Raw genomic sequence first — 72,089 nt, forward strand, 5'->3', positions numbered from 1 at the left:
CTCATCATAATTTGGAATGAACCTCCTCAGAAAGTTTGCCTTCCCTTGATGTCTTTGGATTTGTAACAAATTTGAAGGTGGAGGCATGTCAAGAATCGCCTGAACCTTTATTGGATTGAGTCGAATTCTGTCTTTAGAAACTACAAAGCCAAGTAGTCGACCAGAGCCAACACAAAACACACATTTGTGTGGATTGAGTCTTATTTTGTAGTGTTGGCAACGTAAAAATATGGCTCTTAAATGTTTCGGGTGATCAGTCCATTTTCGCGAATGAGTAGGCAGATCATCGAGTTGTGGTTGAACTATGTGTTCAATGTCATGGAAGGCATAATTCATTGTCCTTTGAAATGTAGCCCATGCGTTCTTCAAACTGAAAGGTAATTTACGATATGTGAATGTGCCCCATGGACATATGAATGCAGTTTTTGATTGGTCCTGTGGGTGGATATTGATTTGATTGTAGCCAAAAAATCCATCCATAAATGAAAAGATTTCACATCCAGCACATTCATCAATGATCTGGTCGATAAAGGGTGTAGGATAGTTGTTCTTTAGACATGCTTTATTTACATACCTATAATCGATGCACACTCTAATCGTCCCTTGTTTTTTCATCACTGGAACAATATTTGATACCCAATCAGTGAGAGGTACAGGGAAAATGAAGCCAACATGCAAAAGTTTTTCAACCTCTACTTTAATGGCAGCGGCTTTCTTGGGATGAATAGGGTGAAGCCGTTGGTGTACTAGTTTGACATCGGGATACATTTTGATCTCATGTTCAACAATGCTTGAGTCAATGCCTGGCATTTTCTCATAAGACCATGCAAAGACATCTCTAAATTCACGAAAAAGATCAAGTAATTTTCTAGTTCTAGTGGAGAACAAGATTTGCTGACGTGAATATTTTCTACAACATTAGGCTTCTTCAAAATGTTTACAAAAATTGTTTCTTCTATGTTAGACAGATTTCGCTCATAATCGATTGTATTTATAGAATTCAATAAAAAATCGACGATTAAAGGGTGATTGATTTCTTTTGAATAATCTTCATTGTCATCTCGAAGGTGTGAACAATGATGATAATATTCCCACGGTGTCTCTCCTATCATCATTGATTCGATGATTCCTTTGTCTGTAGAATGTATACATGACCAAGGATCAGAAGAGGTGCCATATTCTAAAGACCTATCTTATGGGATGTAATTCTCCTTGATATCAATAAAGTTCTTCAAGATTTTTCCCAATTGATTGTGTTAACTGTAAATGCATTCATTTTTTATCATATTTCTGATTCTATGATGTTTATGTTGTGATGGATCATTATGCTTTGACAGGTCTTTGTTTCTGTAGTTGTGCAGGTACTCTCCAAGCATGTTAAGTACGGGGAGGAGTTACGGGGTTGGCCAAAGGAGAGGGAGATCAAGCGAGGATTCAAGCGAAAGTTACAGGTTAGTCCATAATCTCTTTCTTATCTATCACTCATAGGAAAGATAGTTAATTTCTTTCACTGTTGTTTCTAGGTTAGCTACCAAACCTAGAGGGTTAGTCATTCGAAAAGACACTAATTTTCCCAGAAACAAGTTGGCAACTCCACTAGGGATCAATGATTGTTTTTTCTATTTCTTTCTCTATGTTGAATTATATAAACTATAGACAAAGTCTGAAGCTAGCCAGGAAGCTTTCGAACCGATTTTGTTACACAATTGCGTAGTAGAGAAATGCTACCTCAGTCAATCTCTGGTTTAGTTTATATCTTGAGCATGTGATTTTCAAAAGAATCAAAAATCCCTTTTTGGTAGCTTAGTAACCTCATAATACATTCCATCATACTTTGCTTATCATTGTTCATCAAAATCAAGCTTAATCCATTGAAAACTGCTGCAAATTTGAGCCAAAAACACTTTCAAAATCGCTCCCTGGACTATCACACTGTCCTGAACTGCAACCTGCTATGCATCTCAGTTCCCAAATGGGAAAAGTGTTATGCATCACACTATCTATCACTACTACCTATGATGGATGACTGAAACTCAATTTTCCCATCTAGGAGTTGAGGGTTTTTGACTAGTTTTCATTCCTGCTTGGTTGCGCGTTGAATTTTAACAATACCTCATCACTGAAGCCAACTTACATCACTTAGATCAACCTCTATTTAGATTAAGATTGGTAAATGTTTTTTTGTATTGTTTTTTCATTTACAATCCATTGTCAAAATTAGTGTTAATCGATTTTTCGTTTCGATAGAAAAAGTGTCGTAAAATCTTCAATTTTTGTCGAAAAAGTGAAGTGTCATAAAATCCTCCTTCATAGCTAATTGATTAAACTATTTTGGTGCATTTTATTTTATTTGATTTCATTAAAAGTGTTGAAAAGATATTTCTTCAAACTTGAAAGTGTTGTGAGTCTTCCTTTCTCTTTTTTAAGAAAAATTGTCGAAATTTGTCATTTTGTGTGAAACATTTTGAGTCATTGTTGCATTGTAGTTAAGATTTTCATTGTTCAAATAAAAGAAAAGATTTCTTATCATTGTAGATGCATATTTAGGAATTTCAGATCACATTTCATGGTGAACCATCAAAGGAAAACTTTTAAGAAAGATCAACTTTAAAATGAACCTCAATGAACTTAATAATGCTTTTGAATCTAACGCAACACATTTCAAGGTCTAGGCTAGAGACGTGTTCCAACATCGTTAAACCTAGTGGCTATCGTTTTCATTGAAAGTTGGGTGATTCCTCCTCTTTGATACGACAAGTGCTAGTACAGACATGTGCTCCCCGTATCGTCACATATATATTGGGAGACCACAATAGGCTTAAACCCTTTATCCATAGGAAACCGAGCCTACTGCCTTATTGATCGCAATGCACTGAACACAACATTCGGGAAGATTGATTGCCATATGTAATGTCCGTGGTAATTTCTCTTTAATTTATCACCAAGGTGTATATTGCAGTTTTACGATTGGTCTGGTAAACCTTTTTGTCTAGATTCTCCAGAGTAGTCACTTTCGTTCCTTTTCGACTCTCTAAAATAAAAGGTCCATTTGAGCACTTGTCCTTTCAAGCTCATTAAAAATTGAAGGCGATTAGAGTCATCTTTAGCTTTTCTCGACTCTTTAAAACTGAAAAAGCAAAGTTGTGTCCAAAGTGTCATTAAAATAAATTGACCACAAAATAACATCACTTTCCCTTAGTTTATTTTTAAGTTGATCAAGTAATCCACAATTATGGAAGAAAGTCAATCAAAACCTCGTCGTTCGCGTATCTTAGCGAGGCAACTGTCTTTTGCCTACGGAAGCGAAACCAATTTGGACAAAGTGGTCTCATTTAACAGAGTCTAGTTCATCTGGATTATTTGGAACATTCATTTTAGCATCTTCAGAGACTCCAGTTACTCCAATTATTTCTGGTACATCCACCTTTAAAGAGGAAGTTCCATAGTTACCAGAGGACATTAGAACTGATCCTAGTGTAACAGTAAATACTTTTGAACCCGAAACAACTCCATCTAGAGTTGTTCCAGAACACATTCCAGTTCAAACCGAGGTTACATATGAACTAGGAGTTGTTCAAGAACCTCCCTTTGAGATGGTAGTTCAATTACCTGAACATCTGGACTTTGAATTTCAGTATCCAGAAGTTGTTACCTCTTTAGCATCTGTCACTTTAGAAACCACACCTTCTTCGGATCCAGAAATCTTTTATGGACCCGACGGTCAACCTCTTCCACCTGGTTTGATTGCTATAGAGGAGATAGTAGAGGATCCCCCATCTGAAACCCCGTTTCATTTTGGAACTGGGATTAGTTTGTATCCTGCTACTTCTAAGATTGCTTCCTTTAATCCTACTTCATTGTGAGTTCCCGTCGAATCGTTAGGATAGCTTTTGGACAAGTTAACCATGTCTGAACAACTATCAACATCTAGGAATGTGTGATTTGATGTAGCCACAGTAGAATCTTCTGCTGCTATTCCTTCGATGTTTACTGGTACACCTAAGTCACACTTGTACGGTGCATCATCCATTCCGTTTGGTTACCAATCACTAGCTGGAACCCACTCAGGGGTTGCTTCTACACCATGGTCAACTCCCATTTACTCGTTCAGAATCCCATCTGGTTTTTCTCACATGGAAACTCATCAATTTGATCCTGCATATCAGTATCAATCTGGACAAACCAGTTGTCAAAGACTGATGTGTCCATTAAACACTGGACTGCCACCATATGGAGAATAGTATGCTTACTCACCGTTTCCTCCTTTTTCCGGGGGACAACCATATGAAAGTTTCCCATAGCATTAAGGTCAAACTAGAATTAGAGCTAGTGGTTGGCAACAAGTACTGCCAGAACAACCAAGAGTTGTATATCCAACACAACCAATTCAACCTGTGTCCAATATTCCCACTATACCTACTATTACCATTATGACGCAGTCACAAGCACAATCTGTTGTATCTCAACCAATGCAAACTATTCCTTCTTCCTCACAACCTCAGGTTTAGGGAAAAAGGATAAATTTTCTCAGGTTGTTGTACAACAATCACTTGTTTCTGGGGCTCAAAAACAACCTTAGGTTAGTGTTCCTTTATCTGGAATGACCCAGGCACACACAGGTACAATTAATCCGCAACTTGGTCAATCCTTTAGTACTGGGCAATAGCAATTGGTTCAACAACCATGGATGTCATAATATCAACAACCTCAATTCCAGCAAACCCAACTCCAGTTTGGACTTGGTTCATAAGCTCAAACTGGATTTTATCAATATCAAGCCTACTAAGGATCTCGACAACAAGGCTTTGCAGGTTACAGACAACCACCTTTCCAAACTGGTTATCAACAACCACCCTATACTGGTTATGTCCAACAACCTTATCAAGGTTACTAGATGCAGATGCCATATGTTGGTATGAAAAGGTCTATTGCGCAAGCAATTCCATCTTATCCTAGGTATGCTCCACAAAACCTGAATCAACACTTGCCATTTGTAGCAACTCTAGAACTACCAGATCTGAACCGGCTCACTAATGATCCAATTGCATATGCCCCTTGGTGGCCAGCGATTCCCATAAATTTCCATCTGAAATTCCAAATTTCAATGGAAATCCAGGAGAAGACCTATTGAATCACGTAATGACTTTTCATTTATGGTGTTCATCCAACACCTTGAATGATGATTTGATTAGACTTCACCTTTTCCAGAGAACGCTTACTGGTCTAGCTACAAAGTTGTATATTGAATTACCTAGAGCTTCTTTTGATAACTTGACCATTCTAGCCACTACCTTTCTAACCCACTTTCAGTTACCTATTAGGTACGAAACTGGAACAGAACTTCTTACCAACTTTAAATAGACTACCTCCACTCACATATCCAATCATATTCATGAGTGGCGGCATTGTTGTCGAATGGTAAAGACGTATGTTCCTGATTAGCTTTTAGCTGAGTGGATTAGAAAGTCCTTATTGCCATCTATCACTGAGGATGTGGCGAAAGGAGAATTTTTCATAGGTGAGCAAGTCATTTCTCGTGCCCAATATTTGGATCTAATTTATACACAATCAAGCATTCTCTATGACAAGATTCCTGATGCACCTAGACCAACTTTTACCATTCCACCACCTCCAAAATCGAGTAGGGACTCTCATGCCGCCGATGGCATGATCGGTTCCTTGAGCATGCAAACAGTGCGACGTCTATCTGGTCAATCTCTTGATATTTCCAGTCAAAATGAAAATTCATATGAAAAAAATCTTGCCTCTGAGATTAATGTCGTGTCATTTGACAAAGGCAAAAATTCAAAGCAGCAAGGAGGCAAGAAGAAAGGGAAGAATAATAAGAAGAAACAGGAGAATTCCACTCTTGAAAAATAATCTAAAACCCCTACTGCAGCTAGGAAACCTCGTTATCCATGTTTGATATGCAATGACGAGCATTTCATAAGAGATTTTCCACATTGATTTGAGGTTTCTAAACTTTTAAAGGCTTCGAATACCTCAGCGGTGCTGACAAATCTGTTTCCGAACCCAGAAACACATTTGGTTGCCATTGATGATACTTCCACATCCCAAGTGCTTATGATATCCATCGCAAATAAGCAAAATGATGTTTTGGTATCGACAAGGAATAAATATTGCGGGAATCCATCGTCGTTGAACAACCAGGCTACTGATCAACCTAGTACTTTGACCACGACTTCACTAGAAGTTGTTCCACCAATTATTCCTAAATTAACAATTAAGCCACCAAAGGGAGTTGTACATAAATTGACATTTAATCATCGTGCTCGAGCAGCCAAAAATTATAATATAATGGAGGATCTGGCTCAATCATCTTCCGCTATGTTGACACTTGAGGTATTGTAAAATTGTCCCTCCCAAAAGCAAGCTTTGTTATCAGTGATAGGTGGGATTGATTGTACGGATTCCAATCTTATGGTCTCTAATGATACAAGATATACACCATAGTTACCAGCACAACTAGCTTTCCTTATAGAAGTAAACACCCTCAACAAAAATGTTCATCGAACCATTATTGATGAGGGGACATCTACCTGTATCATGTCAATGAGTTGCTGGAAAAATCTTCGTTCACCACCCTTGTCACGATCACCAACAACACTAAAAGCTTTCGATGGAAGAATATACACTCCATACAGAATTTTAAGTAGCTTGCAAGTAGAACTATGAGGCAAAATAGTAGATATTGAAGTTGAGGTCGTTGATGCACTCCTTGATTACAATATTTTACTGGGAAGACCTTGGGTATATGCTATGGCTACGGTTGTGTCCACATACTTTCGAACGATTGCATTTCCCTTCAAAGGTGGAATCATAGTCATCGACCAACTAGCCTTTTTTGCTAATAGTTTACAAGCTACAGGAAGCATTCCATTAATACATGGAAATTCATAATCACTTCAAAATGTTGGAGTAGGTCTCCTAAAAGATCCTTCCTTGATGGGTACTTTTACCCTACCGTCACCATTTGGTCTCATGGAAGTGGCAACAGTGGAAACCTACAACATGATCTCTTCCACATCATCTAAGTTTAAGAAGATTTCTAACTATTTTGAGAGTGATGATCATCACGAGGTGATGCTGCCAAGCCCCATTGAATCGTTATAGCAATCAATCTATTGGGTTTGTGTGGAAAACCCAAATACGCACTCAACGATTGTTTGGGTAGATACATCTTTAGAATATGGCACCTCTTCTGATCCTTGGTCTCGTATACATTCTACAAATGAAGGAATCATCCAATCAATGATGATAGGAGAGACCCCATGGGAAGATTATCATCATTGTTCCTACCTTCGAGATGACAATGAAGATTACTCAAAAGAACGCGATCACCCTTCAATAGTTGATTTTTTATTGAATTCTGTAAATACAATCGATTATGAGCAAAAGCTGTCTAATATTGAAGAAACTATCTCCATAAATATTTCGACCAAACCCAATGTTGTAGAAAATATTCACGTTGGAGAATATTGTTCTCCATCAGAACTAGAAAATTACTATTCTCTTTTCCGCGAATTCAAAGATGTCTTTGCATGGTCTTATGAGGAAATGCTAGGCATTGACTCTAGCATTGTTGAACATGAGATCAAAATTTATCCTGATGTTAAACCAGTACGACAACGACTTCGACCTGTTCATCTAAAGAAAGCCACTGCCATTAAAGTAGAGGTTCAAAAACTTTTGTGTGCTGGCTTCATTTATCCTATACCTCTTACTGATTGGGTATCAAATATTGTTCCAGTGATGAAAAAATAAGGAACGATAAGAGTTTGGGTTGATTATAGGGATATAAATCAAGTATTCCAGAAGGAAAACTATCCTACACCCTTTATCGACCAGATTATTGATGAATGTGCTGGACGTGAAATCTTTTCATTCATGGATGGTTTTTCCAGCTACAATCAAATCAATATCCGCCCACAGGACCAATCAAAAACTGCATTTATGTGTCCATGGGGTACATTCACATATTGCAAATTACCTTTCATTTTTAAGAACGCAGGGGTGACATTTCAGAGGGCAATGAATTATGCCTTCCATGACATCAAACACATAGTTCAACCATATCTTGACAATCTGCCTACTCATTCGCAAAACGGACTGATCACCCACAACATTTGAGAGCCATATTTTTACGTTGTCGACACTACAAAATAAGACTCAATCCACACAAATGTGTCTTTTGTGTTGGCTCTAGTCGACTGCTTGGCTTTGTAGTTTCTAAGGAAAGAATTCGACTTGATCCAATAAAGGTTCAGGCAATTCTTGACATGCCTCCACCTTCAAATTTATTATAGATCCAGATACTTCAAGGGAAGGCAAACTTTCTGAGGAGGTTCATTCCAAATTATGCTGAGCTAGCTAAAGGTTATACATGTCTATTGAAGAAAGGGGTACCCTTCCATTGGGATTAAGTTGCGCAAGCTTCCTATGATGCTCTCAAAGATTCCCTGATAAAAGCATCATTAATGTATGCCCCAAACTATCAAAAAGACTTTTACCTGTATCTTACTGCTGCAGATACAACCATCGGTATGGTTTTAGTGCAAGAAGATAATGGAATTGAACATCCTATATATTATTTAAGTCATAATCTTAATGATACAGAAAGTAAATATTCATACGTTGAAAAGTTAGCTTTGGTATCCGTTCAAGCTATACAGAGATTTCGACATTATATTCTCCTTCGCAAAACTACCATTGTATCAGATTGCATCCCTATGACATACATCTTGTCACGTCAATTGCTGGGTGGAAAATATTCTAAATGGATAGTCATTTTGCAAGAGTTTGATTTGGAATTCATCAAATCCAAGTAAAAGAAATCTCTCGTCTTTACAGAGCTACTTTGCGACCTTCCCTCGTCCTCCAACGATTTAACATTAGAAGCATCATGTTAGGGTCCCACCCTAACCCCCTTATTTATGTAATGGGATCGATTCATATTCAAGAGTCAATAAAACCCATATTAATAATTGTAAGTGGTTAACCTGCAATTAATGACGGGACCACAGTTAGTTGCAAATGGGTTGTAGTATTAGATAGATGGTATTAATAAAACCCATGGTATTGATCCTTAGTATTGCATGTATGAGTCATATATAAAGGATAGAGACTCCCTGCGAGGAGAATCGTGTCTTATTTTTGTATCGAGCTTTTCTCTATTGGAGGTTGCCCCCTCGAAGAGGCCAGTGAACATTTCTTTCTGAATAATAAAATATTTGTTGTTGTCTCTCACTATTCTATGTTCTGGGTATCTTTCTTCGCATATTCTGTATTTGGGTATCTTTTGCAGGTTAAGAGCATAACAAGTGGTATCAGAGCACTTTCCAGGGCCAGTGGGATCTCCATTTCTTAGCAAAATGTTTTTTTGGCTAGAGACGTGTTCCGGCGTCTCTAAACCACAAGGTCTGTTGTTGAGCGCATAAACCTGCGGATTTGGGGAGGCATGCATGCAGGAAATACAAGAGGTGGTCACACTTGTTGGACTCCCTTGTAACCCCTGTGGGTACCCCTTCGAGTAGTAGCGCATTAGACAAAACCGCGTAGGGACTGTCTTCCAAGTGCCTTCTGGGTATATCAGAAGCCCCTTATTCCTCTGCAATCTCACCATAGATAAACCGTCAACTGTCTTGCTACTACAGTACACCGAGAACAGCACTCGGAGAGATTACTCGCCTGTACGATAAGGTAGTGGGGTTGTACGGCTAAGGGTACGATTGATCCTCCTTAGTTAGAGCCCTGAAACATTGGGCTGAGTACTACTATCATACCCTTATGTATATTGCGATCTGTAGCACCTGACACTCCTCGAGACCATAGTTCCCTTTTCTATCTGGGGATCACGCATCATCTCTGCCAGATCAACGTGCAAAGAGGTGTAGCAGCAGCAGACATCAGTCTCGCAGTTCCGAGTTAGCAGACCAACCATTCCGATCTATTAGATCCATTAGATCCGCAGCAGCAGTCTATTCCACCGCCCAGAGCTATCCGATCCGCCATTCAGATCTCTCGGGTCCACCAGATCTGAGTAGTTGTGTGGGGTTCCTATACCGGGGAATAATTTTCGCAGGACTTTTGGCAGCATTGACATTTTGAGGATTTGGAGATAGCAGTATTCATAAGGAAGGAGTAAAACTCCGTTCGGAGTTTTCAGAAAAAGAAAAAAAAAGTTTGAGATCTCCCAGGGCGCTTATTGGTGATCTAGCCCATCAGAATCAGGACGACGAGCTGATCACAGTGGTACCATTCAATTCTTAGTGAAAAAAAAAATTAGGCGGTCCCAATTTTCAAGAACATCAAGTCGGTGCATGGTAGAAACTAGAGCTCAAGATATGGCCAATGAAAGGGTGGAAAAACTTGAAGAATCCTTGCAATCCCTCCACATTCCACTTGACCGACTAAATAGGATGATCCTGAGCATAATCCTGACGGGCAAGGAGGAAGCCCATGAGGAGGCGTATATTGGCAATGGACACAGTGAGGGCGAGTCTAGCCACTCTCTTCACCTCGAGGGCGCCCACCAACAATCCCATCCGCGACCTCCCAAGTTGGATATGCATAAATTTGATGGTTCTCAACCGGCAGCATGGATAGCACAAATGGAGCAGTATTTCAATCTGAATAACATCTTAGATAATGAGACTGAGCTTATGGTGGGGAGCATGTACTTGGACAATGAAAGGTGGCAATGGTGGGAATGGAATCAATGTTGCAATGGACCTTTTAAGACTTGGAACGCCTTCAAAAAAGCTCTTACAGAACGCTTTGACCAGGAATCTTCTTTTTTGGGTCATCTTACTAAGCTCCGACAGATTGGCACAGTGGATGAATATATTATAGCCTTTGAAGCCTTAGCCTTCCGCACTAGGGGCCTATCAAATGTGTTCTACACAGAATGTTTTATCAACAGTCTTAAAGAAGCCATAAAAGCCCACGTCTTACTGCACCACCCTCCCACATGGACGGAGGCTTGTAAGGTAGCTCATAATGTGGAACGTGTGTTAGCAGCCCAGTACAGTAGCCCAAATTTCACCGCTAAGGGTCGCCCCCCACAGGCTCACAACACGACTCAAACACTTAAGGTTCAAAAGGTGTCACCTACAGAAATGGCCGAAAGAAGAAAGCAAGGATTATGTTACTACTGTGATGAAAAATACTCCCCAGGTCATAAATGCAAGGAGCCCAAATTTTTTCAAATTGATGCCACTGATTATAGCTCATCGGAGGAAGATCCACCACTGGAGGAACATGAGGCGGTAGAAGAGGACAACCAAAAGGACAATGTCCCTGACGAACCAGTTATTTCGCTGCATGCTTTGGCAGGGATTTCTTCACCTCAAACTCTCAAAATCAGAGGTTTTATTAAACATCGCCCAGTAGTAGTCTTGATTGATAGTGGAAGTACACATAATTTCATCCATCAAAAAGTCGCGGAAGCAGTGCATTGTTTTGTACGAGCAGTTTCTAACTTCCAAGTCCAAATTGCGGATGGGGCCACATTGAAATGTGAAGGCCGCTGTGAAAATGTCAAACTTCAAATGGGGGATTATCAGTTGAATACCCACATGTTTACCATACACATGGGATGGTGCGACATTGTCCTCAGTGCTAAATGGCTTCGCACTCTTGTGCCAATCACAATGGATTTCTAGGAGTTATATATGAGTTTTAAGCAGAAAAACTCCACACATACCCTCCATGGACTCCAGGCGGGAGCTCCCTCTATCATCAGCTCGCATAGGATGGAAAAATTGTTAAAAAAGGGCCATCATCGAGTTATAGCTCAATTTAATGCCATCGAGGCAGTCGAAACCAAGTCTCTGCCGATTCATCCTGAGATGCAACAGATTTTAAATAACCATTTGCCAGTATTTGACAAGCCTCATGAGCTTCCATCCTCGAGAGGGGAACATGATCATAGAATCACCTTGGTTCCAGGGGCCCAACCCCCAAATGTGCGCCCATACAGATATTCGTTCACCCAAAAGAATGAAATAGAAAAATTAATCAAGGAGCTTTTGGAAGAAGGTGTCATTCGTCCCAGCATTAGTCCTTATTCATCATTGGTGGTCATGGTGCTCAAGAAAGATGGGGAGTGGCGGATGTGTCCAGACTTCAGGGCCCTCAATAAGTTGACAGTCAAAGATAAATTTCCCATCCCGGTGGTTGACGATTTGCTGGATGAACTCAATGGGGCTCAATTCTTCACTAAGCTGGATCTTCGCTCAGGCTACCACCAAATTCGCATGAAGGAAGTCGACATTCCAAAGACTGCTTTCAGAACTCATGAAGGCCATTATGAGTTCCTGGTCATGCCATTCGGTCTTTGTAAAGTTACCCCCGAAACCCCCGCCAGGGGATCGCTGGCCCTCAGACACGCCAGCCGAGGGGGCGGCGGGGACAAGTTCCCCCCGCATGGAGGGGTATACAATCTTCCTGGGGTATACATCCGGCTAAAACAAAGACTTCTAAATTAGGATGATAATCATGCTCCACACCCAACAAGGTCAAATATTTTTCTCTCTCTAAAGGACTCGTAATTTCACTATAAGATTGGCTTTCTTTTTTCTAAGACTTAGAAAGAATGCCTTCTTTACCATATAATAGACACATGTTAGACACATTTTCTCTTATAGTTTATTTTATACAGATTCATTTCTATAAGATTCACTATTACATTATTAACCTTCTTTCTTTAATAACCACATTATTAAATCTATAGATGCTTGCAACCACTTTTGTCACATGCTTAAAATAAAAAAAATAGAATTTGGCATATTTCAATCTCAACTTCATATAAAATAACTCAACGACTCATCTAAATCTCTAAAAATATAATAGGAGCTGCCACGTTGGTCTGAACCAATGAACTGTCATCTTAGTAGTTCCATCTAAGCTCTTGAGCCCTAGGTTTGTCATCTTAGTAGTTCCCTCTGAGCTCTTGAGCTCTAGACTCCTTTTCTGCTAGGAAGCAAATAAACAATATTTCAAAGTTTCATCTCCTCAAGCCCTAAGTCCTACAAATTCTTGCTAAGATTCTTCTCTACAGAGGTCTAGTGTTTATGTGCCATTGGTATCTTGTATTTGAATTTAGATTGCTTTTATATACCATTGGTATCTTCTATTTGAATTTAGGTTGTCTTTATCTGGCACAATCTTCTTTTTACATGATCTTTACCCATGAAATCTATTTGTAGACATGATAAGTCTAGTGGCCATAGAAAAAAGGATCACCCCTTTTTCTAAACTTGAGGATTTTATTTGTCTATATTTCTGTCATTTCTTGGACCATAACTAATGCTAATTGTTTCCTAAAAGTGGGGAGTCTAGCTACTCATGCGGTGAATCCTATTATCTTTCCAAATAAACAAATAAACTAAATAATATTTTATTCACTACAATATATTAACATTTACATTTGTGAATTCACTTTAGTCTTAGTAGCTCCTATTATCTTTCAAAATAAACAAAGAAGTGAAATAATAATTTATTCATTACAATATATTAACATTTACATCTACCAATCCACTTTAGTCTTAACTTCACAACCAACAATATTCACAAATAATTATAAATAATAATATTAACAAAAGAAATACCAAAAGTATCACAATCAACCTAATACATTTTATATAATAACACATTAACATTAATCAGAGGATTAGTGAGCATGCAGCAGACCATAAGCATAGGCGAATTAAGTCTTCCGTTTTAGCTGAGCATGCCGAGAAAACTAATCATCATGTTTGTATTGAGGAAGCTAGTGTTATTGCTAAGGTTTCGCAATTCCATCATCGAAAATCTAGGGAGGCGCTTGAGATTGAAAAGAGGCCGAATAATCTCAATAGAGATGATGGCTGGAAAATGAGTCGGTGTTGGGTCCCAGCACTCTTGACCTAGTCGTCCTTTTTTTTTATTGTGATTTTGATTTTGATTTTGATTTATTTTTATTTAATTATTTATTAACTTTTATTTATTTTTTTATTTTTTTATTTTTTTTAACTTACTTTATTATTTTTAAGTTGACTTATATTAATTTTTCCATTCATTTATTTATGTCCTATTTTTAATTCCTCTCATACTAATTTAACTTACTATTTTTAATTATTTATTATTTTTATAAAATTTTAATTATTTTTAACTAATTATTTATATATTTATCATGAATTATTTTTAACTAACATTTCAATTATTTATTAATATTTTTTAACTAACTATTATCATAAATTAATCTGTACTTAATATTTTAATTATTTATTAATATTTTAACTAACTATTATCATAAAATTATTTTTATTTATTTTATTTTAAGGGATTGGTTCCCTAGGGTAACTTTTTCCCTTAAATTATTAAAAAGGGTTTTGACCCCGGTACATAGTCAAAAGTAGTTGTTGGTCTTTTTAGCCATTGGAGGCTTTGCTCTGTCTATTTAACTTGCTAAGCTGGATCTGTTTCTTCAACTTGTCCTGACAATGAACCACACTGGTTGGTTCGAAACGCGTCGACAAATGATGTTTCATATGATCTTCACCAAAAAAATCTTTTATAAACATTAACATTATTCATTTTCATATTTTTATTATAAAACAAATTAATTTTTAATTTAATTGATATATTATTTTTATTTTAAAAAGTGAATACCCTAATTACCTATTAAAGATTGAAGAAATTACTAAACTCACTAGTAATCTACACAACTCATTCATTCTCCAATGTCTCGACACAATAATATTTTATATTTTAAATTTATATAAATAAAATTCAACCTTTAACATGAAAAATTTATAAATGTATTTAAATATAAATTTATAATTATTTAATTAATATTTTTAATTAAAATATTTATTTTTCCAATTATAAAAATATATTAACGTGTAATATAAATATCTTATAATCTACTTGCCAGAACTAAATGTATTTAAAAATAATTTTACAATTATTTTATTAATATTTTTAATCAAAATATTTATTTTTCTAATTAATAATAATAATAATATATGAAACGTGATCGGAATAACTTATGGAATCAAAATTACGTATACACTTCCTATCTCACCGAAGATAGGAAAATGTTTAATATACATTTCCTGTTCGGGATCTTCGGTACGTATACACGCTCTATCCACTTTAATTTCTTGGATGCAAGAAGCTTGTTTCAGGTTTCTTAATGTTTAATTTGTTCTTTCATGACAGGCAACATCACTGCCCTCATACTCTTCTTAGTTCCTTCGTGAGTTTTCCCAACTTATGTCGTCATTTAATGAGAAAACTTATTGATGCACATATAATTCATAATTGTTTCTGGTTTATGATGCGACTAATACTGTGCAGGATTACGTTCTGGAAGACACAATAATATTTTATATTTTAAATTTATATAAATAAAATTCAACCTTTAACATGCAATCTTTATAAATGTATTTAATAATAAATTTATAATTATTTAATTAATATTTTTTAATTAAAATATTTATTTTTCCAATTATAAATATATATTAACGTGTAATATAAATATCTTATAATCTACTTGCCAAAACTAGACGTATTTAAAATTAAATTTACAATTATTTTATTATTATTTTTAATTAAAATATTTATTTTTTCTAATTAATAATAATAAAAATATATGAAACGTCATCCGTGCGTTCATGAGAAACTGTGGAATAACTTATGGGATCAGAATTACGTCCTGGTGAACGTCATATCCCCAGGGCGGCCTCACCCATGAAAAGCTTACGTCCTGGTGAATGTCATATCCCCAGGGCGGCCTCACACATGAAAAGCTAAAGTCCGTAATTTCTATAGCATGAATCATGATGCCTCAGGAATTCATATTTTAAGACTGTAGAACTATAAATAATTTGGTTTTGTTCATCGTTTCCACCGGCATTTATTTTTGTTGATGCTTCACTAGTGCCTGGTCTACCCATCGGTTGGTCTGCCTCCACTCCGTTAATCGTTCGTTCCAACGAACTGCTTACGAAATTTAAACACTTATACAAGCGCAAAACTGGGTCGATCGCACCGAAGATAGAAAAATGTTTAATATACATTTTTTGTTCGGGATCTTCGGTGCGTATACACGCTCTATCCACTTTAATTTCTTGGTTCCAAGAAGTTTGTTTCAGGCTTCTTAATGTTTAATTTGTTATTTCATGACAGGCAACATCACTGCCCTGATACTCTTCTTAGTTCCTTTGTGAGTTTTCCCAACTTATGTCGTCATTTAATGAGAAAACTTATTGATGCACATATAATTCATAATTGTTCTAGTTTATGATCCGACTGGTACTGTGCAGAATTACTTTCTGGAAGATTATTCAGAAAAAATCGACTAAAAAGTTCTCTGGATTTCCGTATGTTTCCACGCTTCTGAATTGCTTACTTTCTGCATGGTATGGCATGCCGTTTGTATCACCCAATAACCTTCTAATGATCACGGTTAACGGAACTGGGGCCATCATAGAATTCTTCTACGCAGTTGTGTTCATCTGCTATATTCGCGACAAGAAATACAGGGTAAGTATAGTATTGATTAATATATTTGTTTCCGAGCAGGGTGATCCCCATTTGAATGACGGTGGATGAAACAGGGGAAGATATTTGGCCTTCTGGTAGCTGTTCTCAGTTTTTTCGCAATGGTCGTCCTGGTATCGCTCTTGGCAATGCGCGGACAAGTTAGGAGGTTATTTTGCGGCTTCGTTTGCGCCATCTTCTCCATCTGCATGTACGGGTCTCCTCTGTCAGTAATGGTAAATCTCTTTACTTCCTCTTTAGCAAAACCAATTATGAGTGAGCATTGTTTAAGTCAGCATAACGGTCAAGAGAATGCGGTTTTTTTCAACAATTTACATTTATGCGTTAGTATGATATGTGAAGTGACCCGAAGGGCGATTTCGATGGTGTGCAGAGGTTGGTGATTAAGACGAAGAGCGTAAAGTATATGCCGTTCTTCCTGTCTCTCTTTGTCTTCCTATGCGGCACCTCCTGGTTCATATTCGGCCTCTTGGGAAACGATCCATTCGTTTATGTAGGTTTAATAATACTTAAAATAGATGATAAATATATTTGCACGACAATTATAAACATTCACCTTTTGGGTATCTTCGATAAACAATTTTCTGTTTCATGATTGAATAACCTTCATCATAAAGATCTTTTACAAAAGTAAAAATTGTACAACAAAATAAAATAGTTAAGTATTGAAATTACTTGTCTGAGAACATCATTAAACATGACTGCATAGCATGATCGAAATCAAAACTGTAGATATAATATTTTTAATTCAGTGTATTATCCTTTAAAATCTACAAGTAACAAAGAATGAAGTAAATATTTTTAAGCATTACACGTTCAGTACTCTATTATATGCTTTTACCTGCAATCTTTACCGTTGCAACCTAAAATTCTTATAAAACCCGAATTTAGATAACTCTATTCTAGCGTAACTCTATGTTAGCGCTGTATTTATGAGATGGAGCTGTTAAATTTTTCAATGGTTTTATGGATCCACAGGTACCAAATGGGTCTGGAAGTGCCCTCGGAGCATTGCAGTTGATTCTGTATGTTATTTACAAAGACTGGAAGAATACGAACAACGACAGTGCTACATCGTTTCCTCCTCCAGAAAAGGAGGCAAAGGTACAGGGCGTTGATCAAATGAGCGATGTGGAAAAGGGATCTTATGGGCAGGCAAAAGCGGATGGTGCTCCTGCTTCTCAAGTAAAAGTTTTGAATGGAAATCATACCAGCGTATCAATAATGAATGGAAATCATACCAGCATATCAATCATGAATGGAATTCATACTTGATACGTTGAGTAAACATATTAGCGTCATCAATTGTTCCATTTGAGATTACTAACTGTAGAATTTTTCAAATGAAGAAATGTTTGGACTTCTGTTTGGGTTCTAATACCAGTAAGTTCTTTCTTATTCATAACAGTGATATATATAAAGATACAAACACTGGAAAAGATTTATATTGAAATCAATTTTAATCTGAACTCTGTATTATTATAGGGGCCATTCCATATCACCCTTCCATATTAATAAAGGTATTTTGTTTTGGCTGAGATGGTCATTGTGTTACCTAGCCTAATTTTTTTTTTGAAGAATATCTAGATAACAATCGTGTTCTTTCTCAGCATATTTCTATTGGGTATATACAAGTGGTACAAGTGATGATTGCATTTTCTATTGTGTATCAGACAAGTGGTACAAGTGTTATCATAGCAAGTGATATAAGTGATGATTGCATCTAAGGGGTTGGTAGTAGGCTGTCACAAAAATTGATGTAATAGAGTTGTTGTTTTTTATTTACATCATAATAGAAACAAGATTTGTGTTTTTTGCTAAGGGAAGGGTTATTGTACATTTTTCTTATTGTCTTGCTACTTGTTAATTTAGTTAGATAGAATGATTGATTAAAGTGTAAAATTTGTAAAACACTAATTCACCTTGCTTCTTAGTACATCTTGATTCCCATCAATTTGATTCTATTTTTGGTTCTTATATCATTTTATAACTAACACGCTTTTGACTTGGTAGAAATGGAATCAAATCCCATATGTGGTTGGAAATGAGCAAATTGTGTTCTTCCTTCTTTGTTTCTTCCCAATTGAGGTTTTCTTTAGCCTCTTCATAAGATTGCATACCAGTGCATGGTCATGCATGCTTTTGTAACTCTAAGTGCATGTGGAACTTTTTCCACTTCAAATATCCTTACACGATCATCTAAGATATCACTCATGAGCTCCCACTTATGTGTTAAACGTTGTGGTCAATCCGAATCTTCTATGACCTTGTCATTAGGTTTGGAATTCTCATGTGAAGTGCATGAAGAATCATAATCTCGAATACCTTCATCTAGAAATGGTTGAGTTGTTGAGATGTTTCCTTTAGATTTCCATGTAGAGGATCTTCAAGATTTACACTCCTCTCAATAAATATTTTTTCTATTGAAAGTGTTGGGTGTAGTTTTTGTACCTGCGTCCTACACTTTATTTCCCAGTTTTGACCCTTTTCCCTTTGGACCAACAAAACTTTACATGTTAACAACCTTTTTCCTTATTGTGAATAACATATTTTAGCATCATGTTATTTTGCCATTTTTGCTACATATAATGATGCAATATTATTTTTTATGGCTGACTTGGGTAAGCATTGGAGGATTTTTTTGGATCCTTTCCACTTTTTCAGGTGTTTCTCACAAGAATGAGGTTATGGAATGAACAGCCACATAGATCAGTCTAACGTTGAAAATTGGCAACAAGAAATTGCTAAAAATAGCACTGTTAAAAATAACAGCTGGATTGGGCAATAAAGAATGAAAAATGGAAGTGTTAAAAATAGAAGTTTTATTTTTAGCAGTGCAGTGTGGATTCCTATTTTAGTGAGTCCCTGGACTAGAAATAGGAAGTAAAATTCGAATTTGGTTAAATAAGTTTGAGTTAATTAGTTAACGAAAATCAAACTTGAAGTCTTTGTGAGAACATGTAATAGTTTCTCCACTGATTGGTGAATGTGTCCTTCATTTTCTCCACTGATTGAGGAATTATTCTATATTGAGAGGATCAGTTGACTTAGTTTAACTTAGTCAAGTCGAGTTAGATTAATTTAACAAGTTGTTAAATTAATGAGATTCAGTTTGTTGATGTTTGCATGCATGTGACAACTGGTATTTTCAGGTAACTGAGTATTCACTCATGGATAACTGATACATGTTAGTTCAAACAAAGACCCAGTTAAGATCAGATGAGGGATAGTGTATTATCAATTGCTAGGATATTCCTAGTGAATATTCCTTGCATGAGGAAGGAATATTATTCTTTCTAGTACTGTGTAGTTGGAGCTAAGGTGACAACAGATATGATTTGGGCCAATTCACACCTCTTATGTAATTGGACCCTAATCAAAATTGCGCAAGGAAATAGGGGCTTGGAGGACTTGTGAAGCCTATATATTCAGGCCTAGATAGTCCATGAGCTACATCATCAGAGTAGAGAGAGAGAAAGATAGCTTTTAAGCTGATTCTTTTTGTATTTTTTTGAGGATTTCCACTTGATTAATAATACAGAGATGGGGTTTTAGGCTAGTGCTTTTCCGAGATAAATTCTTTTGTGTTATGTGTGATTGATTCCTTCTTATCAGTTATATGTGTTCATGCTTGATGTTGCTCATGGTTCATTAGCTTCTGCAAAGTTTATGGTAGAAGTAGATCTGGTATTATGCTTTAGTACATTGCATATATCAGTTTGATCTGTAGGTGAAATTTCTACATGATATCAGTGAGTTAGCTGATTTGTAGAGAAAATTCTACATGGTATCAGAGCACAGGTGATCAAGGAAGAACGATATACAAGAAGGAAGAAGATTTTGGTTTCTGAGTATTGAACTGAGTTCTTATCACATCTATTTCACTGATGGCATTCTATGGTTTGAAACTTGAATATGCCCTTGATGGTGGTTCGAATTATATAGCCTAGAAGGATCGCATGGAGGCAGTATTAGAAGATAACAGTCTAAAATATTTCTTAGATTAAGAAGTCTAGAAGCCGACTGATGCTACTCAACTGGCGGAATGGAAGAAATGTGTTGCTAGAGCTAGGAGAATCATCCTGGAGGGAGTTCAAGATCACATAGTCTCAAGCCTCCATGGGAAGGAGACTCCATTTTCGATGTGGAAAAAATTAAAAGATCCTTATCAAAACAACAGTGACTAGAGGAAGTTGGCACTAAAGGATAAACTTCGAAAGATCAAGTGCGAAAAGGATGACATCATCTCTATGTATCTAAACATGCTCACCTCATGTAGGGATGAGCTTGCAAGTGTAGGGGTTGTGACATCTGATGGTGACATGATGAGTCTAGCACTCTTTGGCCTTCCTAAGCGCATGCATAGCTACTAGGACTCAGTTAATGGATGAAAGAAACTACCAAATTGGGAACAGCTATGGTCAAATTTGATGTAGGAGGAGATCAAACGGAGCACCAGAGATGGTTCTTCATCCATAGAGGATGAAGAGAATTGTGCCTTAGCGAGTAAGGTGAAGAAGGGGAAGGAGAAAGTTTCTCTTTCCAAATCCAGTTCTTCCCATGGTGGGAAGAAGTTTGACAAATCAAAAGTACGATGCTTTCATTGCCATGAGGTGGGCCATTTTGTTACAAATTGTCCACAGAGAAAATCCAAGAAGGGATCTGGGGAAGGATCTGAAGGTGAGGCACTTGCTTCACAATCTTCGCATGCATGGTTTCATCCATGGTAGGAAGTGGTTGGTTTCTTGACAGTGGATCTTCTTTCCACATGTCCAGCAATAAGAGTTTGTTCAGTACTTTCGAGGAGAAATATCTCCAGATACTTATAGCGATGGGTAATGATGAAAAGTATAGTGTCTTAGGTGAAGGCATGGTTATTTTTCAGAGGGAGCATGGAGCTCACCTTACCTTGACTAATGTCAAGTATGTACAAGGACTGAAGAGAAACTTGGTGTCGATCGTGATGCTGGAAGACAAAGGCTATGATGTAGTCTTCAGTAAGGGAAAGGTTTTTCTTAGACACATCGTCACTAGACAGGTGAAGCAGATCGGTTCACGGGTCAAGAACCTGTATGCTCTTCAGGGTCAAGATGCATGCAAAGCCTTGAGCAGCATGGCAACTGATGGAGACATGGTGGTTGAGAGGGAGGGTATATTACCTCTCAACATGCAGCGCCAGAAGAAGTCTCAGACGATTGTGGAGGAGCCACGATTGGTTCAGCAGCTTCCGAAGGTTGTGGAGCAACCACAATAGGGGAAGCTGAGTGGAGATCGAGTAGAGACATCTACTCATGTAAAGACCTCCTGAAAAATTTATCTAGATACCAAATAATAAATATTCGTTGTTATAAATTGTAAAAAGTGGATATGATAGTTGAAATGCTTATGTGCAAAGAAAAAATTATTTAAGTAATATTTAATAAGTATTTCAAATATAAAAGGAAAAGCATATCTCTCTCTCTCTCGATATCTATATATATATATATATATATATATATATAATACTTAAAAATTATATATTTATATAATTAAAATGTTTTTGTTTAAGGTAAAGATAAAAGTTTAATGTGAATATAGTTACACACCAACTCAATAATATAGGAGATCATAGACTTCTTAAGCTAGCTTTAAATTCCAGCCAAAACCACCTAAGGCTCAAACGAGGTTGATATAAAGACACAAACCATTGGGAGATCGACAAGAATGTTGCATTGCAAAACATTAATAACATTAAAAATATTGTTAAAATATTGTCACTTCTAAATTCAAAGAAAAAATGTGGTGTGAGAAAGTTTTAGCAGCTAAAAGAAAATTAATATATTATAAGGAGGTCATCAACCCCACCCTAGAATATCAAAAGTATCTCTCTATTTTAACTAGCTCAAAGAAGAAAATTTATATAGCCAAGATTAGAACGAACTCTCATGAGCTCCATAGTGAAACTACCAAGTTCCTAATACACCATGGATGGAAAGGATCTCTCATCTCTGTGAGAATCGAGGATGAAATTCACTTCTTCTTAGAGTGCGGGTATGAACATCGAGGATGAAAATCACTTCCTCTTAGAGTGCCCCGCCGACAACCACATTAGATCTCAGTTTCATAATCTTTGTTACAATACTGACCTTCCTATCCTTTTAATATGTCAAAATTATAGTGAGCTGGGAGGTTTAATATGTCAAAATTATAGTGAGCTGGGAGGTTTCTCTCCAAGCTTTTTGAGCATAGGAATAAAATCTTAAATCAAACTAAATAATTAGTTTCTTTAGGTCGATAGACCAAAATCTGGTCTTAATGAACGTTAACCACCATCATCATCATAATATCAATAATGTTTTTAATTAAAACTTATATAAATATATATATGTTTTTTAATTATAAAATATGTTAATATTCAAATTGAATTAACAATTTATTTTTATTTAAAAAAATACATAACTTTACTAAAAAACAAACGAAATTACACTACTAACTCATACTACACTACCTTAGCACAATAATATTTTATATTTTAAATTTATATAAATAAAAAACAACTCATAAAATGCAACATTTTATAAAAATATGTAAAAATAATTTTACATTAAAATATTTATTATTCCCCCCCGATCGGGGTGATAACGGCGGCGATCAGGGCAATTAATACAGATCAGGTAAGAGAGGATGACGAGGCAGAAGACAGTCAGGTAATGATGAAGGAGGACAGAGGGATGATCAACAAAGGTATCATATTGAGAAGGGACGACGACGAGGTAATGAAGGAAGGAGCTGGTGGAGGTAATGCGACAGAGCTCGGATGTGGGAATGACCGCACAGGAGAAGGACGAAAGGAGGTGGGAGGTGATGAAATTGGCAGGTGGCAGGTAAAGCGAGCGATGAGAGATGAGGAGAACCGTCAGAGGAGACATCATAAAGGAAGGCGAGATAAACAGAGGAGAACGTTAAACAATTGTGCCGAGGATCAGTGAAGAGACAGAGCAGTGAAAGCTCTGGGTAGGTTAATAGTAAGGCAGGGAAGGCGGAGAAGACAAGCGGACAACGCCAGAAGGAAGTATCGAATGGTGACAAGGAGGAGAATGAGGAACGACGAGGGTGAAGACAACAGAGAACGGAGAAGCCACGGAAAGAAGGGGAAAGGAATCGAAGAGGGAGAAGCGGCAGAGGAGTATCAGACGATCCAAGATGACATGGAAGAAGAAGTAGAAATGTTTGACTCGGACCAGGATAGAGAGGAACAACCGCGCAAGAACATATGGAAGGATGTGGGGTCAACAAGGGATAAAAGACAGGAGGACAGGGAGCAGGCAGACAGGAGTAACAAATGGCGAGAGGAGAGAGGTGACTTCGGAAGCACCTCAGGCATGAAGAGTCGGGGAGGCAGGGGAAATTACAGGAACAGAGGAAGAGCAGGACGGGGACGAGGGCAACGAAGCAGAGGAAGAGGAGGATCGGAAGGGAGACGGGTAGAGAATGAACCAGCACCAGCAAGAAAATACAGGAAAACATTAAAGAAGAGGATTCGGTTTGTGGAGGAAGCATACTATGAGAACACCAATAAAGATATCAGAAGGATAATCCAGCATCTGGAGGAAGAAGCGACCCAGGGGCAATCAGGGTCAGAAATGGAAGACTGGGAATACCTTCTCCCGGATCCAGGAAACACGAGAGGCCGCATGACTCTGTATAAACAGGCCTTGCATGTTTACTGGGTCATGAAAAGGCTGCTGGCAAAGGCGATGGAGCAAGTGGCCTTGGAGATGGCAGAACTATCACAGGGAATCCCAAACTTGAAGAAAGAATTGCAAAACATGCAGGTCACTCTGATAATGCAGGACAAAAAACTGGAGGAGATTCAACAGCTGATCAAGGAAACCAACCCGGGTATAAAGAAAGAAGAGGAGCAATAGGAAGTCATGGCGGACTAATACTAGAAGATATGTATAATGTCTGTAATTTTTTTTGTGAAAATGGTTGAATAGTTTAGTTTCTATTTTCAGTAAAGAATGCAAACAAGAGACAGTAGTAATCTTTTCGAATGAATAGTTTACATAGCATGGACAAGAAGAATCAATATTTTTTGTTTTTGGATGGCTGTCAAAAACTTAAGGTGGCCCACAGACCCGGTTTCCCCTCGGAGCGGGTTGAGGCCACCATAACGAAAAAAGAATGGTCCCTCTTTAGTTTAAAAAAAAAAAATTTATTATTCCAATTATATACAACTTGTAATATTAATATATAATTGAACAAAACAAATTTAACATACACAGCTATCTCAAAACAAAACAAAGAAAACCCTAAATTAAACCATGAAATTATTAAAATATTTAATTAAGATAACACAATTCACAAATATCAGTCAAGAAAGCAAAGTGACATCAATTAACTTCTATTTTCTAATATTCATATATAATTTAACTAAACAAATTTATAACACAAAGCTATCTGAAAACGCAACAGAAAAACCCCTAAATTAAACCATGAAATCATTAAAATATTTAATTAAGATAACACAATTCACATACATCGGACAAGAAAACAAAGTGAAATCAATTAAATTCTATTTTTCTTATTACAAAATAGTAATAAAGTATTAACTTATAATATAAATATCTTATAACCCTTTTGTCAAAACTCTAACTAATTCAATTAAAAAATAAAAACATTACTCGCAAGGAATCTGAAAACGAAACAACCTTACTAAAATTGAACCATTGAATTATGAGAATATTCAGTTACGTTAACATAACCCATAGACGCATCCGAAAGCAAAGCAAGCTGACCTTAATTAATGTCTATTTAAAATATTTATTTTTCGTATTATAAAATAATTAAAGATATTAATTTTGTAATATAAGTATCTTATAACCCTTCTGCCAAAACTATAACTAATTGAACTGAAAAACATGACTCGCAAGTATCTGAAAATGAAAGAAGCTTACCTCTATCCAACCATTGGATTATGAAAATATTCAATTAAACTAGCATAGCCGAAGCCTAATCAAACTGACTAACCAGCTTGACATCATCACTTAAACTATTGAATTATAAAAATGGAAGTATAAATTATTTTAATTTTAAGGTGCAGACAGTGTTAAAACTAATTATTTTAATTTCTTGGATGCAAGAAGCTGGTTTCCGGTTTCTTGATGTTTCATTTGTTCTTTCATGACAGGCAACATCACTGCCCTTATACTCTTCTTAGTTCCTTTGTGAGTTTTCCCAACTTATGTAGTCATTTAATGAGGAAACATATTGATGCATATATAATTCGTAATTGTTTATGATCCTACAGGTACTTTGCGGAATTACTTTCTGGATGATTATTAAAAACAAATCGACAAAACAGTTCTCTGGATTTCTGTATGTTTCCACGCTTTTGAATTGCTTGCTTTCTGCATGGTATGGCATGCCGTTTGTATCACCCAATAACCTTCTTATGAGCACGGTCAACGGAACTGGAGCCGTCATAGAATTCTTCTACGCAGTTGTGTTCATCTGCTATATTTGCGACAAGAAATACAGGGTAAGTATAGTATTGATTAATAAATTTGTTTCTGAGGAGGGTGAGCCCTTTTGAACGAAGGTGGATGAAATAGGTGAAGATATTTGGCCTTCTGGTAGCTGTTCTCAGTTTTTTTGCAATGGTGGTCCTGGTATCGCTCTTGGCAATGCAAGGAGAAGTTAGGAGGTTATTTTACGGCTTCGTTTGTGCCATCTTCTCCATCTGCATGTACGGGTTGTTGGGGATTTTTCTGATAAAATCCAAAAAACAAACAATTCAAACACACAGAGGCAATGCTCTGTTTCCTTCTCTCCACAGGATCCTTTTGTGCACAGGGAAGCTTAATTTTTTTTTACTGAGAACAGAGTATTACACCACCAGAAAAGGAATTTCTATTCATTAAAACAAAATGTCTGATACATATTCATCCTCTTTTACTGAGGGATTCACCAAAAAAAATTCATCCAACAAAACTCTCTCTCCACCTGAGAATTTACTGTGCTGGGTTTACTGCTGTAAAACCCCTTTTACATTTACTGGTCTAAAACTATTTTTACACATACTGCTGTAAAACTATTTTTACATATGCAGTAAAATTTTCATTACATTCCAATTTCAAAAAAAATACCTGTGCGTTCTTTTCTTTTGCATTTCAATGCACATCCAATACATTCATAAAAAAAAAACACTGATCTATGCACTGCTGTGCATCTCCCTTGGTTTTTCCACTGCTGCGAGCTTCAGGTTCATCGCATGAGCAAAGCTGGATATTCAGGCACACTACACACGCGAGCCCATTTTTTTTTGTTTCATATCTATTAAACCCAAAACAATTACATAATATACGAGCTCCCTTGTTTTTTTTGGATATTACATTGCGTAAAAATATTAACAAACTGACCATGCCTTTCTTTAAATGCACCATACCTTCGTGCATAAAAAAACTTACGTGCTTTTCCTACCCATACCTCCGTAAGCAATAAAAATATTAAAATTAAAACTTATACCTAACATCTACGACTAGCATTAACTTTCCATTAAATATTTTCTGAAATGCTGGTCAAACAAAAACGTTTACTCCACGTAGTATTCATTTGATGCAGGCTCGAATGCAGGTTGAAACAATCAACGGCGAAGAATGATGGAGCAGATCGGACGGCGGTGGAGGATTTCGGAAGGCCTCTTTATGCTGAACTTTACGTCCCGAAAAGTCAGAAATGATGACGTATGTAGAGAGCCACGCGTCAACAGGAGATTGTATCGGGCTCGATCATACGGAAACTGCTTGCTGGTCGAAGGCGGTCCGATATGCTGGTGGTTTTTGCTGAGCGGTTTTGTGCTGCCGTCGTTGTCCACGTCCGCCTGCAGTTGGAATTAATATTCCAACACTCCCCTTTAATTTCAACTGTTGGGCATTCAGTCATACCCAGACACTTCCTCAAAAATTCAAAGCTTTTCTGATCCAATGGCTTTGTCAAGATGTCTGCTACCTGTTCTTGAGTCCTGCAATGTTCTAGGACAATTTCTCCATTGTTCACCAATTCTCTGATGTAGTGAAACCTTGTATCAATGTGTTTCGTTCTCTTATGAAACACTGAATTCTTTGACAATGCAATAGCTGAACTATTGTCACAAAAAATCACCGTCGCTTTTGCCTGCTCTTGGCCTAAGCTCCTCAACATTCTTCTCATCCAAACTGCTTGACATGTTGCTACTGTAGCTGCCACATATTCAACCTCTGCTGTAGACAATGCTACAATGGACTGCTTCTTGGAAGCCCATGAAATGGCTCCTGAACCCATATGAAAAACATAACCGGAAGTGCTTTTCCGATCATCTACACTTCCAGCCCAATCACTACCAGTGTATCCAATTAAATCTGAACTTTCTGAGACACTATATAATATGCCAAACATTTTGTTACCTTTGACATACCTTAAAATTCTTTTTCCTGCTTGCCAATGTGCCTCCTTTGGCCTCTCCATGAATCTGGAAATTAAACTAACAGCAAACATAATGTCAGGCCTAGTAGCTGTTAAATACATAAGGCTGCCAACAATACTCTTGTACAAACTAGGATCAAAATCCTTGCTGCTGTCCTCTCTGTTGAGTTTTAATCCCATTACTGTAGGAGTGATCGCTGCTTTGCATTCTTGCATGTTAAATCTGCCCAACACTTGATTTACATATCTAGCTTGTGAGATAAAAATTCCTTTTTCATTTTGATCTATTTCTATGCCTAAGAAGTATCTCAAGAAACTCATGTCAGTCATTTCAAATTCCTCTTTCATGACTGATTTAAAATTCTTAATGAGCTGATCATCATCACCTGTGAAAATAATATCATCAACATATAAGACAACAATTAAAATTTTACCATCTTTTTCTTTGATGTAGATGGCGGGTTCTCCTTCACACTTGTCAAATTCATTATCCAATAGATAGGAATCTATCCTGCTGTACCATGCTCTTGGCGCTTGCTTCAACCCATAAAGAGCTTTCTTCAATCTGCACACTTTGTGCTCTTCACCTTTCTTCTCATAGCCTAGAGGTTGTTCAACATAAACCTCTTCCTTTAACACTCCATTTAGGAATGCTGACTTCACGTCCATTTGGTAGAATTTCCATTTGTTTTGCGCTGCTATGGACAACACTGCTCTCACGATTTCCATTCTTGCAACCGGGGCGAAAGTCTCCTCATAATCTCTCCCATACTGCTGCTTGTACCCTTTGATGACCAGCCTTGCCTTGTGCCTTTCTATCTTGCCTTCAGCATTGCTTTTGGTCTTGTAGACCCATTTAACTCCAATGACTTCTTTGCCTTTTGGTAGCTCAACCAAATCCCATGTTTTGTTTCTCTCTATGGCATTCATCTCCTCATCCATAGCTTCTATCCATTTCTTATCTTTAATTGCATCTTCGAAATGAATAGGATCATCAACATGACAATAAAAGGCAAATAAGGAATTCATTCCTTCATCATAAATATCACTTAGATTTCTAAACTTCTTACCTCTTTCATTTGGTGTGCAAGCGCTTGAAGACGCACTTGAATTTCCTCCTTGTGGTGTGCTTGATGAAGCAGTTTCATTTATCCTCAATGGTGTCCCTTGCTGTCCTTGTGTTGGCGCTGCTGTTTGGGGATGCATTTCAGCCACCTCCTCATCATCTTCATCATGAAACAAACAGTTTTTAACATTCACTGTTTTCTCTATGCTTCCATCCCAAGCTTCCTCCTCAATGAATTGAACATCTTTGCTGACAAAAAACTTTTTGGTGGATGGGATATACAACCTATATGCCTTGGATTCTTCACTATATGCCTTGGATTTCTCCCCTTTTCTGTCCAACTTCCTCCTTAGCTGATCTGGTATGTGTGCATAGGCCACACATCCAAAAACTTTCAAGTGGGTGACACCTTGCTTTCTCCCACTCCATGCTTCTTCTGGCACTTTGTTCAACACTGCTTTTGTAGGACACCTGTTCAAAATATAAACTGCACAATTTACAGCTTCAGCCCAATAATCATTTGGCAAATGCTTTGCCTTCAGCATGCTCCTCGCCATATCCATGATGGTCCTATTCTTCCTTTCAGCAACTCCATTTTGTTGTGGGGTGTACCTAGCTGTAAACTGTTTGTGAATTCCATTTTCTCTACAAAATCGTAGGAATTCCTTGGAGATATACTCACCTCCTCTGTCAGTTCTCAAAACTTTTATATGCAGCCCGCTTTGGTTCTCCACAAGTGCTTTGAAATTTCGGAATTTTTCAAACACTTCACTTTTGTTTTTAAGAAAATATACCCAAGTTTTTCTTGTAAAGTCATCAATAAATGTTAGGAAATATTGGCTGCCTGCTAATGATGGATTTTGCATTGGTCCACATAAGTCTAAGTGGACAATCTCTAATGGTGCCTTTGCCCTTATGCTTTTACCTGATGGAAAACTTTCTCTGTGTTGTTTTCCCAATATGCAGCCTTCACATAGGCTGTTCGGTTTCTCTATTAGTGGTAATCCTCTTACCATTCCTTTCCTGCTCAGCAAGTTTAGACCTCCAAAATTGAGATGTCCAAATCTCAAGTGCCACAACCAATTTTCATCCTTTGGCACGCTTTGGAAAGCCTCTTGAGTGACTGCTGCAATTTCTCCTTTGTTTTTCAAATCTGCCCTTATTCTAAGAGGGAACATCCTGTTCCTTGTCATCTTCACTTCAGCAATGCATCTTTTGCTGGGTGCTATATCCATGATGGTGCATACATCATTTTTAAAGAAAACATTGTACCCCTTATGGACAAGCTTTCCAATACTCAAGAGGTTACATATCATTCCAGGGACATAGTAGACATCTGCTATGGTTTTCCTTTCTCCTTGCTTTGTAAATATTTTTACCTCTCCTTTTCCCATAATAGAAATTTTGCTATCATTTCCTAGTGTGACTTCTGATTTCACATTTTTATCTAGGGCAGAAAAGAAGGCTATGTTTCCTGTCATATGGTTGCTGCAACCTGAGTCTAAAAACCATGTGTCTTCACTATTTGTTTCAGCCATGTTACAAGCTAACAACACATTATCTTGGCTGCTGTTTTGTCTAGTGACATTTGCATTTTGTCTATTACTCATATCATGTTGCTTCTTCCTACATTCACTTGCATAGTGCCCATATTTTTTACAATAATAGCATTGGACATTGGATTTTTCATACCTTTTTCCTTGAGCATGATGTTGTCCTCTTTGTTGGCTGCTGCCTTGGCCTTGGTTCTGATTTGGATTGCTGCCACTTCCTTGAGCATTTTCCGGACTGTTCCTTCCACCTCTATTCTGGCTTCTGCCTCTTCCTCTCTTGTTTCCTCTACCTTGACCTCTTCCTCTTCCAAAAGACATCTGGGTCTTAAAGGCTTGCTCTAGAGATGAGTTTTCACTCATACTCAACCTCTGCTCATGTGTTATCAGTGATGCATGTAGCTCATCAACTGAAAAGTTTGAGAGATCCTTTGTCTCTTCAATGGTGGTGACAATCGCATCAAACTTTGAGGGTAAGACCCTCAATATTTTCTCCACAATCCTCCTTTCTTCAATGGTTTCTCCATGAGTCCTCATCTGTGTGATCAGACCAATCACATGTGTGAAGAATGAGTCAATGTTGTCTGACTCCTTCATGTTCAGATTCTCAAAATCCTTCCTCAGCAATTGTAGTTTTGCTGTCTTTACTTTCTCCATGCCTTGATAGGCTGTCTTGAGGGTTTGCCATGCTTCATTGGATGTTTTAGTTGCTGCTATCCTTGGAAACACACTCTGGTCCACTGCTTGATACAACAATACAATGGCTTTTGCATCCTTCTTCCTATTGCTCTTCAGCAGATCTCTCTCTCCCTGAGTTAAGTTGTTAAATTGATTTTCATTTACTAGTTCTTCAAACCCAGATTCAACTAGTTCCCATAGGTCTTGTGAGACAAACAGGGCTCTCATGGTTATGGCCCAGTAATCATAGTTCTTCCCATTAAACTGTGGGAGTTGGGTATTAAACATACCCATACTAGTGCTGGTGCTAGCCATTCCTTGCATCCTCAACTATGCTTTAAATTTATTGACTGTGTATTTTAAAACACTCACTGTTTCATCAGTAACAAAAAAAACTTTGATGAATACCTGAATCTTTTGCCTGAGACTTCACTTTGCTGGAGAATATTTACAGCTGCAACAAAAGACTCCTCCCTTCAGCTTCTTGAACACCTTCAAAGAGCCTAAACCTGGCTCTGATACCACTGTTGGGGATTTTTCTGATAAAATCCCAAAAACAAACAATTCAAACACACAGAGGCACTGCTCTGTTTCCTTCTCTCCACAGGATCCTTTTGTGCACAGGGAAGCTTAAATTTTTTTTTACTGAGAACAGAGTATTACACCACCAGAAAAGGAATTTCTATTCATTAAAGCAAAATGCCTGATACATATTCATCCTCTTTTACAGAGAGGGATTCACCAAAAAAATTCATCCAACAAAACTCTGTCTCCACCTGAGAATTTACTGTGCTCGGTTTACTGCTGTAAAACCCCTTTTACATTTACTGGTGTAAAACTATTTTTACACATACTGTTGTAAAACTATTTTTACATATGCAGTAAAATTTTCATTACATTCCAATTTCAAAACAAAATACCTGTGCGTTCTTTTCTTTTGCATTTCAATGCACATCCAATACATTCATAAAAAAAACAACACTGATCTATGCACTGCTGTGCATCTCCCTTGGTTTTTCCACTGCTGCGAGCTTCAGGTTCATCACATGAGCAAAGATGGATATTCAGGCACACTACACACACGAGCCCATTTTTTTTGTTTCATATCTATTAAACCCAAAACAATTACATAATATACGAGCTCCCTTGTTTTTTTGGATATTACATTGCGTAAAAATATTAACAAACTGACCATGCCTTTCTTTAAATGCACCATACCTCCGTGCATAAAAAAAACTTACGTGCTTTTCCTACCCATACCTCCGTAAGCAATAAAAATATTAATTAAAACTTATACCTAACATCTACGACTAGCATTAACTTTCCATTAAATATTTTCTGAAATGCTGGTCAAACAAAAACGTTTACTCCACGTAGTATTCATTTGATGCAGGCTCGGATGCAGGTTGAAACAATCAACAGCGGAGAATGATGGAGCAGATCGGACGACGGTGGAGGATTTCGGAAGGCCTCTTTATGCTGAACTTTACGTCCCAAAAAGTCAGAAATTATGACGTATGTAGAGAGCCATGCGTCAACAGGAGATTGTATCGGGCTCGATCATACGGAAACTGCTTGCTGGTCAAAGGCGGTCCGATATGCTGGTGGTTTTTGCTGAGCGGTTTTGTGCTGCCGTCGTTGTCCACATCCGCCTGCAGTTGGAATTAATATTCCAACACGGGTCTCCTCTGTCAGTAATGGTGAATCTCTCTACTTCCTCTTTTGCAAAACCAATTTTGAGTGAGCATTGTTTAAGTCAGCATAACGGTCAAGAGAATGCGGTTTTCTTCAACAATTTACATTTATGCCTTAGTATGATACCTGAAGTGACCCGAAGCGCGATTTCGATGGTGTGCAGAGGTTGGTGATTAAGACGAAGAGCGTAAAGTATATGCCGTTCTTCCTGTCTCTCTTTGTCTTCCTATGCGGCACCTCCTGGTTCATATTCGGCCTCTTGGGAAACGATCCATTCGTTTATGTAGGTTTAACGATACAATGATAAATATATTTGCACGACAATTATAAACATTCACCTTTTGGGTATCTTAGTTAAACAATTTTCTGTTTCATGATTGAATAACCTTAAGCATAAAGATCTTCTACAAAAGTAAAAATTGTATAACAAAATAAAATAGGTAAGTATTGAAATTACTTGTCTGAGAACATCATTAAACATGACTGCATAGCATGATCGAAATCAAAACTGTAGATATAATATTTTTAATTCAGTGTATTATACTTTAAAATCTACAAGTAACGAAGAATAAAGTAAATATTTTTAAGCATTACACGTTCAGTACTCCATTATATGCCTTTACCTGCAATTTTTACCGTTGCAACCTAAAATCCTTATAAAACCCGAATTTAGATAACTCTATTCTAGTGTACCTCTATATTAGCGCTGTATTAATGAGATGGAGCTGTTAAAGTTTTCAATCGTTTTATCGATGCACAGGTACCAAATGGGTCTGGAAGTGCCCTCGGAGCATTGCAGTTGATTCTGTATGTTATTTACAAAGACTGGAAGAATACGAACAACGACAGTGCTACATCGTCTCCTCCTCCAGAAAAGGAGGCAAAGGTATAGGACGTCTATCAAACGAGCCAAGTGGAAAAGGACCAAGGCCGGGTTGATCAAATGAGGGAAATTGAAAAGGGATTTGTTTTTCAATGAGCGAAGTGGAAAAGGGATTTGATGGGCAGGCAAAAGCCTATACTATGGAATGGACATTAAACGTGAATGGAATGGAAATTAAAGTGTACTATTAAGCACTGAGGTGAATGGAACGGAAATTGAAGTGCAGTAATAAGAACTGATGTTCAACAACATAATTTGCTGTGAAATAATTTTTACATCTATGTTATAGATGTGTATAATGATAAAAACAGCTAAAACACACAATTACAGAAACTCAAATCATATATTATGCACAAATGGTGTATGTGCAAACACACTCACACACACGATTACATTCAGATTACTCTATTAAATAGAGTTTTTGAGATCCAACTTATTCCTAAATTAGATAGAGAGGTTGAGAGAATTTCTCAACCATCACAAACCAACTTCTTAAATATGGAATGTAAGCATTAATTCCAACATCCCCCCTTAATGATTACATTACATGAAAATAACAAAATAATCAAGCTTATCAGTAGATGCTCCATCAAGTTGCCTCATAACCCTCGGAAAGGTGTAGTTGGCAAGTTGGATTCCCGAGTTCTCTTCCTCAACTCCCGAATCAAGGACCTCCCGAAGTCAATTACTGGACAGCATCCCCAATCTGTCGCATAACCTCATTAGGAAACCACTTCCACGTCTACCACTAATGAGGGATCCTTCCCTAGATCCGCAACTGCCATACTATCTGGACAACCATCCATATTGAGCCTTACTACTACTTGATCCATGCAAATACTCATCCAAGCATACTACTGCAGGTTGATTCTAAAAAAATAATTGCATCCCAACAAAATGTTTCTGAAGATATCAATGTTGGCCCTACTGCCTACAAGGATAACGCCGATCAAATCCCGCTGGACTACGTTCTCTTCCAGCCGAACGCGAGAAGCATGGAAAAGAATATAACCAGAGCTACCACTGACACAGATCCGGTGATCAAGTACAGACCCCAGAAACTCTCCATGCTTAACCTATTGGAATCCACTTTTGCTCCAGAATCTGTGCAGGCGGTGCTATTTAACCACTTGGCCTGAATCTGTTGCATTTCTTTGTCCTCCGAGAGTGACAGAACGGCCCTGGAAATATCGGGCAGTAGGGGTGAACCCTTTGGAAATACAAAGCCGAAGCCACCGGTCCTGTAGATTGGTCCAACAATTGTGTAGTTGCATTGTGACGCTAGAAAAATACGGATATAAGGAATCTCGTCGAAAATCGCAGCAACGCCTCCATTCTTTGGCCCTTTTGAGAGAGCCAATCCGGCTTCCTCTGGTGTTGAATATGTCTTAAGATTTTTTATGCCAAGCTCCAGCTGGAGGTATTGAGCTACAAAAGAACCAGTCTGATACCCTACTGCGTCTCCACTGGCCTTGAGAGATTCAAAATCTTTAACCGTAGGGTTCAATTTTTGCACAGTGAGAATAGACGTCAAACTGGCCGTATAGCTGGATGTTAAAATCAGAACTACAAATAGCCAGATTACAAGCACCAATCGAGACAAACTGCTAACTAACTTCTCCCTGTGTGAGAAAACCAGTGTCGAGAAAGAAAACCAGAGTAGAGTCACCACTTGTTGCCTGGGTCTTCCTCTGAACTCGGGATTTACCCTATGCTCGAATAGCCATATTACAAATCCTGTGAATATGAAAAATGCCGCTGTTGTACACCACATTCCCGGAGTAAAAGGCAGCATGAATGCCCAAGCGTTATTTGCTTCGTCTGCCTTGATAGGAACCACCATTACTACACCTGATTCATGATAAAAAAAAACTAAGGAGATCGCTCAGGAGATCGCTGCTCAGGCGTACGGAAAACAAATAAATTAACATAGGAAATCAATTTTCACTCTGATTTTTCAAGGATTTAGACTCACAATACACAGGCCTCTGATCCTGTGCTCTGATACCATGATAAAAATAGCTAAAACACACAATTACAGAAACTCAAATCATATATTATGCACAAATGGTGTATGTGCAAACACACTCACACACACGATTACATTTAGATTACTCTATTAAATAGAGTTTTTGAGATCCAACTTATTCCTAAATTAGATAGAGAGGTTGAGAGAATTTCTCAACCATCACAAACCAACTTATTAAATATGGAATGTAAGCATTAATTCCAACATATAACATAGGTGTGTATTACGAGTTGGTTGTTAATGGTTGAGAGTTTTTAAGTTGGAATTTTTAATGGATTTAGTCTGTCATCTATTTTTATTTATGTAACTATGGTTTTATCAATAAACCAATAAAGTATAGTGTGATCTGTGTCTGGTGTGTAATTATGTTTGTTTTTGGTAGTTTTTCTAAATTGGTATCAGAGTTAGTTCAACCATGAGAGGCTATAATTATGCGAATTCTACAGGTTTAAATAATTATATCGGATACTGCAGAGAGGTGATTGTGTATTTTTCATGTGTTAGATTTTTGTGTGCATGTGTGGTGTTCTGCTATTTAATTGAAGAGGCAATCATTGCCTTATTGTGATTTGATGTGGATATAGTGAGGTTGCCACTAGTGACGAATTCATGAGTGTAATTTTTGAACCCATACCAGATGAGATGTGATAGAGATAAATAGGGAACATCGTCGTTATTATTTTGAAGTGTTGAGATCTTACATTTTGAGTGGGATCTCGTGTATATATATGAAGTTGTATGAAATCCTCGTAAAACTTTGTGGTGTGGGTTGTAGTTTTCCTATGTTGCAATATGTCATTACTATTATTGAATTACTATTATTGGAGTGTGTAATGATGAAATGAAGAGTAATTATTGAATAAATTAACATAGTTTGAGTTAGTGGTTACGTTATTTTGTGCCAATAAAACATATCTTTAATTTGGTTAGGTTTATATTCTATTATATGTAGGTGGTCAAATTGTTCTTTAGTCTTTCAAGATCAACAATTATCATTTATTTTTGTGTGTATGTTAAAAATAGTCAAGTTGTATGATTGACTTGTCAATATACACAATACCCAAAACATTTAACTATGTAACTATCAAAATTGTATTTATCTTTGTGTGTATGTTAAAAATCGTCTAAGTTGTATGATTGACTTCTCAATATACACACTACCCAAACCATTTAACTATATAACTATCAAAATTGCAATTCAATGCATTTTGATAGTTAGAAGTAAGTCTATACAGTGATTTAATAACAAATTATTTTTTTGTGTAATCAGGAGCCTTTGGTCATACAAGTATGTCAATGATGGTCACAAGCGGTTAAATTAGTCAAGTGATATGCTTGAAGTTTTGGTGGAGAGAGAGGGTAGTATGTAAGACTCTAGTGTGGGTGTAGGTGTTAATGAAGATCAACAAAACAAAGATCAATATTGCTATTGTAATTTGTGATTTTAACATTTAACATGTAAACATTAAGGGAAGGACTTGGAAGTAATACTTCCATGTGTATTACATGTGTGTTACACATTGTTAATTGTTGTGAGTTTTTAGGTTAGCTATTTTTAGTAATTCCGATCAATGATCTATTTCAATATATGTAACTATTGATTGATTAATAAAACATAGTGTGACTTTTGTTTGGTGTATAACTATGTCTTCTTTGTTCTTTTTTAAATGTTCCTTCAATTATTATTCCATTGGAGGTTAGTGAGTGCAAAATTTCCTAATAGAAGATATGTGTGAATCTTTGTTTGGGTTCTAACACCTTTGATCTTCAAGGTGGATAAAATATCATTCTTGTAATGCAATGCAATTCATTATTATTAAATAAGTTTTACGGAGTTGTATGAGTCCAATTAATGTGAAGAGGGCTTATTAGAAAGTTTTTCCCCATTGATAAAATTGGTATATATAGAGATATAAAAATTGGAAAAGATATCTTTTGGAATAAATTTTAAACTAAATTTTGTACCGTCATAGAGGAAATTGTGCACAATGATTCCATATTAATGGAAGCATATTGTTCTTGCTCATATGGCCATTGTATTCCCTACACTAATTACTTTAGAAGAACATCAAGATAACAATTGTTTTCTCATTCCCAATATTTCTATTGGTTATCATACAAGTGATACAAGTGGGACCAAATTAAATTTTTATACGAGTAGTACAAATGGTATGAGAGCAAGTGGTACAAGTGGTGCCTGTAGGTCTAAATGGGTTAGTCCCTCTTGTGAGTAGGTGCTTATAAACATTGATGTAATCAAAGTTGGGACTTCTGATTTACATCATAATAAAAATAACCTTTGTGTTTTTCTCTAGGATTGGTTTCCAAGTAAAATCACTATGTACATTTGTCATGTGAATAAGGTCTTGCTATTTGCCAATTTTATTAGATTGAATGATTTGTTAAAGGAGTGTAAAATTTGTAAAATATTGATTCATGCCCCCACCTCCCTTGGTATATCCTAATTCCATAATTTTCTAGTATTCTCATTCTTAGATCCATTCACAATGATCAAGCTTTGGACTTGCTAGAAATAGAACCAAATCCAATCTGTGGTTTAAAATGAACAAATTGTATTCCTCATTCATTGTTGCTTCCAAGTTGGGATTTCTTTTATCCTCTTCATAAAATTGAGGATCAGAAGATAATATCACATAATAATACATGGGCATGCATGGTTCCATTGCTATAAGTGCATGCAGAATTTCTTCCACTTAATATATTTTGGAAAGATAATCTAACAAATTACTGTGATGCACCGGTTCTATGTCAATGGTGGTGGTGAATCTAAATCTTCTACTACTTGCTCAGTAGGTTTGGAATTTTCATTTCAAGTGCAAGAAGAATCATAATCTTGAATACTGGCACATGGAAGTGGTGGAGGTTATGGAGCAGGTTCCTATGGAGTTGCATGTAGAGGATCTTCTTCAAACTTTATAGTTTTTTGTGGACATATCTAACAACCTACGCCCTTTGACTCCTTTTGAATATCCAATGAACATGCACTCCTTACTATGTGGCTGTAAATAGTTTCACTTATCCAATGATATTTAATCCCATCCTCATGAGCCAAGGATATGGAGATGGGTGACTTTCGAGCTCTCAGTGTAGCATGACTCATAAGCAGTTTCGTGTTTCATGGATTCACGTGGTACTTTGTTCTAGATGTAAGAAACATAGTTGATTATTTAAGACCATAACTTTGAAGGTAATGAGTTTGCATGCATCATGCAGTTGGCCATTTTTTTTAGTCTCCTTTTCTTCCATTCTGCCACATCATATTGACTGTATGACACTATGTTTTGTAACTAGATAACTCCATCTGAACAAAGCCTTTCCATCCGCTATTATCTATGTGCAACATTTTGATGCCTTTCCTATTTTTTCTACATGTGGTTTAATGTCCTTAAAAAAATGCAAAGACCTCTAACTTGGATTTATTAAAATAGACCCAAATGTAATATTACTAGTTGTCTATGAAAGTAAGAGAATACCTTACCTTTTGTCATAGATGCTTTGGGAAAATATCCAGTGATATCATTTTGCATGAGATTGAGGGTTGATGATGGCCTTCTTACATTTCCTTTCTTCTAATATCCTCTAGATGTTTTCCCATAATATTGCCATGGAAAAATCCTTCAAAAGATTGAATGTTGGGAATCCTTGTAACCATTTCTTCTATATTGAGTTGTTGTAGGTACTTGTAATTCAAGTGTCAAAATATTGCATGTCCCAATGGACTCTCTTTGTTTTCATGTGTTAGTAACATAATCAAAGAAGATTCAGAAGCAAAATTTGAAAAGGAATACTACCTTGCAGAAAGGTCTACTTTACCTAGAATAACTATAGAGCCATTTGTCATCTTACAAATGCTAACAGTCTCAGGTGTAAATTCCAGTGGCTTTCCTCTACCAAAATTCATTGTCTGGTAGACTCATAGTATGATTATAGACTAAATAGGTCATCAAAGAAACCATTCTCCATATCTACTCTTCATTTTCCATGTACTTTGATAAGGGTATTGTTAGGGTCCCACCCTAACCCCCTTATTTCTATAATGGGATCGAGTCATAGTCAAGAGTCAATAAAGCCCATATTAATAATTGTAAGTGGTTAACCCGCAATTAATTACGGGACCACAGTTAGTTGCAAATGGGCCGTAGTATTAGATAGATGGTATTAATAAAACCCATGGTATTGATCCTTGGTATTGCATGTATGAGTCATATGTAAAGGATAGAGACTCCCTGCAAGGAGCATCGTGTCTTATATTTGTATCGAGCTTTGCTCTATTGGAGGTTGCCCCCTTGAAGAGGCCAGTGAACATTGCTTTTTGAATAATAAAATATTTGTTGTTGTCTCTCACTATTCTATGTTCTGGGTATCTTTCTTCGCATATTCTGTATTTGGGTATCTTTTTGCAGGTTAAGAGCATAACAAGTGGTATCAAAGCACTTTCCAGGGCTAGTGGGATCTCCATTTCTTAGCAAATTTATATTTTTTGGCTAGAGACGTGTTCCGACGTCTTTAAACCACGGGATCTGTCATTGAGCGCATAAACCTGCGGATTTGGGGAGGCATGCACGTAGGAAATACAAGAGGTGGTCACGCTTGTTGGACTCCCTTGTAACCCCTGTGGGTACCCCTTCGAGTAGTAGCGCATTAGACAGAACCGCGTACTAACTGTCTTCCAAGTACCTTCTGGGTATATCGGAAGCCCCTTAGCTCCTCTGCAACCTCGCCATAGATAAAATGTCGGCCATCTTGCTGCTACAGTACACCGAGAACAAAACTCGGAGAGATTACTCGCCCGTACGATAAGGTAGTTGGGTTGTACGGCTAAGGGTACGGTTGATCCTCCTTAGTTAGAGCCCTGAAACATTGGGCCGAGTACTACTGTCAGACCCTTATGTATATTGCGATCTGTAGCACCTGACACTCCTCGAGACCATAGTTCCCTTTTCTATCGGGGGATCACGCATCATCTTTACCAGATCAGCGTGCAAAGAGGTGCAGCAGCAGCAGACATCAGTCCCGCAGTTCTGAGTTAGCAGACTAGCCATTTCGATCTATTAGATCCATTAGATCCGCAACAGTAGTCTGTTTTGCCGCCTAGAGCTATCCGATCCGCCATTCAGATCTCTCAGATCCACCAGATCTGAGATCTCCCGGGGCACTTATTGGTGATCTAGCCCATCAGAATCAGGACGACGAGCTGAGCATGGTGGTACCATTCAATTCTTAGTGAATTTTTTTTTTAGGCGGTCCCAATTTTCAAGAACATCAGGTAAGTGCATGGTAGAAACTAGAGCTCAAGCTATGGCCAATGAAAGGATGGACAAACTTGAAGAATCCTTGCAATCCCTCCACATTCAGCTTGACCAACTAAATAGCATGATCTCGAGCATAATCCCGATGGGCAAGGAGGAAGTCCATGAGGAGGCGTATATTGGCAATGGACACAGTGAGGGTGAGTCTAGCCACTCTCTTCACCTCGGGGCCCCCCACCAACAATCCCGTCCGCAACCTCCCATGTTGGATATGCATAAATTTGATGGTTCTCACCCGGCAACATGGATAACACAAATGGAGCATTATTTCAATCTGAATAGCATCTTAGATAATGAGACTGAGCTTATGGTGGGGAGCATGTACTTGGACAATGAAAGGTGGCAATGGTGGGAATGGCATCAAGGTTGCAATAGACCTTTTAGGACTTGGAACTCCTTCAAAAAATCTCTTACAGAACTCTTTGACCAGGAATCTTCTTTTTTGGGTCGTCTTACTAAGCCCCGACATACTAGCACAATGGATGAATATATTACAGCCTTTGAAGCCTTAGCCTTCTGCACTAGGGGTCTCTCAGATGTGTTCTACATGGAATGTTTTATCAGTGTTCTTAAAGAAGCCATAAAAGCCCACCTCTTACTGCACCACCCTCCCACATGGACGGAGGCTTGTAAGGTAGCTTGTAACGTGGAACATGCGTTAGCAGCCCAGTACAGTCGCCCAAATCTCACCGCTAAGGGTCGCCCCCCACAGGCTCATAGCACGACTCAAACACTTAAGGTTCAAAAGGTGTCACCTGCAGAAATGGCCGAAAGACGAAAGCAAGGATTATGTTACTACTGTGATGAAAAATACTCCCCAGGTCATAAATGCAAGGAGCCCAAATTTTTTCAAATTGATGCCACTGATTACATCTCATCGAAGGAAGATCCACCACTGGAGGAACATGAGGCGGTAGAATAGGACAACCAAAAGGACAATGTCCCTGACGAACCAATTATTTCGCTGCATGCTTTGGTAGGGATTTCTTCACCTCAAACTCTCAAAATCATAGGTTTTATTAAACATCACCCAGTAGTAGTCTTGATTGATAGTGGAAGTACACATAATTTCATCCATCAAAAAGTTGTGGAAGTAGTTCATTGTTTTGTACGAGCAGTTTCTAACTTCCAAGTCCAAATTGCGGATGGGGGCACAATGAAATGTGAAGGCCGCTGTGAAAATGTCAAACTTCAAATAGGGGATTATCAATTGAGGACCCACATGTTTTCCATACACATGGGAGGGTGCGACATTGTCCTCGGTGCTGAATGGCTTCGCACTCTTGGGCCAATCACAATGGATTTCCAGGAGTTATATATGAGTTTTAAGCAGAACAACTCCACACATACCCTCCGTGGACTCCAGGCGGGAGCTCCCTCTATCATCAGCTCGCATAGGATGGAAAAATTGCTAAAAAAGGGCCATTATGGATTTATAGCTCAATTTAATGCCATCCAGGCAGTCGAAACCAAGTCTTTGCCGATTCATCCTGAGATGCAACAGATTTTAAATAACCATCGACCGGTCTTTGACAAGCCTCATGAGCTTCCACCCTCGAGAGGGGAACATGATCATAGCATCACCTTGGTTTTGGGGGCCCAACCCCCAAATGTGCGCCCATACAGATATCCGTTCACCCAAAAGAATGAAATAGAAAAAAGAATCAAGGAACTTTTGGAAGCAGGTGTCATTCGTCCCAACATTAGTCCTTATTCATCACCGGTGGTCATGGTGCTCAAGAAAGATGGGGAGTGGCGGATGTGTCCAGACTTCAGGGCCCTTAATAAGTTGACAGTCAAAGATAAATTTCCCATCCCGGTGGTTGACGATTTGCTGGATGAACTCAATGGGGCTCAGTTCTTCACTAAGCTAGATCTTCACTCGGGCTACCACCAAATTCGCATGAAGGAAGCGACATTCCAAAGACTGCTTTCAGAAATCATGAAGGCCATTATGAGTTCCTAGTCATGCCATTCGGTCTTTGTAATGCCTCCTCTACTTTTCAGAGCCTTATGAACCACCTTCTCAAACCATATCTCAGGAAATTTTTCCTTGTCTTCTTCGATGACATCCTCATCTATAGTTGCACTTGGGCGACACATCTTCAACATGTAGATATACTCTTGCAACTTCTCTGAAAGCATAAATTATTTGTAAAGATGTCCAAGTGTTCATTTGACATGGAAGAAGTTGAGTATTTGGGCCACATTGTGGGGCTGAAGGTGTCAAGGTGGACCCCAAAAAGATCCAGGCAATGCAGGATTGGCCTCAACCTAAGACCTTGAAGAGCTTGAGAGGATTTTTGGGTCTCACAGGCTATTATTGTAAATTTGTCCGCAACTATGGTCACATAGTGAAGCACCTCACTCAACTCCCGAAGAAAAATTCATTCTTCTGGAATGAGGATGCACAACAAGCATTTACAGCTCTAAAAAATGCCATGTGTTCCACTCCAGTCTTAGCACTACCTGACTTCACCAAATCTTTTGTCATTGAATGTGATGCTTCGGGTACGGGTATTGGGGCGGTCTTAATGCAGGAAGGGCGACCTTTGGCCTTCACAAGCCAACAACTAAGTGGGAAGAATCTAGGCCAATCTACCTACGAGAAGGAAATGATGGCAATCTTACATGCAGTAGAGACCTGGCGACCTTACTTATTGGGGCGATGTTTCCAAATCCGCACAGACCATCACAGTCTTAAATATTTTTTGGTGCAATGCCTATCCTCCCCACAACAAAATAAATGGCTTGCCAAAATGCTAGGATATGATTATGAGATCATTTACAAGAAAGGGCAAGACAATAGTGTAGCAGATGCATTATCTCGCCAATTTGAGGAGGAAAGTACTCTGCTAGCAATTTCCCTCCCCATTCCAGAATGGATTGAAGAGGCTCGCAAGGAATGGTTTTCAAATCCCGAGCTCTCCCAACTCATTTCTCAATTGCAGGTGGATCCAAATTCCACCAAGGGCTACTCGTGGCAGGATGAGATTCTTCCCTACAGGGACAAAGTCGTAATATCACCAACATCCACCCTCAAAAGTCATATTTTGGCAGAATTGCACTCATCCCCCGTTGCAGAACTTTCAGGCTTTCAGAAGATGTATGCTCGCACCAGAAGATCATTTTTTTGGACAGGCATGAAAGAGGAAATCCTTACTTTCATAGCAGAATGCGATGTCTGTCAATGCCACAAATGGGAGACCGTCAACACACTAGGCACATTACAACCGTTGCCCATCCCGACATCAATATGGACGGAGGTTTCTATGGATTTCATTACAGGTCTTCCAAAGTCAGGAAACAAGTCAGTCATCATGGTGGTTGTGGACAGACTTTCGAAGTATGCTCATTTCTTTGCCCTACCCCACCCGTTTACACCAACTTTGGTCGCTCAATGTTTCATGGATCAGATCTTCAAATTGCATGGCATGCCCACTTCTATTGTGTCCGATCGCGACCCGATCTTCACCAGTAATTTTTGGCAGGAACTCTTCAGGCTACAAGGCACTCAACTAAAACTCAGTACTTCTTATCATCCACAAATAGATGGTCAAACTGAAGCCGCCAATAAATGTCTAGAAACCTACCTTAGGTGTTTCACTTCAGAAAAGCAACATCTTTGGGTACAGTGGTTACCTCTGGCTGAATGGTGGTATAATACCAACTATCATGCCACCACCAAAATGACTCCCTATGAAGCAGTATATGGCCAACTCCCTCCTTCCCCTACTTCTTATATTAAGGGGTGCTCAAAGGTACAAGCAGTGGATCAACTCCTACAACACCGCGCAACCATGCTCGCCCATCTTAGAGAGAATCTTCATCAAGCTCAAAACCACATGAAGAAACAGGTAGACCAGCATCGCTCAGAGCACCAATTTAAAGAAGGGGATCAACGCTTTTTGAGGCTGCAACCATATAAGCAAACATCACTGAAAGACAAGGGTTGTCAGAAACTATCTCCAAAATTCTACGGACCATATCAAGTACTTCAGCGCATTGGAGAAGTGGCTTACAAGTTGGCTTTGCCACCTACTGCAAAAATCCATCCAGTTTTCCATGTATCAGGCCTCAAGAAGGTGATTGGGAACAACTGCAGAATTCAAACCAGTCTACCTGAATTGGACGAAGAAGGGTCAATATGGCTCCAACTTGAACAGGTCCTAGACACACGAGACATGCACCTACGGGGCCGCATGATTAGGGAAGTCCTCGTCAAGTGGAAAGACACATCTCCGAAAGATTCAACTTGGGAACCAGCCACTATTCTTCAGCAATTTCCATAGCTTCAGCCTTGAGGACAAGGCTAGTCTTAAGGGGGAGGGCATGTTAGGGTCCCACCCTAACCCCCTTATTTATGTAATGGGATCGAGTCATAGTCAAGAGTCAATAAAGCCCATATTAATAATTGTAAGTGGTTAACCCGCAATTAATGATGGGACCACAGTTAGTTGCAAATGGGTCGTAGTATTAGATAGATGGCATTAATAAAATCCATGGTATTGATCCTTGGTATTGCATGTATGAGTCATATATAAAGGATAGAGACTCCCTGCGAGGAGCATCGTGTCTTATTTTTGTATCGAGCTTTGCTCTATTGGAGGTTGCCCCCTCGAAGAGGCCAGTGAACATTGCTTTCTGAATAATAAAATATTTGCTATTGTCTCTCACTATTTTATGTTCTGGGTATCTTTCTTCGCATATTCTGTATTTGGGTATATTTTTGCAGGTTAAGAGAATAACACATCAATCTTGGATGAGTCTCTGTTTCTGATATTGTCAAGTGATCTGTGGTATGGAGATATATTGATCTACCTCCAGACACATAATTTTAGGCCTAACACCTCTCGCTCTGAATAGCGACATACTCGATACAAAGCCAAAGAGTATCTGATCGTTGGTGATACACTTTACTGTCGTGGTGTCGATACGATTTTACAAAGGTGCCTTATGCATGAGGAGGTTGAAAAAGCTTTGAATGAATGCCATTTAGGTGCTTGTGGAGGGAATTTATCCGGTTACGCAACTTCACAAAAAATCCTACGAGCTGGTTACTTCTGGCCATCAATATTCAAATATTTGCATACTTGCTATTAGAAAGTGCCATGCTTGTTAGATTTTTGATCGTAAAACCAGATTACCACCTACATCACTGCATCCAGTCATTGATGTTGGCCCATTCGCAAAATGGGGCATTGATTTCTTGACGTGTAACCCCACCTTAGCTGGGGGGCATGGGTATATTATAGTCGCTGTCGACTACTTTACCAAATGGGCTGAGGCGATGCCTACATTGAAAAACAATGGCGAAACAACTGCGCTATTTATTTTCAATCATGTGGTTTCTAGATTTGGTGTGCCATAAGCGATAGTCACAGATCATGGGTTGCATTTTCACAATCACATGATGATCGATTTAATTACCATGTTAGGACTATCTCATGGCAGTTCTACTCCATATTATCCGCAGGCTAACGGACAAGTTGAGGCAATCAACAAAGTCCTTAAGCGCATGCTACAGAGAATGATTTGATTCCATAAGCGGAATTGGAATTTAATCCTGTACTCAGCTTTATGGGCATATCGGACCTCGATGAGAAATGCGACCGGATTTACACCTTTTGAGTTGGTGTATGGTTTGGAGGCAATCTTACCAATTCAATGTGAAATCTCATCCCTCAAGATCGCAATCGACCAACTACTCGAAACTTCTGAAGAAGAAGCTCGTTTCTTGGAATAAATCCATCTGGATGAAACCCATCATGATGCTGCATTGGCTAACGAAGCACATAAGAAATGCATCAAGGCACAATATGAGAAAAATGTTAAGCCTCGTGTCTTCTCAGAAGGTGACATAGTCTTACTTTATGATCTAGATTCCAACAAATTAGGAGCAGGGAAATTTGAACCATTATGGATGGGCGCTTATATTGTTAAGGGTGTGTTGACAAAAGGAGCCTACGAGTTAGTCGATTATGATGGGATTCCGTTGTCGTAGCCCTGAAATGGGTTGTATCTTAAACATTACTATGCTTGACTCAGTGTAGTAAAACTCACTTTAGATATGCTTCCATTACATTTTTGTGTGTTAGTTTTTCTTTTAGAGTTTCAATTTGGTTAGGTAATCCACTTCACATTTGTTGTAGATTTCAAACATTTTGGAACCATTTGTTGGGTATGCTGATGGATCTAGTTGTAGTACGCAGAACTTATCTTCTGCAGCCTGGGCCATCTTTGCTCCAAGTGGCGAGTTAGTGAGTTTTAGGGGGATATGTATTGGTTAGTCGACAGACAACATTGCTAAGTATAGCGTGTTGATTGAACTCCTCTCTAATTCCATTTCACATGGAATATGCCGAATCATTGTTAGGCTAGATTCACAACTTGTCATTCTACAGCTTACTAGAGTTTATTCCGTTCGAAACCCAGCTATTCATCACTTCTTCCTAAGAGCTAGAATTTTGGAAAGACATTTTGATTTCATTCAATATCAACATATTTCCATAAATTTAAACACATTGACTGACTCTTTAGCAAACCATGTGTTAAATAAACATTTGCAACATATGTAAAGAAAGCATTTCACATCATCATTTGCATAGGATTTCATCACCTAACCATAATAAAACTCCGAAAGTCAAATAGATAGCTGTTTAAAAGTTTTCACAAATATTTTGTCTCTAAGACAAAATTGGTCATCTAACCCCAGAAACTCAAAATGAATGCAGAAAAAACATCCTAGACTAGTGCTGCTGATGATAACAGGTCACTGTCTGTGCTATCATCCGCAGGAGCCTCGTCCAACGACTCGGCACACCAGTGGTATGGCGCTGCAGCCTCATGGGTAACTCATCAATCCGGACATCTGAGATGCTGAGAGTTAAGCTTTCCACATGATCCTGCAACTGAGCCAAGGTCTCTGCTATGTCCAAATCTCTGAGGACTTCCCTCTTAACAGCTCCCTCCACTGGAACATCTGCTTCCCATGGGCGTGCCACAGGTCGAACTGGTCCAATATCTACATACACATATGAGTTCATTTAGTCTTGGTAACAACAAAAAAATGGAAAACTCAAAATCAAGAATTGTGGTCAAATCAATTTATCGATAGCGCTCCATTGCTCCCCGACTGGTAGTGCTAAATCTGGATGGCCTCGGAAATCCATCCCTACATATGGATATTCTGCAAAAGCCGTCTCCTGATGGCTGAACCACTCGAAAAAGGCAAATGAAAATGAGATCTGTGACAAGCCAACATGCCTAGCCATAAGGTCTACCCATCGTTGCATCCGTGGTTCTCTCGGTCCAGGCACTCTTAGAGAAATGTTCCATGGTTGCATGAGCGGGATTCTTTCCAAAGCAAAGGAAATCAAAATGGACCCATAACCAAAATTTTTGGTCCTTCCAGCCTTCACTTTGGACAGTTGATCTTTCATAAGTTGAAGTACCACCTCACACCAGTTGAATACCTTTAGTTCTAGGCATTCCAAGGCATACTGCATGTAAGATCTATTGCTAAATGTAAAGTTGCACTGCCAGCCAATCTAGCAAGGGTAAAGAGAATAGTCCTTAAATATCGATCAATAACATCTCAGATATGAATCTTACCATCTATGCTGGGTTGGGATCCTTCCCAACAGAACTGACAGATATAATCTCTCACCAATTCGCCTCCTCAGGCGAGTCCTGATAATGAAAGTGGGACACCCTGCCTCAATAAACCCGTTAGAAAATAAATATCCTCGATGGAAATAGGAATAGATTTACCCCTGATCTGGAACACCTGGCCAATAGGATCCCAAGCATGAACAAGATACTGCAACAAATCCATCTATTGTCTCATGCCGGACAAGCAGAAAAACTTTAGTAAACCATAATTCCTTAATTCATTCACTGTGCCCTGGTCATTTAAGGCAATCATGTTCTACTCTTCATGCTCTTGTTCTCACCACGTAACGACCATTTTGATCCAATGAATACTTGAAATACAATCAATAGTAAAATTAGGATCCAATTTGGGTAAAAATCAGTTCAAAATTTGAAGAAAAACAACTATTCAAACTTGGTGTTCTGCACCCATCGCACTTAGCACTTGAGGAAGGTTCTATGCATAGTAGGTTTTCCATTGGCAGCCCAGTATGCATCACACTTTTCGATAGGAGTAGGGTGCGATGGTTGAAAAACTAGATTTTAAACCCTAGAGGCTCAGAAAACTAAGAAAAGTTGCCTAGAACTAAAAAAGAATGCAATAGAATTGAAGAGCATAAGGTTAGCTCCTACCTGGTCCTGACGGTGCCTGAAATGATCAACGAAATCTCTCACAATCGACTGATGAAATTTGGGGGAAAAAATTGCTTCAGAGCTCCAAAATCCAATGTTTGAAATGAAATGGTGAAAATGAAATGATAAAACTTGCTTTTATGTTTACTTTTTCATGTACATCAAGTAAATGTTGATTTTATTCATTTTTTCATCCATAAATATGTATTTTTAATCATTTTGATGGAGTTTTCAGCAGGGTGAACAACTGAGAACATAATCTAATTTGCTAATGGTGAATTGAGCATCTTTGACCACCAAGCAAACTTTTCGTTTTCTTTTCAAGCTTTTATTTAAAAATGAAAAGAAAACTATAGAGTCCTCTTTAAACTCTTTTCAGACTCTTTAAACAAGAAAAGATAGTCGAGTGCTTGTCTCTTCTATCTCATTGAAGTATTGGAAACGAAATCCCTTTTGTATTATTTTATCCTTTTTCGGACCTGAGGGATTATTTTACGAAAAAGAACTTATGGAGTTTTCTTTCCGTCTCTTTTCAAAATATCTAAAAATGAAAAGGGCCGAGTTATCCTTGTCATTAAACTTGTTAAAATAATAGGGACAAACTCATCCATTTAGACGAGACTGAGTTTCACCATCGTTAGACTCGTTAAAACATTAAATAGCGATGGGTTTGCCCGAAGGGCGAATTATAGAACAAGCATATGTTATCCTTCTCAATCTTGATAAAAAAATAAAGAGGTATTGTCAGCAATGACTGGGGAAAAGGGGGTAAATATTGAAAAACAAATGGTAGCAAGTCGCTCTTGAACATGACACTTTCACTTCATCTCCATGATCGAGTTGGGTTGGGTTATTCCATTTACTAGTCATCATACCATTGGTCTATCATACCATACATCTTTTTGTGTTAACACTACCAATTCATCTCAGTGTCACCGATATGTTCAAGAGAAGTCATCTAGTTAAGAAGTCATCCAGTTAAAGTCTCATCTATTGCAATACCACAAACCTTCATTTTCATAACCACCATTCCTGAACCTTGTTTCGTCAATTCGTTTTCATCTCCAAAAATCATTTACTCCATTTCGTGTCGTAGATGTGGGATACATCAAGGCCCTCCTACGACGAGTCGCTTCTTGTCAACATCAGCTCATTATCCAAGAAGTTGACTTAGAAACACCCTTTTCAGTGCTTTGAGCTTGCATACATCAATGGCAAGTTTCTCTCTTCCAGTGACAGGTTGACATCAATGGCTTTCGACTGAAAGATTTTGCGTGGTGTTCGACATCAAATCATCTATTCATACCACGTGAAATGTACTGTAGTACCTTGAGGATCATCATTATTATCGGTGATCCCTATCATGTCTGTTAACAACTTACATCATTGGCTGGTAATCAGACGATGTCTCTCCATGTTTGACCTCAAAACATCTTTTCACATCGTTTGAGTTGTACATTGAGTGAAGATTGAATGAGTTTGAAGACCCTGTATCTAGTTTCATCCATCTGGGCTGCGATATATTTAGGAGTACAATAGCATCAAATGTACAAAGGCTTTACACAGATGGTCATCCCAATCATGCATTACAAGTCTATATCTGTAGACGACTGTTTGATCTATGTACATGTAATGGAAATTTATAAAGTTTAGCATAGGGATGCCTCCCTTAGCTAAATCATGAAAAGTCATATTATCATGTATTGTATTGTAATTGATGCAGGTCACCTTCCAGTTCAAAACTTCCAATCCTCATGATAACGCATTTCACCCGATATGAACATTTACGACCTCATGCTTTAGAGGGCAACTGTTATAGACATATTTGGGTACCTCAACCCCAGCTCACATTTTGATGTATTAGGGTTCATCAACCCCTAAAATAGTTGTTTTATGCCCTAAAAGAACTAAGTCATCTGAATGCCTCATTCCCCAAAAGTTCCATCTCAAAAATCATCTAGAAAATGCCTAAAATGAATCATTGTTGAAAGCCCTATGTTAGGGTGCCATGCATAGAAGGTACTGCACTGTCAGAGCGATATGCATCACAATTTGGCCCTCTAGTAGGTGCGATGGGTGAGGTAGGACAAAATTCTGAGAGATTTTGAGAGTTGGTTGCTCATGGAAACTTATCCTGTGCCACTTGCCCCTCTGGGTTCGCCCAAGGATGACTAAAGGAATTAGGAAACCACCTCAAATTCCCCTCTTTCATGGAACTAATTTCTAATATTAGAAAGGAATTCATCATCCATATTGATGACTCAACCTCCTTCAATCATCTATAAAAGGATCTCTCATCCAAGAGATGAGAAGGATGAATTATTCTGAGTTGTAAGGAAGTGCTACTAGTTTTAGTATTGAGGTGAGAGCATTGTGTCATTGTTGGTGTGTTCTTGTTGATTCATGAGGTTAAGAAAGCTTGAATCTGGGAGGATGGCGCTGGATCAGACTTCCTATGGGTTGTAATTCTCCTTGATATCAATAAAGTTCTTCAAGATTTTTCCCAATTGAATGTGCTAATTGTAAATGCATTCATTTGTTTATCATATTTCTGATTCTATGATGTTTATGCTGTGATGGATCATTATGCTTTGACAAGTCTTTGTTTCTGTAGCTGTGCAGGTACTCTCCAAGCGTGTTAAGTATGGGGAGGAGTTACGGGATCGGCCAAAGGAGAGGAAGATCAAGTGAGGATTCAAGCGAAAGTTACAGGTTGGTCCTTCATTATATCTTTCTTATCTATCACTCATAGGAAAGATAGTGAATTGCTTTCATTGTTGTTTCTAGGTTAGCTACCAAACCTAGAGGGTTAGTTGTTTGAAAAGACACTAATTTTCCCAGAAACAAAGCTTGCTTTTGGGAGGGACATGGTAGCACCTAAATCTTCCCTAGGCTGAAGGAAGGCAAAATTCAGGGTAACCACAAACCACTCTCAGTCTGGTAGCTAGCCCTACCAGAACAGGAGAGGGCTCTCTCCGAGTCATGCTCAGTGAATGGATAATCCAAAACAGTCTGAGATTACTTACAGTGAAATATTGATCTTAGGCTAGTAAGTGAATATGGATACAAAAAAAAAAATTCATGAATGACTGAGCTTTTGGGATGGTATGGGACCAATGGTTAGCAAAGAACAGAGAATTTAATACAAAGGCACAGATTACTTCATGAGGCAAGACAGGCGGAAAGTGTAGCAATTTAGTTCGAAATAACGTGGAATGGAGGGATTGCTTAGGAGAGTGAAAAGGGCATAAGAACATGAATCCTTTTCAACAGAAGAAGAACACTGAACATGAAATTTTCCCACAGGCAGAGCAATAAAATTGAATTCTACCTTATCTAACTCAGAAAATTTCACTGGAAATGAACATGAATTGAACTATGAAACATAACGAAATACATATGAAACATAAGAGACACATTTTCTACACTCACAACCACATGAATCTCATGAAACAGAGCCGTTGCCTTTCATTAATTCTCTGTCAAAAATATACAGTGAAGAAACAAAGTTTCTTTCCCACAGTCTCCCAGAAGTTACAAGCCAACCAACCCTTTGCAAATAGTTTGCATACAATATATAGAATGTGCTATGAAGAGATAGAACGCCCAAGGGTTGGGGAGTTACTCGAATCATTACAAAATGGAGGTGAAGAGCCAACCATCAGCTACAGTGCAGTGTTACAAACATGACAAATGGCTTGGGTGACCGTTTGCCTTCCTTCGCCACTTGGATGGAAGCCAATATAGAGAGAAAATACTTTAAATGCCACCCTAGGTGCCAAAAAACTAAAATGTAGATGAGCGGGCCCACTTAGAGAAGTCGCGAATCAAAATTTCGCGAAACGGAGGTAAAATTGGGTTTTTTTCCTATATGCGCTGCGCCATTTTCTGTGTGCGCCGCCCCACTTTGGAGCCTATTTTGAGGCACTTTCAGGAGTCAAAAATGTGCCCAAGTGTGCTTATTGGAAAGCCTGTCCTGTCGACTTTCTAATCCAAGTAGAATTTCTGAATTTGGTGCTCATTTTCCCCTCCAAATCTTCATTCTCCCAAGACTGCTTCCTGTGTGTCAAAATAGGGGCAGAGAGGTCATTTTTTGGGTGTTTTTGACCTCCTGGAGACTCATATCTTGCCAAAATTTCTTGTCCAAGCACTGGTAGTTGTGATTTTTCATGATGAATCCAAAAATGCAAACCATTATTCATTTTGATCTCCCAATTTTTAGCGCCGCGCCGCATGGGGAGAAAAAACCTGTGTTTTGCCCAAAAATTTGTTATGTGACCAAATTTCCCCAAATTTATTGAAATTTGGGCTGGAGGTTCTCTATGAAGTGCTATGCTGTGCCAAAGAAGCTTCAGCCAAGGTTTGAAGCTGATCTTGCTCTTTTGCCTCTTTTGCCTCTTTTGTTGCTTTGCTCAATTTTGCTTCCAAGCTCTTTATCCGGGCCCTTGCACTCATGTTTCGCACCCTGTAATGGAAAGCCATGTGTCTCAGTAAGGCATGGTCCTTGTCGGCTTTGTCCAGTAGCCTCTCCAAGTGCATGTTAACGCTCTCGAGATGGGCCTCCCAATCCTCATTGATCTCATGCTCCAATGATGTGAGCTCAACTCTTCTCCTTTGTGCAGCTTGGCGATGCTCACGAATGTTTTGTAGCTCCATAATCGTCTGTTGATCCTCAAGCTGCTTGTTTCTCTGCTCCAGGTACTTCATGTTCCACTTGGCCCTCTCTAAGTCAAGGGATAAGGCCTCAATCACTAATTGCTGCTGCTGGATGATCTCTCTAAGCTCTGCATTGGTCGGTTCTGTATCTGTCTCATCATCATGAAGGAGAACGAATTATGTCTCTCGTTCACCTGATGGCTCACCTAAAGGCCCCTCATCATGCCTTTGCTCCTTACCTCTATCCTATTCCTATGTCGTCAATGTAGGAAGCGAGGCCCCTTCCATCCCAGGTGGAGATAACACTCACTTTGTCGCTGCAAATAAATGTCTAGTGCCTCTCTGATAGGTGATGCATACTAGCATAGTAGTGGTCTCATGGCTTTCATACTGATGAGAAGGACCACCTATCTCATGCTCTGCCTCTGATACTACCTGTGGAGTGTTGAAGAAGTCACGGGAGATGAAGTCCTCCCAAGAAATGCCCTGCAGTCCCAATTGATGATCCACCAAAACCCGGACAAGAGCAAAGTGATAAACACTGTTAAGCTGCTACTGAGGGGTCTTATGCTGCATGAAATTGTTCATCCTCTCTATGTTCCTGCAAATGAAAAATGGGAGGTTCATCATCCACACCCTGGTAAAATGCATGAGCAACCTGATGTGATAGGAATATAGGCGAGAGAACCTCCCCTCACAACTGAAGTATTTCATGAGCGAAGCATACTCATCTTTCAAATATCTGAATGGGAAGACTCTTGTGAGATGCCTCAAACAACTGGCCTTAACGTAAGGCTCATAGTATTGCCTATCCACCTTCTTCTTCTTATGCCACTGTTCTGCAACATTTGGTATGGCTGTTGCCACTGAGATAGTTTCGGGTGTCAATGTGAAGGTGACACCAACCAAGATAGACTGACCTCCATGTAGGTGAAGCACAAAAAGACGGGCCAACTCATGATGAACTCTAACATTTGCCACCCTTTGACAAAATATAAAAACATGCTAGGTGCTGGAAACATGACATAGCAAGAGGGCATGCCCGTAATTCAGTGAGGGTGTTTGGCTCATCCCTAACATGTTTTTCACTCCTGTGATGTCTCCTGGGGACCTGTTCTCCTGAAGCTGTATCACTGTGAGTTTCCACCTCATACTTTGATGAACCCTCAAATGCCATGACTGCTGTTTATATACTGTATTAAGGCTGCCCTTTGATGATGGTGAAGCTGGGTGTTGTTTGTGATATCTGCCACCAAGGGGAACAATGAAACAAAGGGAGTATTAGGAGGGGAGTAATGTAATGGGAATAGGGGTTATAGGGAGAATTTTGTTTAGGGATATGTATGGGTTTTGGGTATTTTGATAGGTTATTGTTTGGGGTTTTAATAAGGTAGGTTTTGGGGTTTTTATTGACCAATAGGAGGAGGGGAAAGGGAATATGAGTTTGGTAGTGTTAGGGTAGTGATAATAGGAAAAATGGCATAGGGGAATAAGGAAAAGTTGTAGGGTAGGAAAAATAGAGCCTTGGCATCAACATACACTTATACAACCCTAGCATCAATGGTTTTTTGGTGCCTTCTTGTGGTTGAATTTATGAAATTTCTTGCATTCAATCACAGGCATAAAACCACCATGTCACTCATAAAATTTGATGAATAAGTGATGTTTCAAGCCTACCTTGCAATTGATGTGCTTCACAAAAAATTTGAAGGAGTTTTGGCATGTTTCTGGTGCTTTGTCTGTGTGTGCCGCGCGCAAAACCTAGTGCGCCGCGCTCTGGGTGTGCGCCGCGCCAGTTAGGAATTTGCACTGTGGGCGGGCTCTGTGTGCGCCGCGACCTGTGTGTGCTCTGCGCCCCTGCCTATATGCGTCGCGCGCCTATAATGGCCTCCAAACTTTCTCCAAACCACGCGATTGCACTCTCCACGACTTTGCAAAGTTTTCCCTCTACCTTTGATTGCACAATGACTTTGATTTTGGTGGGAATTTGTATATATAGACTTGGAGGTCATGATTTAAATTTTTCTTTTTCAAAAAACCCACTTTCTAATGTTATGTTTGACACTTTTTCACTGACTTTAAAACAACCCTGTTTTTGACTTTTCCTCTGAATTTGGCTCAAGTGATGAAATTTTTGACACTCTTTGCAGGGATTGCTTGACAGGACATTTGGCCACGGAAACCATGATTACACCTGAAGAGGTCAACTGAAGACTTTTTTGAAAATCTTATCACCCATGACACTGTTTTACTTTTCTTCAAAACAGAGTTTTGGAGAACAGTCGAAGTTTATCAATATGATGATGAAACTCTGTGAATCATTACTTTACAAGGGCATCACTCTGGCCTGCATGGCTTTACTGGACATATTTAAAGACCAAATTGATTTAATCCCTAGACCTAATGACCGAAAATGACTTTTTTCCATTAAAGGACCAGACCTTGACTGTCATGGACTTTGTTGATCATTGACAAAAGACCTAATCCAGCAGGAGTCAGACATGAGGGGAAATGACTAGCATGACCTTCTCCGTTAGATCATGGCATGCCCCTAGCGGAATGCAGTGGAATGAATGGAGTGGGACACCTAAAAATGAAATGCATAAAGAGTTTTGATCTCTAACGGAGTGCTGACCAGACCGACTCTAACATTGGCTCCAATGGGGGATGGTAGCTCCTTGGAGGTGCCAAGAACTGCAGATCTTTGGAAGAGCTAGACAGTGGCTTCGTCCGTTGGGCTATGGAGTCGTTATTTCGACAAACAACACAAGACTTCGACTCATTTACTGAATGAAACTTGACTTAAACCGACTTAATTATGAAACCAACAAGACTGAAAAAATTGACTCAATGCAAAAGGAAATGACTCATGACTGACTTAACTAAAACAAGAACTGACAAAACTTATTCAATGGCAGCAATCCATCAAGATTTGAGGGTTTCAAATCATGATGACAGCCACCTGTGTACTAATGCAATATGTACAATCATGTGTAATGTGTCTTCCAATGTAACCAATCAAGTAGATTCCTCCTTGATTGATTCTCCGGATCAGATCTTCTGATCAACGATAGATACTGGTAACTAGGACTCCAAAAACATATTTGACCATGATCCCCTTCATCACTGAATACTGCAATAATCACCTTCACTGCCAACTGCAACAAATCTGCCATTGGATCCTGAAAAACATGAAGTCTTTCCTCCTGCTGAGAAAAGAAGGTATCTTTTTCTCTTGATTCTGGTCTTTCTTCATAAGTAAGAGTATGCTCCTGGTCTTCAAAAAATTCTGAACAAATAGGTGAGCATATTTTCTCTTGAAAGAACATTTCAAAACATGAGACATATGAGGAAGAGTCTGAAAGACAATCCTGAATGGCCTTCTCTTCGGTAGCTTGAATGTATTGTAGGTTACCTTCATATGATATGACAGCCAGATTGTCTTTGCATTCATCAATCATGAGAAAAGAAACTTCGAATGATTCTTGAAACCCAAGCATGACATTTCTATCATCTACCAATGATTCATCCAAGGAACCTTTTTCACTTACTTGAACAAAATTCTCATCTTGCTGTTCATGAGCTGACTGGATTACCTCTTCATGAAGACTGTGTTCTGATGACATGAGAACATTTGGATCCAAAACTCTATCTTCTTCATCCCAGATGATTTCAGCAGTAGAGTTCTCTTTCATGGGACTTAGTACAAGGTTTTCTTGCTCACCATAATCCGAATCTGGATCTGAAAGGGTTGACTTAACGTTATCACATTCTGAAAGTAGAACTGGACTTCCCTGCATGTTGTCTTCTTCTATGGACAGATCCGAAACGACACTTTTTCTTTCATCACTTTCAGCCATATGGAATTCTTCAACCTGCTGATCTATAAAGCTGTTCACCGGACTGTCATCCTTTTCAAAAGAGGAAGAAGTTTCACCAACACTTTCTTGACCATGTGTGCACTGTAAATCCGCTTTAGCTTGGGCTGGAACATAACCGTGCAAGATTTAACCTATCTCGTCTTCAGACAAAGGAGATAAGACCTTTTGTTTCCTTTCGCTCAAACAGTGATTGTCTTCATTAATTTTAGGTGAAGGTGTATATAAATATTCCTCATACTGCTGATCCATTTCATGTAATTCCTGTTGATTGTCAAGATGCAAAATTCTTTCCTCTTCCACCGTACTACAATCTTGATCATGCTGCAAATTTTCCTGATCATCTTTACGCTGCTGAAAGGGATTTTCATCCAGGGCTTCCATGATCTCATCATCCATAAACTTGTCATCCTCATAGTATTTTTCAAGGCTTTCAATAAAAGTAGAAGCATGTTTGCAATAGTCATGAACTAGATTTAATGATGGATAAGAGTCTTTATATCTTTCAATGAACATGGCATGAAAATCCTTTAAATAGTAAATACAAGCAGGAGGCAAACTTTCATACCAAGATTGGGCTTCACCTTCTAGAGTGGCCATGAATATCTTCATTAAGAAATCTTCAGGAAAATCAACCTTCAACTTGCGAATATGCATGTGAAATTGAACTAGATGTAAAACAGCGTCCTTATTACCACCATCTTTAAACGTAGGCAAATTCCTTGACCAATCTACTTTCGGAATCTTATTTGAAAAGCTTGGAATGTGATCTCGGGTCATGGGAACGTATCTTCTTGCAATCCACTCCATTTTAAAAAAAATCTCAAAGCTACTGATCCCTCTGTAGTGGAGTCACCATGAAGCACCAGTTGCTGGATTCCTCAATGAAAGGAGTCGCCAGGTGAAGGATTTCAGCCGCCTTGTTATGTCTGATCGTTGTTCACCATCAAAAATCAGCTCTGAACTTGAGATATGTACTGGGGAAAAACAATCTTCAAGCAAACCATTTTCCTCCCCACTGGAGTCGCCACTATGTTAGCACCTAAATCTGCCATAGGTTGAAGGAAGGAAAAATTCAGGGTAACCACAAACCATGCTCAGTTTGGTAGCTAGCCCTACCAGAACAGGAGAGGGCTCTCTCCGAGACATGCTCAATGAATGGATAATCAAAAATAGTCTGAGATGACTTACAGTGAAATATTGACCTTTGGCTAGTAAGTGAATATGGATACAAAAACAATTTTCATGAATGACCAAGCTTCTGGGATGGTATGGGACCAACGGTTAGCAAAGAACAGAGAATTTAATACAAAGGCACAGATTACTTCGTGAGGCAAGACAGGAGGAAAGTGTAGAAATTTAGTTCGAAATAATGTGGAATGGAGGGATTGCTTAGGAGAGTGAAAAGGGCATAAGAACGTGAATCCTTTTCAACAGAAGAAGAACACTGAACATGAAATTTTCCCACAGGCAGAGCAATAAAATTGAATTCTACCTTATCTATGAAATGAACATGAATTGAACTATGAAACATAACGAAATACATATGAAACATAAGAGACACATTTTCTACACTCACAACCACATGAATCTCATGAAACAGAGCTGCTAACTTTCATTAATTCTCTGTCAAAAATATACAGTGAAGAAACAGAGTTTCTTTCCCACAGTGTCCCAGAAGTTACAAGCCAACCAACCCTTTGCAAATAGTTTGCATACAATATATAGAATGTGCTATGAAGAGATATAACACCCAAGGGTTGGGGAGTTACTCGAATCATTACAAAATGGAGGTGAAGAGCCAACCATCAGCTACAGGTGCAGCGTTACAAACATGACAAATGGCTTGGGTGACCATTTTCCTTCCTTCGCCACTTGGATGGAAGCCAATATGGAGAGAAAATACTTTAAATGCCACCTTAGGTGCCAAAAAACTGGAATTTAGATAAGTGGGCGCACTTGGAGAAGTCGCGAATCGAAATTTCGCGAAACGGAGGAAAAATTAGGCTTTTTCCCATATGTGCTGCGCCATTTTCTGTGTGGGCCGTGCTACTTTGGAGCCTATTTTGAGGAACTTACAGAAGTCCAAAATGTTCCCAAGTGTGCTTTTTGGAAAGCCTGTCCTATCTACTTTCTAACCCAAGTGGAATTTCTAAATTTGGTGCTCATTTTCCCCTCCAAATCTTCATTCTCCCAAGACTGCTTCCTGTGTGTCAAAATAGGGGCAGAGAGGTCATTTTTTGGGTGTTTTTGACCTCCTGGAGACTCAGATCTTGCCCAAATTTCTTGTCCAAGCACCAGTAGTCGTGATTTTTCATGCTGAATCCAAAAATGCAAACCATTCTTCATTTGGAGCTCCCAATTTTTAGCGCCGCGCTGCATAGGGAGAAAAAACCTGTGTTTTGCCCAAAAATTTGTCATGTGACCAAAATTTCCCCAAATTTCATAAAATCTGGGCTGGAGGTTCTCTATGAAGTTCTATGCTATGCCAAAGAATCTTCAGCCAAGATTCGAAGCCGATCTTGCTCTTTTTCCTCTTTTTCCTCTTTTGTTGCTTTGCTCAATTTTGCTTTCAAGCTCTTTATCCAGGCCCTTGCACTCATGTTTCGTGCCCTGTAATGGAAAGCCATGTGTCTCAGTAAGGCATGCTCCTTGTTGGATTTGTCTAGCAGCCTCTCCAAGTGCATGTTAACGCTCTCGAGATGGGCCTCCCAGTCCTCATTTATCTCTTGCTCCAATGATGTGAGCTCAACTCTTCTCCTTTGTGCAGCTTGGCGATGCTCACGAATGTTTTGTAGCTCCATAATCGTCTGCTAATCCTCAAGCTGCTTGTTTCTCTGCTCCAGGTACTTCATGTTCCACTTTGCCCTCTCCAAGTCAAGGGATAAGGCCTCAATCATTGATTGCTGCTCCTGGATGATCTCTCTAAGCTCTGCATTTCTCAGTTTTGTATCTGTCTGATCATCATGAAGGAGAATGAATTCTGTCTCTCGTTCACCTGATGGCTCACCTGAAGACCCCTCATCATGCCTTGGCTCCTTACCTCTGTCTTGTTCCTGTGTCGTCGATGTAGGAAGCGAGGCCCCTTCCACCGTGGGTGGAGATAACACTCGCTTTGCCGCTGCAAATAAATGTCTACTGCCTCTCTGATAGGTGATGCATATTGGCATAGTAGTGGTCTCATGGCGCTCATACTGATGAGAAGGACCACCTATCTCATTCTCTGCCTCTGATACTACCTGTGGAGTGCTGAAGAAGTCACGGGAGATGAAGTCCTCCCAAGAAATGCCCTGTAGTCCCAACTGATGATCCACCAAAATCCGGACAAGAGCAAAGTGATAAACACTGTTAAGCTACTGCTGAGGGGTCTTATGCTGCATGAAATTGTTCATCCTCTCTATGTTCCTACAAATGAAAAATGGGAGGTTCATCATCCGCACCCTGGTAAAGTGCATGAGCAACCTGATGTGATAGGCATATAGGCGAGAGAACCTCCCCTCACAACTGAAGTATTTCATGATCAATTTCATGAGCGGAGCATACTCATCTTTCAAATATCTGAATGGGAAGACTCTTGTGAGATGCCTCAAAAAACTGGCCTTAATGTAAGGCTCATAATATTGCCTATCCACCTTCTTCTTCTTATGCCATTGTTCTCCAACATTTGGTATGCCTGTTGCCACTGAGATAGTTTCGGGTGTCAATGTGAAGGTGACCCCGGCCAAGATAGACTGACCTCCATGTAGGTGAAGCACAAAAAGATGGGCCAACTCATGATGAACTCTAACATTTGCCACCCTTTGACAAAATTCAAAACATGCTAGGTGCTGGAAACATGACATAGCAAGAGGGCATGCCTGTAATTCAGTGAGGGTGTTTGGCTCATCCCTAACATGTTTTCCACTCCTGTGATGTCTCCTGCGGGCCTGTTCTCCTGAAGCTGTATCACTGTGAGTTTCCACCTCATACTCTGATGAACCCTCAGATGCCATGAATACTGTTTATATACTGTATTAAGGCTGCCCTTTGATGATGGTGAAGTTGGGTGTTGTTTGTGATATCTGCCACCAAGGGGAACAATGAAACAAAGGGAGTATTAGGAGGGGAGTAATGTAATGGGAATAGGGGTTATAGGGAGAATTTTGTTTAGGGATATGTAGGGTTCTGGGTATTTTGATAGGTTAGGGTTTAGGGTTTTAATAAGGTAGGGTTTGGGGTTTTTATTGACCAATAGGAGGAGGCGAAAGGGAATATGAGTTTGGTAGTGTTAGGGTAGTGATAATAGGAAAAATGGCATAGGGGAATAAGGAAAAGTGGTAGGGCAGGAAAAATAGAGCCTTGGCATCAACATACACTTATACAACCCTAGCATCAATGGTTTTTTGGTGTCTTCTTGTGGTTGAATTTATAAAATTTGTTGCATTCAATCACAGGCATAAAACCACCATATTAGTCATAAAATTTGATGAACAAGTGATGTTTCGAGCCTACCTTGCAATTGATGTGCTTCACAAAAAATTTGAGGGAGTTTTGGCACGTTTCTGGTGCTTTGTCTATGTGCGCTGCGCTTTGGGTGTGCACCGCGCCAGTTAGGAATTTGCATTGCAGGCGGGCTCTGTGTGCGCCGTGCCCCTGCCTATATTCGCCGCGCGACTGTAATGGCCTCCAAACTTGCTCCAAACCACGCGATTGCACTCTCCATGACTTTGCAATCTTTTCCCTCTGCCTTTGATTGCACAATGACTTTGATTTTGGTGGGAATTTGTATATATAGAATTGGAGGTCATGATTTAAATTTTGCTTTTTCAAAAAACCCACTTTCTAATGTTATGTTTGACACTTTTTCACTGACTTTAAAACAACCCTGATTTTGACTTTTCCTCTGAATTTGGCTCAAGTGATGAAATTTTCGACACTCTTTGTAGGGATTGCTTGACAGGACATTTGGCCATGGAAACCATGATTACACCTGAAGAGATCAATTGAAGACTTTTTTGAAAATCTTATCACCCATGACACTGTTTGACTTTTCTTCAGAAGAAAGTTTTGTAGAATAGTTGAAGTTTATCAATATGACGATGAAACTCTGTGAATCATTAATTTACAAGGGCATCACTCTGGCCTACATGGCTTTACTGGACATATTTAAAGACGAAATTGATTTAATCCCTAGACCTAATGATCGAAAATGAATTTTTTCCATTAAAGGACCAGACCTTGACTGTCATGGACATTACTGATCATTGACAAAAGACCTAAGCTAGCAGGAGCCAGACATGAAGGGAAATGACTAGCATGACCTTCTCCGTCAGATCATGGCATGCCCCTAGCGGAATGCAGTTGAATGAATGGAGCGGGACACCTAAAAATGAAATGCATAACGAGTTTTGATCTCTGACGGAGGGCTAACCAGACTGACTCTAACAGGACAATTTTGCAATACCTCAAGTGTCAACATAGCAGAAGGTGATTGGGCTAGATCCTCCACTATATTATAATTTTTGGCTGCTTAATCATGAGGATTAAATGTCAATTTATGTACAACTCCCTTTGGTGGGTTAATTGTTAATTCAGGAATAATCGGTGGGTTAATTGATCAGTAGCCTGGTTGTTTGACGATGATGGATTCTTGTAATCTTTATTCCTTGTCGATACCAAAACATCATTTTTCTTATTTTTGATGGACATCATAAGCACTTGGGATGTGGAAGAATTATCAGTGGCAACCAAATTTGTTTTTGGGTTCGGAAACGGATCTGTCAGAACCGCTGAGGTATTTGAAGTTTTTAAAAGTTTAGAGACCTCAGATCGATGTGGAAAATCTCTTGTGAAATGCTCGTCATTGCATATCAAACATGGATAACGAGGTTTCCTAGCCACAGTAGGGGTTTCAGATGATTTTTCAGGAGTGGAATTCTCTTGTTTCTTCTTATTATTCTTCCCTTTCTTCTTGCCTCCTGGTTGCTTTGGATTTTTTCCTTTGTTAGATGACACGACATTAATCTCAGAGGCAAGAGTGTTTTCATATGAATTTTCATTTTGACTGGAAACAACAAGAGCTTGACCAGATGGTCCTCTCACTGTTTGTGTGCTTGAGGAACCGATCACGCCGTCGCCGGCATGAGAGTCCCTACTCGATTTTGGAGGAGGTGGAATGGTAAAAGCTGGTCTAGGTGCATCAGGAATCTTTTCATAGAGCATTCCTGATTGTGTATAAATCAGATCCAAATATCTGGCATGAGCAATGACTTGCTCTTCTGTGATAGATGGCAATAAGGACTTTATAAACCACTCAGCTAAAAGTTGATCAGGAACATACGTCTTTACCATTCAACGACAATGACGCCACTCACAAATATGATCAGATATGTGAGTGGAGGTAGTCTGTTTAAAGTTGGTAAGAAGTTCTATTCCAGTTTCGTAGTTGATAGGTAACTGAAAGTTGGTTAGAAAGGTAAGTGGCTAGAATGGCGAAGTTATCAAAAGAAGCTCTAGGTAATTCAATATACCATTTTGCAGCTAGACCAGTAAGTGTTCTCTGGAAAATACGAAGTCTAATCGAATCATCATTCAGGGTGTTGGATGAACACCATAAATGAAAAGTGATTACATGATTCGATGGGTCTTCTCCTGGATTTCCATTGAACTTTGGAATGTTAGATGGCAATTTATGTGGAATCATCGGCCACCAAGGGGCATATGCAATTGGATCATTAGTGAGTCGGTTCAAATCTAGTAGTTTTAGAGTTGCTACAAATTCAACTGTTGATTCAGGTTGGGTGGAGCATACCCAGGATAAGATGGAATCGCCTGAGCAATAGGTCTTTGCATACCATCATAGGGCATTTGCATCTAGTAACCTTGATAAGGTTGTTGGACATAACTAGTATAGGGTGGTTGTTGATAACTAGTTTGGAAATGTGGTTGTCTGTAACCTACAAAGCCAGATCCTTGGTAGGCTTGATATTGACCAAACCCAGTTTGAGCTTGTGAACCAAGTAAAAACTAGGGTTGGGTTTGATGGAATTGAGGTTGTTGATGTTGCGAAAGCCATGGTTTTTGAACCAATTATTGTTGCCCAGTACTGAAGGACTGATGAAGTTGCGGATTAATTGTACCTGTGTGTGCCTGAGTCATTCCAGATAAAGGAACACTAACCTGAGGTTGCTGTTGAGCCCCAGAAACAAGCGGTTGTTATACAAGAACCTGAGAAACTTGACCCTTTTTCCCTAAAACCTGAGGTTGCGAGGAAGAAGAAACAATTTTGACTGGTTGAGATACAACAGATTGTGCTTGTGACTAGGGCACAGTCGTAACAGCAGGTGTAGTGGGAATATTGGACACAGCTTGAATTGGTTGTGTTGGATATACAACTCTTGGTTGTTCTGGTAGTATTGGTTGCAAACCACTAGCTCTAATTCTAGTTTGACCTAAACACTGTGGGAAACTTTCATATCATTGTCCCTCGGAAAAGGAGGAAATGGTGAGTAAGCATATTGTTCTCCATATTTTGGCAGTCCAGTGTTTAAAGGATACATCGGTCTTTGGTAACTGGTTTGCCCAAATTGATACTGATACGTAGGATCAAATCACTGAGTTTCCATGTGAGAAAAACTAGATTGAAATCCGGACAAGTAAATGGGAGTTGACCATGATGCTGAAGCAACCCCTGAGTGAGTTCCAGAAAGTGATTGGTAACCAACTAGAATGGATGATGCACCATATAGGTGTACAAGAAAACATCGAAGATGTGGTAATAGAAGATTCTGTTGCAGCTGCATAAAATGATACATTTCTAGATGTTGATGATTGTTCGGACATGGTTAACTTGTCCAAAAGTTGTCCTAACGATTCGAAAAGAACTCACGATGAAGTAGGATTAAAGGAAGCAAACTCAGGAGTAGCAGGATAAAGTTTAATCACAGTTCCAAAATGAAACAGGGTGTAAGATGGGGGATCCTCTAATATCTCCTCTATAGAAATCAAACCAGGTGGAAGAGGTTGACCGTCAGGTCCGTAAAAGATTTCTGGAGCCAAAGAAGGTGTAGTTTCTGTAGTGACAGATGCTGGAGGGGTAACAACTTCTAGATACTGAAATTCAAAGTCCATATGTTCTAGTAAATGAACTACAGTCTCAAAGGGAGGTTCTTGAACAATTCCTGGTTTAGATGTAACCTTGGCTTGAACTGGAATGGGTTCCGGACCAACTCTAATGGAGTTGTTTCAGGTTTAGAAGTATTTACTGTTACACTAGGATCAGTTCTAATGTCCTTTGCTAACTGCAAAAATTACTCTTTAAAGGTGGATGTACCAGAATAATTGGAGTAACTGGAGTCTCTGAAGATGTTGAAACGAATGTTCTAAATAACCCAGATGAACTAGATTCAGTTAAACATGACCATTTTTTCTGAATTGGTTTCACTTCTAGAGGCAAAGACGGTTGACTCACTAATCTCTGTGAATGATGGGGTTTTGATTGAATTTCTTCCATGATTGTGGATTACTTGATCAACTTAAAAATCAAATAAGGGAAAGTGATTTTATTTCGTGGTCAATTTATTTTAACCACACTTTGGACACAACTTTGCTTTTTTAGTTTTAAAGAGTCGAGAAAAAGCTGAAGATGACTCTAGTCGCCTTTGATTTTTAATGAGCCTAAAAGGAAAAGTGCTCAAATGGACCTCTTCTTTTAGAGAGTCAAAAAGGAATGAAAGTGACTACTCTAGAGAATCTAGACAAAAAGGTTTACCAAACCAATCGTAAAACTGCAATATACACCTTGGTGATAAATTAAAGAGAAATTACCAAGGACTTTACATATGGTAGTCAGTCTTCCCAAATGTTGTGTTCAGTGCATTGTGATCAATAAGGCAGCAGACTCAGTTTCATATGGATAAAGGATTTAAGCCTATTGTGGTCTCCCAATATATACACGATGGTACGGTGATATGAAAATCACCCTATGAGTGACCTTAGTTGAAGATTTATTGAACAAAAGGTATTACAGACCCATGTGTTGGTGTGTGTGTTCTATGTTATTGACACAACAGATCGATCAGATTGCCAATATACAGGAAATAAATGGAAAGACAGCAGAGAAATATAGTAAGAAACACAAGGACACAAACAGTTTTTAATAAGGAGTTCACCCTATTCTCTAGGGCTATGTCTCTGGTCCAGCTTCAGTGGTGGCCTTGTTTTATTGCGTCTTTCAACAGAGAAATTACAATGCAGGGACTCAATATGAGTTCTCCTGAAGCAGATTTTTCTTGGCAGGGTGGTTCTTGGATTCCCCAAGCCACTTGGAGTACACAGGCTCTTGTTCTTCCTACCAGCTCTGTGACCCTTGGTCTACAGTGGAAGGAGCCAACTGTGATGCTCAATGCGGATAGCTTCCTCTATGGGAAGGCTTGATTCTTCAAGCTCTCTGGTGCTCGATGCTGCTTGTGGTCAGCTCGGCCCTCTGTCTCCTCTGCTTGGCTTTACTACTCTCTGTGCTCAGTCCTCCTCTCAGGGTTCACTGTTCACTGTCTCTCTTGGTTGCTTGGACTCTTCGCTTTGAATCTCTTGATCTCCATTCAACTATCGCTATTCATGGATTTAGCCATTCGAGCTCCATGCCCATTTGGTTTCTCTCCTGCTTGCGTCGATTCTCCTTCCACCTGTGTGCTCGAAGTTCCCTCTTCGGCGTCAGCATGAATGCTCAAGAAGTAGCCACGTGTCCTCATTGGAACAGCGCCAGCCCGCTCGTCGATTCATTTCTTCCGTTATGCCATGGATATGTTCTTTCTCCACCATGGAAGTCAACAGATTCCAAATCCCCTTAAATTGCAGCTTAATTCCCTATCGATTCCACTTCTGTCTATCGGGCGCAATCTCAGCCATCCGATCTGGGTTTCTCTAAATCCAACGTCATACGCACGTCGAGTGCGGTTGACTTGCTTGACCAATAACACGTGATCACGGTAGTTTTTCTCTCACCTCTACTGCCACGCATCGATCGCTGAGTGTGATCACTCCACTTTCTCCGAAACCTCTTACCGTTCAAGGGCGCCCCGATCAAACCGTCAGTTTCTAGGTCATGGGTCCCACCTTCATATGATGGCGCTTTTCGTTTCTCCGCCCACAGTCCTTTGGCTCCCAAAGTGACCGAGTGCTTAAGGCTCTACCATTTTAGCCCTGTTCACCAAGCCCTCGAAAATCAGCTCATTTTCCCACTTCGGGGCTCCCAGGTGCTACATCGACCTCCTGCGCAGTCTCCATGGGCCTTGGTCAATGCGCTTTGACTGAGGTCCTCGTCGTTCCATGCCAACTGCCATGGCCACTGGTTTAGGGTGTTTTCGATTGCTGTCTTGGATTCTTCAAGGATTTGTTTCGTCCTGATATAGTAATGGTTCTATGACAGTCATTTATGGATCCGATTCGGATCACGGCCTCCCTACTGAAAAGCTTTTGGACCACAAAAAGTTGGTTTTTTTTCTTTTCAAGCATCGACTAAGTGAGGAAACTTTTATCTCACTTGTCCAATCTCAATCCACTTCGCACTGCTCGGCTTCGAACCTTTAAGCCCAATTCTCATGTATTCCACCTATCTACTGCGCATCGTCCTTACCTTCCTGTCCAGCACTGTATATTCCTGCAACTCATTAAGATATTCAGGTAGTAGGTTATCAACAGAAGGCAATTGACTCTTCTCTTCAGAGTCCTCAACCATTGAAGGTTCAAACAACCTCAAGCAATTTGCATTCATGACTGAGTAGATGTGCATGTAAGCTGGCAGATCAAGGTGAAAATCATTTTCACCAATCTTCTCTAATATCCTGAAGGGTCCATACCTGATAGGTTTTAGCTTCTTACCTTCACCTTGCATCCTATCCTTGCTGATATAAAGCCAGACTTGGTCTCGAACTTGAAAACTATGCTCCATCTGATGCTTCATAGCTAATTGATTAAACTATTTTGGTGCATTTGATTTGATTTGATTTCATTCAAAGTGTTGAAAAGATATTTCTTCAGACTTGAAAGTGTTGTTGTGAGTCTTCCTTTCTCTTTTTGAAGAAAAATTGTCGAAATTTGTCATTTTGTGTGAAACATTTTGAGTCATTGTTGCATTTAGTTTTCCTTATTGAATCATTCACATTAAGGAGAACTGAAAACAAATACATGCATTTTCATTTTAGCATTTTGGTTTGTGTGCAAAAAAGATGATTTGGAGAAATTGCATTAATGTGTGCTCTTCGCTGTTTGCTTAAAAGTGCTTCTATGCTCTATCCCTTGTAGTTAAGATTTTCATTGTTCAAATAAACGAAAAGATTGCTTATCATTGTAGATGCATATTTAGGAATTTCAGATCACATTTCGCGGTGAACCATCAAAGGAAAACTTTTAAGAAAGATCAACTTTAAAATGAACCTCAATGAACTTAACAATGCTTTTGAATCTAACGCAACACATTTAGAGGTCTAGGCTAGAGACGTGTTCGAGCATCGTTAAAACTATTGGATATCATTTTCATTGAAGGTTGTGTGATTCCTCCTCTTTGATACGACAAGTGCTAGTACGGACTTGTGCTCTCCGTACCGTCACGTATATATTGGGAGACCAAAATAGGCTTAAACCCTTTATCCATAGGAAACCGAGTTTGCTGCCTTATCAATTGCAATGCACTAAACACAACATTCGGGAAGATTGATTGCCATATGTAATGTCCATGGTAATTTCTCTTTAATTTATCACCAAGGTGTATATTGCAGTTTTACGATTGGTCTGGTAAACCTTTTTGTCTAGATTCTCCAGAGTAATCACTTTCATTCCTTTTCGACTCTCTAAAAGAAGAGGTCCATTTGAGAACTTGTCCTTTCAGGCTCATTAAAAATTGAAGGCGATTAGAGTCATCTTTAGCTTTTTCTCGACTCTTTAAAACTAAAAAAGAAAAGTTGTGTCCAAAGTGTCGTTAAAATAAATTGACCATGAAATAACATCACTTTCCCTTAGTTTATTTTTAAGTTGATCAAGTAATCCACAATCATGGAAGAAAGTCAATCAAAATCTCGTCGTTCGCGTAGATTAGCGATTCAACCGTCTTTTGCCTCCGGAAGCGAAACCAATTTGGACAAAGCGATCTCATTTAACAAAGTCTAGTTCATCTGGGTTGTTTGGAACATTCATTTCAGCATCTTCAGAGACTCCAGTTACTACAATTATTTTTGGTACATCCACCTTTAAAGAGGAAGTTTCACAGTTACCAAAGAACATTAGAACTGATCCTAGTGTAAGAGTAAATACTTCTGAACCTGAAACAACTCCATCTAGAGTTGGTCCAGAACCCATTCCAATTCAAAATGAGGTTACATCTAAACCAGGAGTTGTTCAACAACCTCCCTTTGAGATGGTAGTTCAATTACCTGAACATTTGGACTTTGAATTTCAGTATCTAGAAGTTGTTACCCCTCTAGCATCTATCACTTTAGAAACTACACCTTCTTCGGCTCCAAAAATCTTTTATGGACCCGACGGTCAACCTCTTCCACCTGGTTTGATTGCTATAGAGGAGATAGTAGAGGATCCCCCATCTAACACCCCGTTTCATTTTGGAACTGGGATTAATTTGTATCCTGCTACTCCTGAGTTTTCTTCCTTTAATCCTGCTTCATCGTGAGTTCCCGTCGAATCGTTAGGACAACTTTTGGACAAGTTAACCATGTCTAAACAACTATCAACATCTAGGAATGTGTCATTTGATGCAACCACAGTAGAATCTTCTGCTGCTACTCCTTCGATGTTTACTGGTACACCTAAGTCACACTTGTACGGTGCATCATCCGTTCCATTTGGTTACCAATCACTAGCTGGAACCCACTCAGGGGTTGCTTCTACACCATGATCAACTCCCATTTACTCGTTCGGAATCCCATCTAGTTTTTCTCACATGGAAACTCATCAATTTGATCCTGCATATCAGTATCAATTTGGACAAACCAGTTATCAAAGACTGATGTATCCACTAAACAATAGACTACCACCATATGGAGATTAGTATGCTTACTCACCGTTTCCTCCTTTTTCCCGGGGACAACCATATGAAAGTTTCCCACAGTATTAAGGTCAAACTAGAATTAGATCTAGTGGTTGGCAACAAGTACTGGTAGAACAACCAAGAGTGTATATCCAACACAACCAATTCTACATGTGTCCAATAATCCAACTATACCTACTATTACCACTGTGATGCAGTCACAAGCACACTCTGTTGTATCTCAACCAGTGCAAACTATTCCTTCTTCCTCACAACCTCAGGTTTAAGGGAAAAATGCTCAATTTTCTCAGGTTGTTGTCCAACAACCACTTGTTTCTGGGGCTCAACAACAACCTTAGGTTAGTGTTCCTTTATCTGGAATGACTCAGGCACACAAAGGTACAATTAATCCGCAACTTGGTCAGTCCTTCAGTACTGGGCAGCAATAATCGGTTCAACAACCATGGATGTCGTAATATCAACAACCTCAATTCTAGCAAACCCAACCCCAGTTTGGACTTGGTTCACAAGCTCAAACTAGATTTTGTCAATATCAAGCCTAATAAGGATCTCGGCAACAAGGCTTTGCAGGTTACAGACAACCACATTTCCAAACTGGTTATCAACAACCACCCTATACTGGTTATGTCCAACAACCTTATCAAGGTTACCAGATGCAGATGCCATATATTGGTATGCAAAGGTCTATTGCGTAAGCAATTCCATCTTATCCTGGGTATGCTCTGTCGAGTGATAAAAGGGTGTCTTTTTTAACTCCTAATTACCTTCACATTAATTGTCAACGCAGGGACGACTTTTTATTTCAAGAGTGTACTCAGTCTGAGGCGGCTATTTACTCAAGAGTAATGCTTTGTAGTATAGTGCTTAAAATCCAAAAGTAAATGAATGCTTGAAAGAAAATATACTTACAACAAAATACCTTGAAGCCTAAATCATTCATTCGGAAAAATAAGCAATGTATCAGTCAAGGGTCTAGTAACAATAACTC

The 72,089-nt window shown here is 38.9% G+C and overlaps 1 protein-coding gene and 1 pseudogene across 1 annotated transcript; one reads left to right on the top strand and one right to left on the bottom strand.

Annotated features, from left to right (window-relative positions):
- The first annotated feature begins 16,602 nt into the window (after positions 1–16,602).
- LOC149184952 (bidirectional sugar transporter SWEET1a-like) lies at positions 16,603–17,964 on the top strand. The gene is made up of 3 exons (XM_089419027.1): positions 16,603–16,784; positions 16,943–17,062; positions 17,548–17,964. Exons 1-3 carry the CDS (start codon positions 16,617–16,619, stop codon positions 17,842–17,844), a joined length of 585 nt encoding a protein of 194 aa, XP_089275153.1. The 5' UTR covers positions 16,603–16,616; the 3' UTR covers positions 17,845–17,964.
- Positions 17,965–34,850: 16,886 nt separating this feature from the next.
- On the bottom strand, positions 34,851–35,729 carry LOC149184953 (glutamate receptor 3.3 pseudogene; annotated as a pseudogene).
- Between the last annotated feature and the right edge of the window lie 36,360 nt (positions 35,730–72,089).

This window comes from Pinus tabuliformis, chromosome 3_2 (genome assembly GCF_031772625.1).
Source record: "Pinus tabuliformis cultivar Carrire ecotype Pingquan chromosome 3_2, CPIR1, whole genome shotgun sequence".
Classification (NCBI taxonomy): domain Eukaryota; kingdom Viridiplantae; phylum Streptophyta; class Pinopsida; order Pinales; family Pinaceae; genus Pinus; species Pinus tabuliformis.

Excerpts from the sequence above, each read along its gene's own strand:
- LOC149184952 (XM_089419027.1), top strand. The coding sequence starts at position 16,617 with ATGAAACAGGGGAAGATATTTGGCCTTCTGGTAGCTGTTCTCAGTTTT. Across the intron at positions 16,785-16,942 it reads GGTCTCCTCTGTCAGTAATG|AGGTTGGTGATTAAGACGAA; the intron begins GTAAATCTCTTT and ends GATGGTGTGCAG. Across the intron at positions 17,063-17,547 it reads GAAACGATCCATTCGTTTAT|GTACCAAATGGGTCTGGAAG; the intron begins GTAGGTTTAATA and ends ATGGATCCACAG.